This window comes from Acanthopagrus latus, chromosome 4 (assembly GCF_904848185.1).
Source record: "Acanthopagrus latus isolate v.2019 chromosome 4, fAcaLat1.1, whole genome shotgun sequence".
Lineage (NCBI taxonomy): Eukaryota > Metazoa > Chordata > Actinopteri > Spariformes > Sparidae > Acanthopagrus > Acanthopagrus latus.
In genome coordinates this window covers 16,771,571-16,843,659 of record NC_051042.1, presented here as the reverse complement: position 1 = coordinate 16,843,659, position 72,089 = coordinate 16,771,571, and the positions used below count along the sequence as shown (strand labels likewise).

Sequence of the window (72,089 nt, the reverse complement as noted above, 5' to 3'; positions counted from 1 at the left end):
GCCTCAGCACGCAGGAAGCAAGGGGAGGGCAACAGTTAAAGCAAATGATTAGACATGGTACGTTATTAGCTGAGACTTCCCACCGGCAGCAACCCTCCCCCTGGTGTGGGAGGGGGAGAGAGAGTGGTGAGGGTAGCCCCCTCGCTGTGCTCAGCTGCAAGCACCATGGAGTTCAACAAAGTCATTCCATGATGTCACTGCAAACCGACCGTTAAACCGTAAACCAAACAGAGACAACGGCGTTATTATCAAATCAAAGTAGATATAAAAAAAAAAAAAATAAAGTGAGCGAGGCATAAAATTTGCTTTATGAAAGGTAGGTTATTCCGAGCCAGTGTTCAGTATGAAGTCGTGTATTTCCTCGAGTCAGGTGAATCCCCCTTATCCACCAAGCCTCCTCTGATTCATTGTTTAAATATACAGACCATGAATTGGATTTACCTCAGCACGTTCTGCGCAAGTGGTGGTTTTTTTTTATTTATTTAATTTTTTTATTGCGCTTGGAGCTACTTCAAAGCCGATGGTTTTTCCCTTTTCTGTCACATTTTTGATGCAGCTGAGGAAGTGTATTTGAAGGTTGTTTTTTTTTTACGGCTTCATTTTTGTCTCTAATCCAGCAGAACATGTGATTTATTCCGTCTGCTTCATGTTGCAGGCTGTACGGGCTGAACCAAACAACAACAACAACAACAACAAAAACGTAATAAAGGTAAAGCCACAGTATGATTGATTTTCAGCCGTTAAGACCACACACATCCGGAGAATAATGACTTTAAATTAACTATGATGGTTGAATCACAACCTATGCTCTCACTAATGTCACTTAGGTGATTTAGATTTAAAAAAAACAACAAAAAAAAAACAAAAAAAAACAAACAAACAGTGAACATGCACTGGAAAAAAGGTGTTTGATAAATATTCATTGTTAGCGTGACAAGCTCAATGTTTTTAAAGGCAACATGTTCTTTCTCTCTCTTTCTCTTTCTTTTTTTTCCCCTCTTACTCACTCATGTGTCCTTAATAAGAACTCAAAAATTATCATGCTGTAATTTCATGCCTCCTCTTTCCTCGTGTCTTAGAAAAAAGACCACAATTACACAGAGAGACTGAAACGACTATGTTTACTCATGCTTCAAGCCTGGTGTTCACCACAGGAATTAGAGCGCTGGGGATGTGGGGGAAAAAAGGTAGAATGGGAGAGATGGAACAAAGGAAAAAAACATTATTTACTCAAATGTTCATCCGGCTACAGTATCAAGTGTATCAAAGAAACGCCAATTCAATAACAGTAATCCCGACCCAATTACACATGAATCGCATATTGATTCATAATCAACCATCTTGTGCTTTTGATAACATCTTTGGAGGGGATTTTGATCCTGAATTATTCTATATGTTGAATGAAATTTGCAAATGGTGATTACATTCGCTGACAATTTCAGTGCGAGTGAATTCAATTGCCAATCTTTTTTTTTAATTCAGGAAGAAGCATGGCCATTGAGTTAGCCGTTGTTTTGCCTTTTATGAGGTACGAGGGCAGTGTTTGTAATGAAAACATGCTGTTTGGCACAGATTATCTGGTAATGTGAGGGGTTAACAGATCCTTTCTCAAGCCACCTGAACTGCTCACAGACTGGACTGACCGGGGCAGCCCCGTTAATATCAACCATGTTTGACATTTACGATTTAAAATCAGCATAATCATATCGCGCTTTCTGAGCTGGTCTATAACAATAAATGAGAGAGACGTCCCAGAGCAGCTGACAGTGCCGCCTATTGAAAACCTGTGTCAGCCGCTCACCCAGTCATCCAGACTTGTTTAACTTTCTGCTTTCGAGGGAGCTGCACCTCCCTAATCTCCATTTTGTTTACGTCTGCTTCCCTACAAGGTCACGTGACAGGGATCACACAAGGTGGCGCATTGCTCCCTCTGGTACGCTCACCTCATCTTTAGTGTGTGATGTACCATTATATTTAAAATCATGCTGTGTGCCCATGTTTAAGATTGGAGAGAGGACAATCTGTGGAGTTTCTCCTGATGATTGTGGCATAACCCGATTTTCAGAACCAGGTTAGGAAGTCCTGTAGTGCGAGCCCAGCTTTAGTCCGCGAAGATGTGAGGCCAGAACTCTGCTGGAACACAGTGTTCAGCTTTGAAATCAAAACATACCGATCAAACGTGATGTGTGTCCACATTGCACCAAATTTGACATGTTTTTTAGACAAATATGGCAAGTGTAAAGAGATATGTGAAAGGACATATAGAAAGAAAGACAGATGGACAAAGATTACTTGAACTAGTGTTTTTTTTCTCCCACAGTCCAGTTATATTTATACAAAATCATTATAGCTGTAAGTTGAGTTTTGGCATTGTTCCACTTCTCCCATGTTTCATATAACACAGTCAAGAAATTGGCATCAGTCATGCAGACAGAAAGGCTAAAGAAAGACTTTCTATGCAGACAGCAGCAGAGATAGAGAGATAGAGCGATCATCAGCCGGTTCCATGAACACAGTCAGTCGGAGTCAGTTCACAGGTCTACTAAAGCAGCCCTCTACTTTTCCCTCACCCCAAAATGCACTTGGTGTAGTGAATTAACTGTTACAGAGCAGATTTTTTAATTTTTTTAATCTTATCCTTAAAACAAAAAACAATTCCTTATTCAACCTTTACAAAAATGTCTGTCTGCTGCTGTAACACCACGCAAATGCCAACACAGGTGATTAGCGAAGGAGCCACAGAGGTGTTAAGGATAATCTCAGTAAATTTCCCCATAACACATTAGTGTGACTGCTAAAAATAGATTTCTTTAGCAATAACTTTACAGTTTAACGGCTGCTGTTATGAAACAAGCTCTTACTAGAATAAGACCAGGGATCGCTGGACTCAAATTTGTGTCACACTGTATCTCCTGGTATCTCCTGCAGTCAGAATGCACCTGGACACAGGAGCCAAGCGGGGAACTGAAGTACAAACTTGGATCTATGGAGATGTTCTCTTTACATTGATCAGTTTCCCCCATGTCTAGATAAGAATATTACAGTGAAGAGTGACCTGTATTTCATTCAGATTCATCTGTTTACAATCTCTGAATCTCTCGTTAAAATCTTGTGACAGAAGACACCAGTAACATTCCTGCTTCCACAAATACATTCAATTCATTTGGTGGCTTGATCCACAACTTAAAACTAATGTGGGCTACTCTCTACCCCCCTTGCTCGTACCACGCCCATCTTTGAAATCAGCCTTAATTTCTTTTTTCCCTAACTACACACCTGTGAGGTTTCGTGACTGTATCATGCACTATTTTGAAGCTGTCACACTGACTAAAAATCTGTCCACAGACAGACAAATGAACACCAGGCAAAAATACCCAAAATCGCTTCTGTGCTCTACTACAAAAGGTGTCTCCAGGACCGTATACTGCCATGACACACAGACTCACAAAGTGAAATCATGACCAGCCATTGCAGTCGTGACTGGTAAACATTAAAGCCTGGCAAAGTGCTCATTCTGTGGACCACATTTCACCATGATCAAACACACCCACACACACAGACTGACAAGGTGAAAACAATACCAGCCATGACAGCGAGTGGCTGGTAATAATGTAGTAATGACTACTGAGTAGTCATGGGCCAGAACATCTACACGTAGACAGCTGAGATCCCTTCGCAAGATGATCTCTAATTGAGATCTATAATAATATGATGAAAAAAAATTCAACAATCTTCAGTATGTTTCAAAACCAGCATTGTATCTGATTAGATTTATTCTTACAACCTCGAAAAATACATTAAAATAGAATGATGACTGTGAAAATGAAACTGTAAAGATTTTAACAATTACATGTTTAAATGTGATATGACTTTTATACATTTAATCAGCTGAATCTGGTGTTCCATATGTATTCATCAATTACCTTGAATAAGATCAAGAACAATGGTGTCTCCTTGTACATACACATGTGGCGAAATTTGACCCTGAAAGCTAACAGGCTAAAGGAAAATGCTGCATTCTACATGACATTATACATTCATAAATACTGCGCCACAATTACAATTCTATCAGTGTTCTCACCGCATTGATTAACTCACCTCACCTAATATAAGAATAACATTTTTCTTGCAACATGGACTTCAATGCATGTAATTCGCTATATCCATGAATAGGTGCATGTTTGGCTGGGGTTAATTCTTTGAACAAAACACATCCCAGACAGTGGATTAACACTGGCCCAGACTGATTCTTGAAGATCCGCAATTGCAGCCAAAGTCAAATGAAAGGAAAGAACAAAAGAAATTGGACATCTAAAACAGAATTAGCCTTCCCCCTCGGCATGGTAACAAACATCCATGCCATTAAGAGTGACACAAATCCGCAAAATACCTACAAATCACATGGGGAGAGTGCCATGGCATGTGTACAGACAAGCTGGTTATGTGCATTGACGTCTTTGAGGTTTGGAGATGGATCCATGACTTTCATGAGCACGGCTTATTAGCAGTCTGTAAATGCCCCTGCAAATGGGCTGATCTATTATATACAACGTGGAGCCCTGGCACTTTCAAACAAGTAAAGGGAGATTTTAAAAAGGATGCATTTGGAGATAATTACATGAACACGGTGGAAGGGAATTCATAATTTACTTGACATTCAGAATTCTTTATTATCTGGTTAATTTACTCTAGTCTGAGATTTCTCTTAATCAGGGAGCTTGATCTGCAAGGCACAGCTTCTGTGGGTGTAGTATATCCATTTTACTGCATTGATTGCATTTTCCTCAATGATGGATGGATGGATGGATGTCTAGATAGATAGATAGATAGATAGATAGATAGATAGATAGATAGATAGATAGATAGATAGATAGATAGATAGAGCAAGTCCACACATGACAAGTAAAGCCTGAGGAATCATGTAATAGGACAGAAAGGCTCTTTGAAACTGACCACCAGATGGTGCTAATGTGTTTCCCTCCCTGTTCCTAACAGCAGATGGGTGTTCCTTTTTGTAATGGTCGAACCTTTTAAGGTTATACATTTACATTAAACACATATAATTAAAACAGCCTTAGATACATTTCCCACTGTGGCAAAAAAAAAAAGAAAAAAGAAAAGAAAAAACACATTTCAAAAGGCTCAGCCTTGTATGAGCTGTGTGCATCTTCTGCAACCCCAGATGGAGGGAGAGAAGCAGTATGTGGTTGCCATGGATAAGCAGAAATTCAAGTACGGTGAAAAGTATAGAGTGTTTTTTTTTTTTTTTTTTTAACAACGGATGAGGGCTGTGGGGAATGCAGTAACCCAGGGAATGATAATAGAAACAGTGTAAATTGAATGCAACGTATCACTGTAAATAAGCTCGCACTGCTCAGTCCATTCATCTTATCGGAGCGCAAAGCAGCTCCGCCTGCAACAAACAACGCACCGTAAATAACACTTGATGCTTGTCGGAAATGTACCTAATCCGAGCGCCATTTTGCATGGGAAGCATCACTGTGAGTCATGGAGTCAGAAGGTTGTCTCTGCCGCTTGTGTCATCTACTGATCATGAACACAACCCATATGCATACTTCAAGGCCTCGAGAGTCTACAAAGAATTGCAGCAGCTCTGAGGGAAACAGGTGCTGCACTGTCACTTCAGCATGATACACATCTAAGCGCAGGCGCTGCACCGATCTGTGGGGATGGGTTGGAGTCTTTGTCTTTACCGCAAACCTCTTTGATATCGCCTGAGGTGTGTGTGTGCGTGTGTGTGTGTGTGTGTGTGTGCGCGTGTGAGTTTGCATGTTAAAGACAAGAGAAAAAAAATGCAGCAGGGAGAGAGGAAGGGAAAAAGCGCAGGAGACAAGGTGGGCGGAGGTTGGCGGGTGGGACAATTCCTCTTTGATGGGAAGCAAAATATTGCCTCCTGTTTCACCTGTGCCGCTGTTCATTTTTGTTTGAAAAAAAAAAAAGTTACGTTACGTTTTGAACTCCAGTTTAACACATTGCAGCTTTAACTCCTCCAGTGAAATGACATTATGGATGTAGACCTTGTGACAGCATCCTGTGACATGTGATCCTGATCCCTGTATCACAGTAGTGGCTCCTGTTCCGTAATATTAACTGTCTATATGTATATGTTTTCGCTTCAAGACCTAGTTTTCCATTGATTATATTGTCCCAGTGGAATATATTATGGCTTTAACGCTGCTATGGTTAATATTTTGGTATCAACAAGTTATCAAATAATTGAACACAATGTGAAAGAGGTTGCTTCAATTGACATATCCGCTGCAGTTGCCCACAACTCCATTAAGCATTTTAGCGTCTTTCAGCTCATTGTTAAACAAGGATGATATATCAGTGTTGGGCTTATTATTTTCTTCTTCCACTGCTCCAAGCAGCCAAAAAAACAATTAATGCAAATGCCTGAACTCATCTGTTATGCAGAAGAAAAATAATCTGCTTTTATAAATCATTACTTCTTACCCTAATACCATGCTTTATTGTTCGGATTTCTGAAAACACATTTGCAGCTTCAAGTTGATAGGTGGGCTATTAAAGCTTTACCCATTCAAACCTGGGATATAATAGTTAATACTTGATGAGAATTAACGGGGAATTCAGTCATTCAGCTGCTGTATACATAATGGACTTCTACCTGATTCCTCTGGAGAGCACAGCAGCATTGAAGTGTTAAAGGAAGCAAGCTGAGTCACTCTGCATTCATCTCCATACCTGTTCACTGAGTGATAGAAAGAGAAAAAGAAAAAAAAAATGCCTGGAAATACTTCCCCAAGTCTGAAAACCTGGGTAGCGTGGCACCGCAGTGCAGTGTCACTCCAATCACCTTTAATGGGTGGGGGAAGGTTACCCAGTGTGGGTGGCTGTCTGTGTGTCCACTCCCTGACATGCAAGCTGACCGAAGTGACGGTGGACCAGATGGACCCTGATGCGGATGGCTTGATCAAGTGGAGCGTTATCAGACCACCCACTCTGGCTGACATAAGCTGTGAGGGCTAAGCGTATTAGGAGGCAGGGGGTCCGCGGGGAGTACGGAGACACTTCAGAGTAATAAACTCATCAGGAGAGAGACAGATACACCTGTTCGCTACAGGGTGACTGAGACAGAGGGCACCGAGTGGGAAGGAGACAAGGAACACTGAAAAGGAGGAGCCGTCGGTAGAGTGCACGGACAGAAACGGAGGAGATGGCAACGGCGGAGGGTGGAGGGTGGGGGGATAAAGAGGGTGAGACTGTGACCATCCCTGGAGTCCCAATCGCCTTAGACAAGACAAACTAAGCTGGCCTAGTTGAGCACAAGTAAGGCCAAACATCAAAGAGGGGATCTAAATCCAATTTTCAAATCACAGATCTCTCGAAATCAAAATGACAATGCCTCACACCGCGGCTGAAAAGCAAAATAGAGCAATTAAGCATTATTTTGAGATGATTTTAGGATTAGTCGTTTGATATCTGCTTCAATTGAGAGTCATTATATTGTCCAAAACAAGTCCTTGAGATGTTACGTCGGAATATGAGACAACTGGATGGCTTCCAAATTGCAAATTTACAGTGGTTTTACAGTAGTCCAGCCTTGACAGACATGGGGAACTAACGCAGGCAGGCAGCCATGTAGGGAAAGGGAAGGCAATAAAGTCCATATTAAGTGAGATGGGATGTGAAATCGAGGCAGAGAGAGACAAATCCACTCCCTTCACATACAGTAAGCCCACAGAAACCCAAATATAGACACTCTATGAGGTCACCTATATAAAAATTGGTTGGTAATTTTCAACAATCCTACAACACTTGTTCTTTTTTGAATTTCCAGAAATAATGCAGTGACCCATATGATTCTATCTCCTCTGTAGAAAATCACTCTGACCTATTTAGATGTAAAGTAGTCCAAGGCCTTGTTAAATCTGCCTTTTACCATTAGATGAACCAGAGGAACAAGTTCAGACGTGGGCACACGTATAGACATTGTTCAGACAGAAATATTATTTTCATCTCCCTGGCAAGAGACTGGTGAAGCGACAGACTGAAGCAGCATTATTCTGTTCTATATTAGATTTGTTAGATTCTGTTAGATTTTGTGGTGAAATGGTGCTTGGAAAACAAATATGCCTTTTCATAATCAATATGAAAAGGCAACTTCCCTCTGTTTTCCCAAGGCCCTGCTCTTCAACATTAGCAGGTTTATTAAAGTTTTAAATCACAAATTTCAGTCTATTGCCTTAGTATGACTTATCAAGCAACACCATGAGCTTGTTTCAGTGTTTGTGCTTTTGTTGTAGATGAACATCTGTTTATGCAATGATATTGAGAACAGGTGTGCATTGTTGTATCCTAACCGGCGCCCGGTTCGGATACAGCCAGGGAGATGAAAATGTAATAATGTTGTTCACGTGGGCAGGCGTGTATGGAGATAGCTGAATTTAGATCTCAACAATATCTGTCGTAAGGCATCAATAACCTTGAATTACTGTATTTTTTTATCTGTATAATTAGAGAGCTTGCACTTGTTGAGCACACCCCTGTGTTTACCTGAGCAGATGGTACATTCCAGATTGAGACGGCAATACGCCTCATTGTCTGTAGCAGCCGATGAGGAGGCATTTTTTCTGTGGGGTAGTAGTACATTTCATTTCAGCTTGTTATTTTCTTCTATTGAACTTGAAACTAGTTGAAACTCATTTTTCTTAATAAAAATTGGTGTTGAACTCCTGCCTACACATGTTGCATTGCTCATCATCCCATACAAAGGTTCTCAGGGCCATTCAGCATTTCTCACAAGTCATCGTGGGCTGCAGTTGATTTATAAAAAAAATAAACTTATACGAATGTATATTTTATTATTATACGATTTATTTTCAGGGGAACAAAGTGGAGGAACAAAAGTGAAAGTTAAGAAGTGAAACGGGAGTCAAGAGTTTTGGTATAGTTTGAATCAGATGTTTCAGGTAAACTCACAACTGATTCCAACTAGTAATACTTTGGTGTGAATTACTCAAATGGCTAAACAAATTTTCACTGAGCAGTTTAACATTGTCAGGCCAGTGGAAAAAAGAAAAAAAAAATCCTGCTAAGTGCTGATGAAAAGCTACTGTCAGCTTGCTGTCTGTGAGGGGGGCTCCTCTGTCAGCTTGTGCAGTCTAATAAACACCTCTGTGTTTCTTGCTTTCATGAATTTCTCTCTAATATTAATAAGCAAAGCAAAAGTATTGAAGGGAGCAGCGCAAGTGGCTGCTAATACCAATGACCGCCCAGAGTTTTGGAACTTTCTACATCACCTGATCAAGTGGGAAAAAAAAAAGGTAATGAAAGGGACGTGACGCACCACTTCTTCTTCTGATGTTTCTGGCTGAGGCGAGCATATAGAGAGCAGATGGTTGATGGACAGCTTTTAATGCAGTGGGTGATCATGATCAAAAATGATGCCATGTGTGTTGATGTATCATTTGATGTTAGGCTAAGATTCAAAAGCCTCCATATGCCCAGAGGTGCTGTTGGTCTCATCTCCTTGCCGCAGCACGATACCTGGCTCTGCAGGTGAGAGGAGAGGTAATTATTTGCACATCAGGGTGAATAAAAGACATACTGCCGACATCACCATGAGCCTGCCTGTCATTACTGCGCCAGTTTCATATGTCCAGTCTCAGCTGGACAAACACGATTCGGATCTTTAGGAGGACTGGGTGATATGTAAAGCGATAGGAGTTCATCATAATTCATCCTTTACTCATGCTTCGTCCAACGAGAGGAGTGTCACACTGCCACGAGCATGCTAAGAACATTAACGTATGCAACAGCAGTGACGTTTTCATTTAGGGGCATCAGCGCAGAAACACAAGCCGTCCAGCAATGAAAAATGAATCACGACTGTACAAAGCGGAGCACTTTTTTTTTTTGGTCAAATCTCACTGAAGATGACACAAAAAATGACTGGAATCCTTTTCACAGCGAGAAATCCATGATCCTGCCGTCCAGCTGCCGAAGCCTATTATGGCCCGCATTCCAACAGTGAGGACCGCGATGAGACAGAATCAGTTACATAGTGCGCATTGATCAGGAAATACTGCTTGGAACATGCAAACGCTCGACATTTGGTTGACACAAACACACACACGCAGGCAAATGAACACTAACGAGCCAGGCGAACAGATGCAGGTTTTACTTGATTGACAAACTCACCCATGTCCAGTAAACTCTGTGCATGAAACATTTGTGAAATACACATTGGAAACCGACATATGAAAAGACAAAGTTTACAGACACACAGACAATGCACAAGGTAACACTTTGTCATTATCCATTGTTTTTTTTGCCTTGAGGCTTAATGACATTGCTAAGCTAGGTCAGGGATTTAAACCGCTCCGTTACGAAGACAGAAAGGATGCTGGGGGAAAAAGATTCAAAGCAAGGCTGCATGGTAAACATATAGGCAGACGCCTCACGTGGCTCACACTGCGAAACCCTCACTGAGCTCATCTGTTCATTGTCATACATCTTTCAGACAGTACACGGTGACTCAGTAAACTCACCTTGGCTTTCTGTTTGAATGGGCAAATGCACTGACGTCTCACTTTGCTTTCCAGCCATCCCCCTAACTCAGCTGTTGTGATGCCCATTGGACACATTAAATGAAATAAACTTGAAACTTGGAACTGTTCAGCAAACAGGTTTTGGCTAAAGCACTTTACAAAAACAGACATATATGTCCACGCGCAAGGCATGAAGACACGGCAAGGCACGATTAAAATAGAAGCAGGCAAGCGTAAAAAAAACATGTAGGTGTTTAGCAGATGTTAATGCCACATTATGTAACTTTTCTTTACCTTAAATAAGCTTCAAAATCATTTTATTGCTACAGCATCTTTTAATAGAGTGAATGGTGTCTCTGTCGCAGTCACTCCATCCCCCTTTGTTTCTGCACCTTGTTATCTTAATGAAAGGGCAGGATCAGAGCCTTACATACATGTTTACTTCAACATGCAAGTGGGATCTGTACTTATATCAGCAGTGTTGCAAGCTGTGAAAATGCCAATTTCTACCTAATGTTGCTTTAAAGGGACTCAGCCTTTTTGCCCTGCTCACATCTATTTTTGTGTGGCACTGGAGCTGGTTTAAACAGGTTTGTCCTCAAATTTCTGTTTACACAAAACTCCATGCAAAGTCCTTGTTTTTAAGTATGCTGAAACCTTCACTTACCACCAGCCATGCAAAATTAAGGCCATTTAGAGAGAAAGACAACAAGAGAGGACATTCCAAATATGAAAGTGTGTGAAAAAGGAACTGAAAGTTCACTCTCGTGTGGGTCTTATTCCAGTTAATGCCATTACTTTCAATTCAGTTTCATTCTATGGCATTAAACTGTAGGGAGCTACCGCTTCAGCAGTCCGTGAGATGCTCAGGGATTAGCCTGTGAAATGCACTGAGTTAAATGCAGATTGAACTAACTTTCAGTAAAGCATGTCGTGGGCAGGTCACCTGTAGGGAAGAAATTAATATTGATAGCTCAGTGCCTATGCATTATACATAGGTGCTGTAACTTCTATACAGCACAGAAATCGTATGTCTTTGAAGGATGAAAGAGGCAAACGTCATATCTGGCTTGGTACGATCATAGACAAAGACAAAGACTTCCTCCAACTGTGATGGAAACCAGCATTTTTCTGCTGCTGAACCACAGCAAAGTGAAGTAAACAATACGGTGAAACCTCCCCTCTCTTTTTAACACAGCCAACAGCTGAATGGTGCAAAACAGAAGAGAGGCTCACATTCAGACAGCAACATGGAAAAATTTAGGTGGGAGACAAACAACAGCCAAGTAAAAAGTAGCGGTGAAAGAGGTGACAGTTTGCTGCTGGAAAACTCTCAGTGTGTAGAAGTCAGCTCTGATTTTTTTTTTCCTCCCTTTTTTTTTTTTTCTTCCTGACAGAGGTAGCGGAGAAAAAGCTTGCACTCAGACTCCACACGGTCCATTGTCATGGTTTGAATTTCTTTATGGTGGAAGAGTGTAACACATTCTTTTATCGCTCGAGGGAGGAAGGAAAAGTGGAATCCGAGAGAGCAAGAAAGGGCGGAAAAGAGGAATCAGAAATTGGTTAAATAGTGTTGGCAGGAAGAGGCCCTCGCTCGCTTATTACCACCTGAAGAAAGGCCATTGCCATTAGATTGAAATTTAATTTACGAAACAGTGTTTTAATGCAGCTGTTCACCAGCAGCCCATTCCGAATACGCTTTTTGTCAGTGCATTTCCTGAGGGCTGTTTAATTGGGCTAATGAAGAAAGCTGCTAATGGCTGGGTTTATCTCTGGCAGAGCTGGTGACATTTCTCAAGGCAGGTGATTTTCCAGGCATTATTTAGGCTCAGTGTGTAGCATTTCGTGGTTGGGGTGAGAAAAATGTCAACACGTTATTTGGGCAAATTCAAAAAACAACAATGTGGTGCTTAGAAAATGGACAATGCGGCTTCATTCAAGAACAGTTTGAATTTTTTTCCTAACCAATTTCCACACATGCTGCTTATCATTTTGTTTTAAAACAGCTGGCATACTGCTACGTTTTCTCACTTCCGATTCATCAAAGATGCCAAGCTTCAAAATATGACGCTCCTCTAACCCCCTCGACCGTCAGTTTTGGATGCAAAGGGGTTTTAAATTAGGAATTATAAATGTTGGTAAGACTTTCAAAATAAAGCTGCCTTACAAACAGTTCACCTACTATGACATGTTGTGAATTTTGGACTGGTATCAATGTCGTGAAATGTTCGGGGTTTGGCTGGGTTTAGGCTCCAAAACTACTTGGTGAGGTTTAGGAAATTATCATATCATGGGTTAAAATAACTACTTTCAGTATCATAATACTTGACAACAAATCACCTTGTACTCTTGGTCACAAAAGTCTTGTTAACCCTGGTGATAAAGTCCCGTGAATGACCCGTTCAGCAACCCGAGATGCCGCCTGACAAGTGATGCTAGAGGCGTGACAACAGTGTCAAACTTGCGGCCACTGACCAGGCTGCCCTCTCTGACACAATGAGAGTAGAACAGGCTGTACTCAGCATTTCAGCTTGTGGTCCTTTAATTCTTGGAAGGCCCACAGGATCCGGAGAATCCAGAGGAAGGTGCGCTTAATGAACAAAATATGCATCACATTTTAATAGACACACACAAGGGCTCCAGACACACACACTCCAGACAGTTGCCCACAAACTCTCTCTCACACACACACACACACACCCGACGCAGACAGAGACAGTGATGTGACATTTACCTTCATCAGTTATCAACATCTTGACATTAGTACATCAAACCTGCTGTTTAATAATAAGCTCTGGGTGCCATCTGACTAACGAACGGTTCTGACACTCTTGTCATTCCCTCCAGTTGGAGAGAAAGGTCAGTGAGAAAGTCAAAGAGGTTGAGACCCGTGTTTATACATGGATCGACTACAAGATTATACTGAACAAAGCTGACATGTTGAAATAGCAATACCGAATGAAGGGCATGGTTAAACTCTGACAAAACTGCAGCACTGTGACAACTGGCAAGTCAAAAGTGGACTTGAACATCCTCAGGGCCATGATGTGACATTTCTGTGGGTGTGCAAAGATGAGATCTCTTTTAAAATGCTTGATGCTTGAAGTGACATGGTAGCTCAGCGAATAGCAATATTGTTACAAATGAAATTGATTACCGTTGTGTTCACTCGGATGCGTGATCGTCCTGTCCAGTGGTGCTGCAATTAAAGTTAATTTTCATTATCGAATAATCTATCAAACATTTCCTCAGCTGATTTGTGGTCTATGAAACATCCATCGCAATTTTCTAAAGTCCAAAGACGACATCTTCAAATTCCTTGTTTTGTCTAACAAATAGCAATCTTGTTCAAAAAACACTGATGGTTCATTTTTTTAATCCCACGAGACTAAGAAAAGCAGCAAATCCTCACCACTGAGAAACAAAAAATAACATTAAATAGAGAGTGTTTGGCTTTTTTGCTTGAAAAAGGGACTTAAACAATTAAGTGATTACCAAAAAATGGTTGCCAATTAATTTTCCATCTATCGAAAAGTCATTTCAGCTCTGCCTCCAGTGCTGGGACAAAACTTTTTTAATCGACAGTTTTGGTTGTTATTTCTCTTTATAACGGGGACTATAATAGTCGGAGACGAGATGAAATTAAGTTCTCAGTCTATAATTGTGAAAGTACAATAGCCCCGCTGAAAGTCAGAATCAACGCAGCATTTCAGTATCACTTCAGATACCTGCTACAGTCACCTACTCTTAACAGCTCGCATCATTTCCCATCATATTATTTCCCAGGTTTTTAACACTTTTTAATTACCTAGAAAAATGTTTAATGCAATTACTGCCGAGCCTCAGGTGGCATCACAAACTCGCATAATGATGCAGAATGGTTTCATCCAGACTTTGTAGTCGAGGGTAGAGGGGACGGTTTTAAACTATTGAAACCTTAAATTTGTGTTCAAACACCAATGTCTGGGGTGGTAGACTGCAATGCAAAGCAATATGATACATGAACACAAGTAATCTATGTAAACAAACAAACAAACAAACAAACAGAAAAACAAATATAAACTGAATGTGTTACACAGTTTAATGTGTTCTTTGACATTAGGCTCTTCTCTCTCAGTGCAACAGAGCGAATTTCAGAATAAGAGCTCAGATGCCACACGTTACATTCAGATGATTAAGGGAACTTCAAACCCTTTGTCCGTTCCCCCCCCCCTTCTGATAGATGGCTTAACTGAAATTTCAAACCACTTCAGCCCTGCTCCCCCACGCCACCACCACGCGTCTCCTGGCAAGCCCGTCCAAAGCACGGTCTCCTTTTATTGTAAACAACAATGAAGTGTGATATTTGAAAAAAACAGATGCGCCACCGGTGAACTGCGAGCCACCAATCATTTGTAGTCTGCACCCAACGCGGCTTTTGAATCCCTCCTTCTCTTCCCACCTCTTCAAATTCATTGGCTGCCGGGAGGAGCAGCGACAATGTTTAATGCACCATGCGGTGTCCGGAGTTCAGTCAGTGAGAGGAAGCGTTCAATGTGCTCAGGACTGTTTTACGTGCAGAAAATACCAAACAACGACCGCTGCGCGTCTATTCGAGAGAACGAAAAATATATATACAAAGCAAAAAATCACCCTGTTTTCTGTCGGCTGCAACAAGAGACTTGTGCCAGGATGCGGGGTTGTTGCTGACCACCTCCTCAGCAGCTGTCTCTCCCTCCCGGCTCTCTCTCTCCGGCTGTGGTGTGTGTGTGTGGACTTTGACGAGGGGACGAGCGGACAAGGACAAAAATGCCACACCGGGAATCAGTCACTGAACGCCGCTCTGGACGCGAGGAGAAAAAGACACTACTGACCGCTTTCTAAAAAGAAAAATAAAAACAGCACAGACTTTTGGATCTAACCTTACAGCCCACATCTGGATTTTTTCCTCTTCATCTTCTTTTTTTCCCCCCTGCTCTTTCAGAGTATTTTTTTTTTCTCCGAACAGTTTTTCCTTCCTGAAGAACGGTGACTCACTGCAGGCAGAAGGCGAGCCGCTGCATCCTAATCAGACAGCGGAGAGAGGACTTCAGCTCATTGACATTACAGTCATACTTTTCTGGAGCACTTTTTATTATTCTTATTCTTATTCTTATTTCCACTGCGCTGCACTGTAGCCTGCGTGTGCATCGGGAGGCTTGTGGCTTTTTTTCCCCTTCTCTACACACACAGAAGGGGGGGAAAGAGGATACGGGGTGGCAGCCTGGTGAAGAGCTTTTGGGGATGAAACTCTCCCTGAACCCTGCTGGAACTGCCCGTTTTGATTTTACTGCTACATGTTTTGGGGACCACTATGACAGCAGTTTCCTCACGGTAAGTTTGGTTTTTTTGGTGCTCTTTTCACGATTTTTTTGTTGTTGTTGTTGTTGGTCATCTCGAAAATCAAGCGATTGTTATTTCACTGCCATCATCATTCCCCCCCACCCCCCCCTTTATGCATGCGGATGCAACAGCTTCTTCTTCCAAGAGAGACGGGGAGACACACACACACACACGCACACACACACACACACACACACACACATAGAGCATCAGTGGGGAGAATTACACGGCTGTGCTGAGATGTTGGCAGCTCATTTCCGAATTTTTATAAGGCTCATTGTGAATATCCGGATTATGCGGATTTGTTAATGCGTGTAAGAGGCTCATTTTATACACACTTATTCAAATAGCCGCCACAATAGGCCATCTTCAGTTGTACGCCCGCAGTGTTACCATATTATTAAAGTTGCCCTATTACAGTTTCCGTCAGCGTTCTCATAATGTGTGAACGGGCCATTATTGCGCCAGGGTCAGGTCGTGCATTGCACATTAGAGGCAGATTAAAACTGCATCCTGAAACCCTGTGTTGGTAATAACACATGTAGTAAATAAGCTTCAGGGGGAATCATTATATTCCTGTGTATCAGGGGCTGCACTGAGTGTCTTCCCAAGGTTAACTAATTGACAAGCCCCCCCCCATAATTGTGGAGATGAATTACACATGAGCCCTGTTTCATTTTTGGCTCACTGGTAGATCTGATGTCTTACTGGCAGGATGGCTATAAGGTAGCTTAGTCTATTTTTTCTAGGGTGACTAATTGCCACGCATTCATTATAACAAATCTATCTTTTTTTTTTTTCCCTTTCTGTTTTCCTTCCTAGGTGGTATGAGTGAACGCTTACAATGACTATTCTGTTCGGAGACTGGATCGCGATTATTGCTCAGATGAGTCTGGGCGCTCAGCTGAATATAAATTAGGTGTTCGGCACCACAGATTGCTGGAAGAGGCAGAGGAAGAGAGAGACAGAGCAAAGACAATCCGCAAAGACAAATGCCAAGGCCTCACATGATGAACAGAACTCTGTATTTGATCCTGAATTATAGAAATACCAAATTTGAACAAAATATCAACAGGTCAAAGGAAGTGTAAACACAACACAGATTATTGCAGCTTTTACAGAGTGGGGATGTATCTTTCTATTTTCTTTTTCCTCCTCTTATGGGCTCACGCCCTGACATTGAAAAACTTGAATTACTCTGTCCCGGAGGAACAAGGTCCGGGGACCGTGATTGGGAACATTGCCAAAGATGCCAGACTCGGACTCGAACAGGTTGGACAGGCAGGACAGGGTAAGAAAGCCAACTTCAGGGTGCTGGAAAACTCAGCTCCGCATCTCATCGATGTGGACCCCCAAAGCGGACTCTTGTATACAAAGCAGCGCATTGACAGGGAAACGCTGTGTAAGAGAAACCCCAAGTGCCAGCTCTCCATGGAGGTGTTTGCCAATGACAAGGAGATCTGCATGATCAAAATAGATATTCAGGATATTAACGACAACTCACCCACTTTCCCCTCGGATCAGATTGATATTGACATTTCTGAAAATGCAGTGCCAGGGACACGCTTTCCCCTGACCAGCGCACATGACCCAGATGCAGGGGAAAATGGCCTGAAAACCTATCAAATAACACGCGACGACTACAATCTCTTTTCCTTGGAGGTAAAATCCCGTGGGGACGGGACTAAATTCCCAGAATTAGTTATTCAACGACCGTTGGATCGAGAAGAACGAAGCCATCACACCCTTATTCTGTCTGCCACTGATGGGGGGGAATATCCTAGGTCGGGCACCATGCAGATAAATGTTAAAGTTATCGATTCCAATGACAATAGCCCCGTGTTTGATCAGCCCTCATATGTTGTGGAAATTCCTGAAAATTCCCCTCCCGGCAAAGTCCTAATCGATTTAAATGCTACTGATCCAGATGAGGGCAACAATGGACAAGTAGTCTATTCTTTTAGTGGGTATGCCCCAGAGAGAATCAGGGAGCTCTTCTCCATAGATTCAAGAACAGGGGTCATAAAGATTCAGGGCGAAATTGACTACGAGGAGAGCCCTGTTATTGAGATTGACATCCAGGCAAAGGATCTAGGTCCCAATCCAATCCCAGGCCATTGTAAAGTCACTGTTAAAGTGCTTGACCGGAATGATAACTGGCCATCGATAGGCTTTGTGTCTGTGAGACAGGGAGCCATCAGTGAGGCAGCACCTCCAGGCACTGTCATTGCTCTGGTCCGTGTCACAGACAAGGACTCAGGCAGGAATGGGCAGCTTCAGTGCAGAGTGCTGGGTAATGTCCCGTTTAAGCTTGAGGAAAACTATGATAACTTCTATACAGTAGTGACGGACAGGCCCTTGGACAGAGAGGTACAGGATGAGTACAATGTCACCATTGTGGCCAAAGACAATGGCATTCCTCCTCTTAACTCGACAAAATCCTTCACAGTAAAGATTCTGGATGAGAATGACAATGTTCCTCGCTTTACCAAGTCAGTTTATCTTCTTCAGATACCTGAGAACAACATCCCGGGGGAGTACCTTGGTTCAGTTCTGGCACATGACCCAGACCTTGGCCAGAATGGCACAGTGTACTACAGCATACTCAACTCAAATGTGAGTGGTGGTGATGTTAACACCTATGTTAATGTAAACGCTGCTAATGGAGCCATCTATGCTGTGCGCTCTTTTAACTATGAGCAAATTAAGTATTTCGACTTTAAGGTCCTCGCTAAAGATGCCGGGTCGCCTCACCTGGAGAGCAATGCCACCGTGCGCATCAGTGTTCTGGATGTCAATGATAACATTCCTGTCATAGTTCTGCCCCTACTCCTAAATGATACGGCTGAAATCCATGTGCCGCGTAATGTTGGTGTTGGCTACATTGTCACCACAGTGAGAGCGGTCGATAATGACTATGGTGAGAGTGGGAGACTCACCTATGAGATCTCAGATGGAAATGAGGAGCACCTCTTCGAGATTGATCCAGTGACAGGGGAGGTGCGAACAGCACATCCCTTTTGGGACGATGTGAGCCCAATTGTGGAGCTGATCATCCGAGTGTCAGACCACGGCAAGCCAACCCTCACCGCTGCCGCCAGGCTCATAGTCAAGGCCTCAGATGGACGTCCTCCTGACGGACTGCCACGCACAAAGGACAATCAGAACTGGGACATGTCCCTTCCTCTCATTGTAACTCTAAGCATCATATCTATCATGCTTCTGGCTGCCATGGTGACTATAGCAATCAAGTGCAAGCGGGAAAACAAGGAAATCCGTACCTATAATTGTCGCATTGCAGAGTACTCGCACCCTCAGCTGGGGAAAGGCAAGAAGAAGAAGATTAACAAGAACGACATCATGCTGGTGCAGAGCGAGGTGGAGGAGCGGGATGCCATGAATGTGATGAATGTGGTAAGCAGCCCTTCGTTGGCCACCTCTCCCATGTACTTTGACTACCAGACACGCCTGCCACTCAGCTCACCAAGGTCAGAGGTCATGTACCTCAAGCCCACTGCCAATAACCTCAGCGTGCCCCAAGGCCACGTGGGATGCCACACCAGCTTCACAGGCCCAGTCACCAGCACTACAGACACACCTACTAACCGCATGTCCATCATACAGGTAAGGGAAATTGCACTCTCCTCTTTCACTGTTATGCCACCATTGTCACATCACAACCCTGAGAAAGCTCCCATTTCCGATATCAACGTTTGCCCTTTGTTTTTGAAAATGAAAGAAAAAAAATATAAGGACAGGCAGAGGCAGAGAGGCCCAGGAGAACAGAGAGAAAAGGAGGGGAGGGAGGGGTGAGTATTAGAAGGATTAAACAGTCATTCTGGTGCTCTCATAGAACAGAGCCTGTGACATCAACACAAATCAGTTGTGCTTGAAATATGTCATGGCAGGCTTTTGAAATCAGTTTTCATGTAGAAATTTTTCATTAATCACTCAATCATTGTCATTCTCTTTCTGTGGAGTAAAGAGTTTTGCCTGTGGCTGAGCTATAATCAGGTATGTAGTTTTCTCAGGATCAATTCCATTTGAGATTACCCAATTATCCCACAGACATTTGCATGTCCTAATCAAATGACTGGATTTTTTTGATACAACATTTAGTTACACCAAACATTGACAGATGCTATTTGCTTTACAAACAACTGTTTATATCATCAAAACTGTCGCAAAGTTCTGTAGCGCTTTGTGGTTAATTCTTGCGATTTTAATTCCTAGAGATTAACAGATTATAGTTATTTTCGCAGCTACTTTATAGGTCTTTGTGTGGAGTACTTGGGTGTATAAGCCTCTAACGTGATAACTTCTCTGTGTCTTTGGTCTTAAGCCCATTAAAAGTCTGTCGTGTCAGACAAGGATTAAGGCCTGCTTAAAACAGTGGTATATAACTTTGGATAATGGGCAGCTGTGGCACAATGAACCCTTTTAGTGATGTTTACCTGTTGTTTATATATATATATATATATATATATATATATATATATATATATATATATGTGTTACTAATATTATTTAATAGAAATAATGAAGAGTCCTCAGTTAGTTATCAACCTATGCCTGTAACGTTGTACTATTTGGCAAATTAGGAGGATGACATTTTTCTTTCCGGTTATATCTACACGGACTATAACCATTAGTCTCCTGATTAGGCTCTCCGCTCTCCTTTCTATCCGACCATTTGTGTTGGACGTGGATGTGAATATGACTGCAATCAGATGTGACGTGTTCCCACCAGGGAGGACGGCCACTGTCTGTTGTTCCCACTCTCGGTCTCAGCCCTGCTTCTATTATGAGCCAGCTGCATAGGGCAAGGGTCAGCACAAAGACCGTTAAGGCTTCCTAATCAGAGGGACAGAATAATTGCCGGTCCATTCTGCAGGCTGTTTCTCTGCTAATGTAGTGATGATGAATTAGACTATGGGGGCTGTTGCACACCCGCTCTGTGCACTTTTCTTTCCCCCTTTGAGATTGTCAAAGGGGGAACGAGCAGGAGCAGCAGCAGCACATTCCTTCGCGCCTTGTTTACAGAGGGTCCCCTCGACGCATCAGGCGTGCAGGGTGCTCTATTGTATTATTCAACAGAAACCTGTGTAGAGGGAGATGGCCTGAGGCATTAAGTTTCCTCAGAAGCTGTACAGAAGCATATCACTTTCCTCCCTCCTCTCTGCCTCTGCCTTCTCTGTCCGTCCGTGTGGACAGTAAGTAACCTGAGTCAGAGCAGAGTGGCTATGGGAAAAATGTCAGGAAACAAAGACAGAATTCCCCTTCCATCGATCCCGAGGCCTCTCAGCCCATCTGTCATTACAGTTGCCATGGGAGGAGAGGCTAAATAGGAAAAATAAATAAAGAGACCGATAAAGCGGGGGAGCACATCGCCTGCCCAGTCAGTTTCACAAGGGCACCTTAGTGTGGCTGTCTTCATCTACACCTCGTAGGGCCACTGTAACTGTCTGCAACTTCCAGTCTCTCTCCACATGGCTGCTGGTCTCTAATGATGTTTTATAGTGGTGCACTGGCAGACAGGCTGGGCTTGGTCTCTAGCTGGGAGAGGGGAATAATATGAACATATCAGCAGAGCTCTGCTGGCCTTATCATTGTCACCACCGTGCCAGCACCCGGCCCAGTGGAGAGCTTCATTTCATTTCTAAAGAGAATTCCTGGGATAAAGAGATGGATGATACGTAATGATGCCTAATTCCGCTTAAGGCGTTGAAGGGAATTACTTAGTGTGGAATCAAGGTTAAAACCAATCTGCTGCAAAATTCCTCAATGCCCAGGAAGAAGGGATTTCAGTAATTCGCTCCAAAGAGTGAGCCTGCGCCCACTCCGTCTTGAATATGTTTTAGGATTTGGTCCCACATTATGTTTAACTTCAGTGGCTGTGCCAGGCGGTGGCCCGCTGACTGGTTCTTAACTTCCTCTGCTGCTACCTTTTTCCAGAGGCTGCCCTCCTTGTTACCAAACATTCGAAGACTCCTGTGTCATTACTTTTAATTGGCCCATAATTTATCATTGATTTGTTTTGATAAGTTTTGAATGTTGTAATTTGATTCACCGTGAAACTCTAATTAAACTGAATCCTGTCTCGGTGGGAGACCATCCATGTTAATAAGGTGCAGGTGGTACAGAGGCGGAGGGGTCTGAAAGGCTATTAAAGCTGCCTATAGGTGGCGGCATTCTGCCTTCTGTGAGGTGGCATTGAGACGAGGGTGTCAAGGAGAAAAGGGGCTCTAGCCGCTGCTGACTTGACATTGTCACTTGTCCGTGGGTAAGGGGAGCCTAATGCTCGAACGGAAAATGTCAGACGTGAATTCATAACAAACACATGGACTATGAAATACTTCTCTGCATGACAGCGTTTTATTTCAAAGGAAAAAATCACTAAATTCAATATGAGACACTGAATGCATACATGCATTACTGCAAATAAATTGGATAGCGAGGTAGATTGTTTTTTTTTTATTGTAATCATAATCCAAGGTCTTTGAATGGATCCTCAAAATGACAGCCATTAAACTATCAAATGGTTTTTAAAGAAAGATGAAAAATCATTTAGGAGGTGTGACTGTGATCATTCAAGTACAATATTTCAGATGAAAAGTTCCCCCCTCTGATTTGTTGAGGTTGAGCATGTGCATGCCAACAATGTAGCTGGAGCAGATGTTGAAAGTGAATGCTTCCAGGAATGGTCTTACTCTGCATAATTTAAGGGGAGATGGTGTGTGTGTGTGTGTGTGTTTGGGTGTGTGTGGGTGAAGCGTCATTGTGTATTCCAGGCATGTGATTTAAGCCTTTAGCTGGCAGGCTCCGTGACAGAGCCCCTCTCTTTTATGAGCGGGACAATCTTGCATTTGTCCGAACCTTGAAACACCCTTCCTCCAAGAAACACACTCACGCACACGCACACACACACAAACACGCGCATGCTCGTGCACACCAACACGCAGATGCACATGTAACCGGGCTTGGGCTGTTTTTAAGGATTCTAGTGAAAAGTCTTATCAAAGCCTCCGCTGTATATTGTATTGAAATTGCTCCCACACTTCAGTGGCCACTGAGGCAATGAATAGAAAAGCGCTCTTTATTTCATTTCTCTCCCTCTCCCTTCATCTTAGATAACTGCTCTCCTCCGGAGCTTTCCATGGAATGAGTTTGGTGAACCTGTATGTACTGAAGCCTGCTTGTAGACAGGATTGAGCAGCTCAGCTACCAGATTCACAAACAGTCATTTACAGGAATCAGAGACAGTTCAAGAAGCCATTTGTAATTTGTGTACTCTTGCTCCTCTCTCGAGCTCTTTTGGGCCAGTAAGGACAGATTTGTGTTGTTTGAGCTTGCCAGTACATAAAAAAAAAAAGAAAAAAAAAAGAAAATGATCAGCTCGCCTCAGGGTGTATCTTCTTATTTTCTCAAATAAACATGCTGCTGCTGTTGTACATAACTGTACACTACACACTGAAATTCTGAATTATTAATAGGCAGTCTTATTTTTATTTTTTTACCTCCCCGAAGCTCACATGGTAGATTCAACTGAGAGGAAGTGCCTGGAGACCACAGAGTTTGGCTCGGGAGAATAACAGAAAAATGATTGTTATCTCAATATAACAAATATATAGACTTTTTTTTTTTTTTTTGTCATTGAACGTTTGGTTTATCAGCCACACTTCCTTGTATTTCAATTTGCGGAAGTGCTTGTTCCAGTACAAGCGCTTTTCGTATGTCTGGAAGCTGTGGCAGAAGTGTAACACACAGCACAACGCAGCAGCTATATTTGCAGCCTCTTTCATTAATAAATCATAACGTTTAACAAATCAGAGGGAAAGCGGAAGATGTCACGATAAACATCAGCAGTCTCTGGCTACATATTTGTGAACATGGGGGGGGGTAACACAGGGGGTAAGGAACACTTAGCTACTTATTTTCTGATACAAGCAGAATTCGAGCTGTATTTACTTGTCTGGTGACTGTAACATGAGAACGCGGGAGGGAAAGAGGAGATGGCCATAGTGATCTCTCAAGACGCCCAGCAGTAACAGAATTTTCAAGTTTTTAGACAAGAAAACACATTTAAAATCTGCTCTGGTCGTATGGAACAACACCAGTGTCTTTCTTTCACCGGCGCTTTTGATGTTTTGATGCCTCGATTTCCAACATTGAACACGCTCAGGATGAAAATTCTTCAGATATTCACACAATTAGTAGCTTTGCAGATACATTTTACGAGTAGCCCGGAAATTTGTTTGAGGTTGGAGGGAGCCGTGGAAGCGGATGTTTTATTTATTGCGAGTTCTCAAAAATCCAAGTAACCCTGCTGAATAATTGAGTATAAATGGAGGCCCCAGACGATGCCCACCACTAGACACAACTTTATCCTGTAACTTAGACCAAACTCGAGTCCAACTGTTGACAGAAGAAGATAGATATAGATAGGCTGAAGACAATTAGGTGTACTGTCTCGGGCAGCCACTAGAAAACCTTTCAGCCAGCTGTCGTGCATTCATGTGGACACAGCACTTATCTGTGCTGCTTAATTTCATTACTTTAACAGACCTCCCTGACCCGGCAACGCAGGGCAACAAAGGAATTTTGTTTTTTTTTTCCAAGTGCAGTGAAAGAGACAGGATATGAGAACACAAGCTGACCTCCGTGATAGCCAGACTGGCCGGACACATTAAACCAATTTGCTTGGTTCAATAGGAAGTAGCCTATTGGAGATGACATGGGCATGATAATGCGACTGTGGATTGTCAGTGGACATTCATCGCTCGAGTTATTGTGTGTTTGTGATTGAGGGGAAGTGGATGATTAGGACTCCTCTGCCTATTTCAGCGACACCGGAGCTTCAAAATATCATGTCATACTGTCATGTCCTTTTGTTAAGTAGCACTTAGTGACACTGTTTCGTATGAGCTACCTTCCAGGCAGACTGGCATTTTAAGTGGTATCAGATCAAGTCCTAAAGTAATTACTTTTATATAATTTTACGGGGCTGCAGCGAGCGTGACTTTATCTTGCCAGTCATGTTGTGTTTGTCTGGCTGTGTGACAGTGTGTCTTGTTTTCCTGACCCTGTCAGTACTGCCCGTTGCCCTTATTTCTGTTGCATTGCAAGTGGACGCCCACACCAGATTGATCTGCGAGTTGTACACCTGACAGTCCTTTCCCTTTAATGTGTTTTTCTTTTCTAATATAAATGCCTTCAATCCATTCCATTTGACAGAAGGAAAAAGAAGAGATCTGTGCATGCCCCCAGTAGATTTTGAAGCATTTACTTTGGCGCTGCTGGTATTGTGCTCAAAAAACTCAGGAACAAGGAGCCAACCTAGCATCAACCGAGGTCACAAAAACAAGAGAACAAAACATAACCTTCACAGTGGAGGAATCCAAGATTCATATGCCATGTGTCTGTCTGTGTGTGTGTGTGTGTGTGTGTGTGTGTGTGTGTGTGTGTGTGTGTGTGTGTGTGTGTGTGTGTGTGTGCGCACATACACATGCTCACCTCCGTTACCACCAGCTGTGCTCTGAAGCAGCGGTCTTGCTGGTTCCTTCAGATTGGAGGGGCTTCCCTGTAGGGGCCGCCTGCCCCCTGAGGGCTCTTAGATCCCCCCTGGGATCTTCAGACTTAACGCTTTGAGCAGCGGGGTGCCCCGGCTGCGGCGCTAGAGATGGGCATATATAAGAGTGACCTCACAATAATGTTCACTGAGATGCGCAGCGCACAGAGGGCTTCATAGGCGTACGTGGTGTGGCGATGTATTCTTTGAACTGCCAGCAGCTGTGTCTCCTTGCTGTAAATCAAACACTTTCAAAGTCAAACAAAGTGGAACTCGCTCTGCCGCGTGTTGGCACGGGTCCAACCTGAGAGAGCTTTTATTTCTGCCACATCTTCCTTCACTGTGCCCCCTAGGCATGTGCTGTAGAAACAACACGCAGCTCAAAGAATGAGTTATGTGGATCTGTTCTCACCTTCTATCTCATTAGTATAAGAGGAATGATTTATCCCTTTCTCCCGGACTATCTCTCTCCTTGTCCTTGCCTTCCACAGTTCAGCACTTCCTCAGCTTCATCAGTAATGTGATTAATTGATTGGAGCGACATACCATGAATACCATCTCATTTGCTCTAATTTCACCTAAGTATGTGTCAAAACACACCGCTGTATGACGGGGCCTCTCCTCCCCTCGTACAACCGCGGGAGTACATTACAAGCGCTCCGTTCAGGGCGACGCTTTGCTTTGCAATTCGAGGCTTATTTTTCTAAACAGTGTAATCCTGCCAGTGTATGTTTGTGTGTGCCTGAGAAAGGTCCGACACACTAATAGGAAGGATCCCAATGACTCCTCCATTCCTGCTCGTATCTGTAGCACAGTTTGAAATCTGACTCCCATGTCTAAAGCCCTGTGTGTGTCTGAAGGGAATTGACAGCCACTGTGTTTTGCATTGGCTGTTGCGTGTTTGTGGCAACACAGGCGAGTGAGTCGGCACTCTCAGATGTTATTGCCTAAACAAAAGACCCACTAAGTGGTGGGCACACAAGATTTGTCATCAAACGTTTGACTGTGTCTGCTCTTCAGGGTAGCAGTGGCGATGCTGAGTGCTAATGGCGTATTGAAAATGGGACATTTGGCCGGTTTCATCTTTTTCTATTGTGCTACACAGATGTACTCAATTGGCCCCTCACTGGGTTTATGTCTTCGAGAGAAATCTTCTTGGGGCCTGTAGCATTCAGATCAATTGCTGGTTTGCTCTGTTTCTTATTGATTTTTTGCTCTGTTTGGGACTGAAATACTGTATTTCATTATCCATCACTCTGAGCAGTGCTTAGTTTTAGATAGAAAAAAAAAAAAAAAAAAAAATGAAGCGTTAATGCTCGCGCTCGTTCCCGCCCGCTCCCCCTCCTCGCCTTCGCTCTGACTCGCTTCCTTTTTCGGATTCCCTTTCTTTCTCCCCTGCTCATGTCATCACAGATAAGTGTTGCAATTGCTCATGTTACTGACGACCCAAGCCAAATTCATAATGATGAGATTATCTTGTCAACAGTACAGAGTGTATATGTCTGCCGTATTGATCCGCGCGCAGTCTTAATAAATGAAGTACCGCGATGGAAGCGTTGGCTCAATGATAACTCCGAACAGATCTTGCTATTTATACACTCTCAACACTGCAGAGATGATGAATGGAACTTGTGTATTCTGCCCTTCTCCTCTCTCCTCTCTTTTCCCCCCCCCTTTCCTCCTCCTGCGTCTCCTCCTCTCTCCTCCCTCTCCTCTCATATTCTCTCTCCTCCTCTCCCGTTTCAAGATTGATAGGGTAAAGCAGCCCCCGTTACCCACACACATTGTCTGGAAACGCGTCCCCTTCGAGGTCACGTTGACATGCTGAGTCGATGTACTCCCAGGTGGAGAGACATGGGTGCTGCTGTGGGAGGAACCAATCAGATAGACCACAGGGGAGGCAGAGAGGGGAGGGGGGGGGAAAAAATAAAAAATTACCAGCCCCGGAGCTCGGGCCTGTGTGCGTCTTTTTAAATGACTGAGGTTTTCAAGGGGAGTTTATCTGTGCATTTGAAGAGAAGGTCAGCGGGGTTTAAAGCCCGAGATTATGTGTGATTGTTTCTTCCGCGGGCTAGCTGATTAATGCTAAAGCTGGTCTGACAGACTCTTAATGCGCCATAGACGCACTTAAAAGAGACGGAGAGGAGCTGGCGTCTGATACTCCTGACAACGGAGACTTATCGCAAAGCCTTTTCTGTCCGTTTTTTTTTCTCTCCGAGGTGCACGGACAGTATCCTCCCTGTCATCCATTCCTCTGTTTTTCCCACCCACCTCCTTTTTCTTGGATACCTCTGACCCGACGCATATACAGTAGATAGGTCACCTTGAAATGAAAGCAGGCATAGGCCATCTGCTGCATGTGTGTGCATGTGTGCATAGAGAGCGAACGCAGGTGTGTGAATGCGCACTTGTGCATTTATTGATATTAGACACGTGTGCTTGCATCCGGCCCGTCTGTGTCGGCGTGTTTATTTATCTGTGTCTGGCCTTGGTTCTAGGCTTTGGAGAGATATGTGGAATCCTTTCATCCACAGAACAGCTCCGCTTCCATCAATTCAAATGGAATAAATATGTTCTTTAATGTTTTTTTTTTTTTGTTTGCGAGCTCTCAGCTTCTCTCTTGTTAACCTGCAAACTAGACCACGTTTTGCGGATGGTTTATTTCAAAGCTCAAATCATAAAAATGCTTGTTTCTTTAGTCGTATCTGATGCTACTGCCGGATAAGAGGGTTTTAATGATATCAGTTTGAAAGTGTAGTAAACGTGAGCTTTCAGCAGGCTGAAAACCGGTCGACGGTGTTTTTTTTATTATTCGATTGCAAGGCCGCAAACAGCGTGCTTTTCTAAAGAATTTAAAGTGCCACGCTGCCTTTATTTAGAAATCACTCTAGACACTGAAGAAATCAGATACATTTGTTCAGTTTCTATTTGAATGCGCTTCTCTATTGCAGTTTGTTTGATCACGATTTTCCTTTCATTTCTCATCCCCTACGTGTACGTATGAATCCCGTCTTCCGAAGAGGTCATGGATTTTATCCTTTTAAACTTAAATTGGGTGGTACGCCTATTCCCTCTCTTGCTGAGAGTTGAGAGATGAGCAGATTGAGCTGATACAGATGTAGCTTAGCATACAAACATTAACAGGGGGGTGCTAGCCCGGTCTGTCTGAAGATAACAGAAATCCCCCTACAAGCACCTCTAAAGCTCCCTAATTAATTCATTTGTTATATCTTGTTCATTTAACCACAACATGTTCAATCAACACAGTGTGGTGTTATTGGAGGTTATGTGTCAGGCTAGTTTCCTGGCTGGAAGCAGTGAGGTTCACACTTAGTTTATAGACATGAGGAAAAAAAGACAGTGAACAAGTGTATTCGCCGAACTGTCGAAAGTATTGATTAAAAGCTTTGTTTGTCGGCTTATTGCTCAAGAAGTCTTCATCTGTGCTTGCACTTATGTATGCTCAGAGTGGGCACAAACACACACATTCTATTCTCGAGCAGACGTGCGGATACTTTGCGACCAGGCATTTCTCTGCAAAGCTGAAGCTCACGTCAAATTTCTGTGATTCAAAGACTATTACATCTGGAGTTTGAATCGGTAGGATTCGTCCAGGCTGTTCGGCAACGCACCGGAAAGGTAGTTGATTGTTGAGTATCTTTCTTGGGATGTCAAATGTTGACATTTTGGGAAGGTAAAGCGTCCCTGAGCACAGCAAAGAATTAAGAAAATAAGAGAATCCAAACAGAGGGCTGCAGGGTCTCTGCGGATACGAGACACTGACACCCCTTGTCTCCCCGTTTGAGTCTCCCTCTCTGTCTGTTTCCATCTCGTTATGTCTGTTGTGCATCAAATGTGCTGAAAGGTTGAAATCCATCCTGTGACGCTGGGAAGGCATTGTGCAGTGACACACAAAAAAAAAAAGATAATTCCCCTCAAATGCATTAAAACTAAAAGCAATCATGTTTTTGAAGATGCAAGGAGTAGAAAGTACAGATGTTTGTGTTGAAATGTAGTGAGTTGAAGTTAAAAGTAAATACTCAGTACTGATACCTGACAACATCCACTTTTGGTACATTAGCAAAGTTTTTGTCCTCTGTTTTTTGTTCGCACTCCTTAACAGCTTCGTATTTTTGGGCTGAGTTGGCTTTGGATTAATGAGGGCAAAGCAAGGTCGGTGCTGACTCAAAGCTGTTGTAACTATCGATGAGCAAGTAGTGAATGATTAGTAGCTCACACATCATGATCACATTCTGCGCCCTGTCTTTTCTATTTACCAGTCTCCTCACACTTTCAGTTGCTTCGTATAAATAATTCAGCATCAAGCGAAGTCATCTGACTACAAGATTTTGACTCGGGAGTTTACATGTTTTCCTTTATCAATAATCACAAGACTGATCCCAGCTGTAAAAGTTGCCCAGACCAGCTGGTTAAATGTGTCTACACAAAGAAAGTTGGAGTTGTGGGGGAAAACAACACTGCTATTTAAGGAGAGCTGACAAACTGCTGTGTTAGGGGTTTCCGTGTGTTGGAATAAATATCCATGCCAAAAGCTACATTTGTCATTTGCTCCTGGGGCTAAACTGCCACAGATGTGGATTGTGTTGATAGGAGTACAAACGCGCCGCCGCGTGCCCGCCCCTCCTCTACAGAACACACAAGTTTCCTCTGAGCTGGATTCAGGGATGGCAGCTGAGCGGAATTGGCTGCCGAATTGTTGTCAGTGCTGTTGTATTTGTAAAAAGAAATCATGGCAGCAAGTGCAGACACACAGAAGTAATACTGCAGAAGGTAATTGCAAATATGACAGTGCCTGTGATTCTTAAGTAAGATTAGAATGAAGTTACTCTTGGCCTTTTCAACCGGACAAACATTTTTATATTTCGGGGAAAATAGAGATGGGGTCACAACCTGTTCCAGTCAGACTCTTTTTGTCTTGTAGACTGTGATTTAGTTGTTGTTGTTGTTGTTTTTTTTTTTTTTCCATTTCACGTCCAGGTCTTATTTAATGATTTCCTTTGTCTGGTTTACTGCCCACACCTGAACAGACTGCCTCATTATATTCCACTGCACATAGGTGCGACTGCATCCCATAATAACAGCTCGGGAACAACACACACACACACACACACACACACACACACACACACACACACACGACCAATTCATCCAGGTATGTTCATGTCATTAAATATACATGTGTGCTCTGTTCACTGGTGAAATCATGTATTCTCAGGTCTTGGTGTTTCTGTTATTTTAAAATAGACTTTTATATTTTTAAGATATGATATATTATTAATTATATTAAATATTGATTAATCTGTTGATTGTTGTCCCGATTGGTGGAACTTTATTTAAAATCAAATCAAAGAATCAAAGAAAAGCAGCAAATACTCATATGTAAGAAGATGGAACCAGCAAATGTTTGACATTTTTGCTTGAAAAAAATGACTCGTCGATCAATCGATTATCAAAATAGTTGTCACTAACTTTCATTCGATTCAACAGCAGTGGTTAACAGACAACTCATTGCGGCCACACTGCAAAAATAGAACCACTGTGTAACTGTTGTCTGCGTTCCCCTGACTGAAACAGTCATCTCGGATTCAATTTATTTGATTTCAAACCAGAGGTGGATTGTTAAATGGGTCACAGTCAAATTGGCTTTATTTACTTCCATTTAGCCAAAAAAGATGTTGACAGTTTGACTCAGTGTAGAGCCTCACTTGTGCGCTTCCAACGTGGCAGCTTATTGTAATCTTTACCCGAGGGGATGTTGGTCAACATCACACTATATGGGTAATGTCCTTTTTTTTTTTCCGCTAGATAAGGATGAATCATTCAATAACAGCTTAATCAGCCCATAAATAAATCAATTACATGCACAGGAGTGAAGAAACAGATTATTATATATTTTTTTGTCATATGTGTTAAATAGATTATTCTGTATTACCGTATGCCCATTAAGACGAGCCTTCCGAGCCATTTTGTTTATGCGGGATTTAGTTTAGCCCATCATTTGATTTTTCATGCATCATAAAATAGGCTAGACTGTCAGATCCCTAACACCTGTAATGGCGTGTGTGTGTGTGTGTGTGTGTGTTTGTGTGTGATAAAGATAGAGAAAAACAAGTTCAAGGATACGCACTCTCTCATGAGGTTTGCATTTTATTATTTTCTACGTGAGCTGATTCTCAAGATGATAATGACAGGCTTAAGTGTAAGAGTTTAACAACGCTTTGTTGACCATCTCTCAGACTCAGGGGGTCTGTTTATCTCGTAGAGTCTTCCTTTCATGCTCTTTAAGAGTTATTTAGTTGGCAAAATTTAACTGACAAACATTATTACGGGGGATGAGTGGACTCTACAGAATCTGCTCTCAGAGAGCTCGGGGTGGGGGGTGATGCGCAGTGACTCTTTTATACCTCCTTAAGGCAAATGCACCTATCTCACTTGTACATAAGGAAACTACCTTAGAAATCAGACCAAAGTAGTAATTTGTAGACAGAAGAGAAAATGATACCCGCTCTTGCCTGGGTTCTTCCTCAAATGGAATAATAAAGTAGCAGTAACCGTGCAGGTTAAAGGAAATCAGCTTTGAAGCAGAAGTGTTTTTTTTTTTTTTTTTTTTTTTTTGTCTCGTCTGTCTTGATGAAGAGACGCAAGCGTGACCACCCCGGCCATCCCTCTACCCCGCACAGCCCCTTCTTTTCCATCTTCCCTTCCCTTGTTTTGCATCCCCCCCCTGCGCTCCGTATGTGGATAGCGAGTCAACACTTTCATTTGCACACCGTCCTTCTCTCCACATGAAGTGACTTTCCTGAGACTGAGGATGATGAAACCAAAAGAAAAAGAAGTTGTGCCTGTAAAATGACGTGATACTTCCACCAAGCTCCTAATGGGCACCTCTAATGACACCGTATGGTCAACCAAAATAATTGGCAATCAGTGTGAGTGGTTGCATATTAATTATGAATATTGTTTCTTTTCTGGAGAGCGGTGAATGTGTGAGAGAGGTCATGCTGGTTTTTTTTGCAACTGTATACAAAAGCTCTAAAGTGCTACTTAGCTATGTTTAATGAAGGAAGAGGCCAGCTCTCCACCAAATCAACACACAAACACACACAGACAAAAAACAAAAAGGAATGTTCCGAATTATGGCAGCCCGTGATTAACAAGATGAGACTACTGAGTTGGAGTGGAGCTGCCTCAGTCAGAGGCTTCATAGGAAAACTAGCAATTTTATAAAAAAAAGCCCCATAGTAAGTCTGTAAAGAACGCAGTCACAATATTTCAAGGCAGTGTCAAATCTGGCGCATGTAGATGTGGTCGACTTTATTCAGCTCGTATTGGATTTGTGGCGCAAAGTCGAGCTTGGTGCAATTAAATTTAGGGAAGAGAGGAGAGACTGTCAGTAGGGGAGATACTTTAAATGACTGATCGCAAGGAGCAGGACAAATAATCAATATATTCCGATACACACTCTAGTGATATGTTACGGTCACACTGGCATTGATTTCATGGCAAGTTCTCTTGCTTTACTGTATTTCCTTCCATCCCTGCCGGCATGTCTGAAATATTTCTTCATGTATATATATTTCATTTTCTGCTGTCCATTATAAGAAGCAAATAAATAAATAAAAATCTGAGGCAATTTTGTTATGCTATCAAAAGATTCATCATTATACATGCATCAATAACATTTAGGGTTATGACCGCCTTACATCAAACAAACCCAGAGCTTCAGGTGTAAGTCACATGGAGTGCCAGCTCTGACACAGAGCAACCTGCCATCTTCTGACAAACACTGTAGCACACGGGGAAATCAGTTTATAAGCTCTCCAGCTGAAACGAGGAGTACAGTAGAAGCTGTGTGGTATAAATTAATAACCCAAAGGTTGGTGCCGAAGCTCCCGAATGGTGATTTATCTGGAAAAAAAAAAAAGAAGCAAAAACCTGTTTAGTCTCATTCTGAAAGTTAACCAGAGGTTTGCTGAGCATGCATGCTCGATTTCAGCAGAGCCTCAAGTCATTCACACAACTGCACTCATTCGAACGCAGAAGATTCCAGTTCAACTACCAATTTATACCCTTCTCCACAACACAGCTCACCGGGGCACGTTGGAATTATACAAGAGGTTATGTTTGAGTGTTGGAGACATGTGGGAGAATATTTTACCTTTTTAGTTGGTGCTCTGAGGCAGAGGTACTCCACAGGCATCAAGTGGTGCACAAGTTGCGCTCTTTTTTTTTTTCTTCCCATTTTGCATTTGTCTTTTGAGTGTAGAAAGTATGTGCCACAAATACATCTGATCTCAAATGAGCCACTTATGTTTACCCTCCAGGTAAATCACAGACTCATGGAGACCTTTGGCATTTTTAAAATGATTTAATTCAAGAGGAGTTTAATGCTGTATGCTGAGTTTAATGTGTGTCTATATGACCAACATTAGCGAATCAGTGGGAACATTTGCATATTTCTTGTGCAGTTGTTCTTGATGCCAGCCACCAGGTCAAATTCCCCACAAGATTATAACATCATTAAAACGGTAAAACCAAATACAGCACTCTGAAGGCACCATCAAATCAAATCAGACACCCACATTCGTAAGGCTCACCGTCTATTAAAACAAATATTTAAAGTGATTAGAATGGTGGTGATGAAACATTTACATTCACACTGCTTAATATCTATTAAAACGAGATTTAAATTACTCATACACAGCAACAAATACATCAGGAAAGTAAGGTTGGAAAGTAGTGTTAAACATATGTTCTGATTACTTTCCAGACCTGTGCATGCACTAGCCAGATCAAGATTTATTACAACAGCAGGCTGTGGTGCTCATCCAGCTTTTGTCCACAGGGACCACCAGAATCAAAAGGTAAATAAGTTCCTTGTAGCAGCTTTAAGTCCCTGTGTGCCACACCATCAAAATGACCAATGGGACACACAGAAATCACTTCCTCTTAAGATGAATACAGAGAAGGCTAAAACACTATGACTGCATACTGACAGCCTCCATATCTTGCCGACACTACATGTCCAAACAGTCCTTGAAATCCGAACTTGTCTCGGAGGACGTCATCTTTCTTTCAAAGTACCTTCCTGAATCATTAGCCATGTGCCCATCTTGCCTGATAAGACCTTGGTTTGGTTGAAATCTGTCTAGTCTCCATTTACCGTCATCGGTAGCACTTATTTTGTCTGAAAGTCATTTGAAGCGGACCTCTTGTAAGTTATTTAGAAGATAGTGGGAGATATTTAGCAGGCAGTCGACTGTGATGGCTTGAAGTTCACTTAAGCCCGCTGATTGATTGGTGTGTTATCTCCAGGAAGATGTATAGGACCGACTAATTAGATTTGATCACTTACAATTGCTCCTCAGCCACTAGGTAATCAATGCAGTGTAATTATTGTCTCGTTTCTCCGCCCCCTTTTTTATTCGTACTTCCTTTATCATCCACTCACTCTGCTGTTTTCGCTTTCCCTTTTCTGTTTTCAGTCTTATATTTCCTGCTCCTGCTGCACTCCCCCCTCCAGCGATGGGTTGTCTCTCCTCTAAGCTCATTTCCTCTCCGTTTTATCCTTCACCTGCTCTTCCCATTTGGCTGTTGCTGAGCCACTCTGACAGTTCTCCAAGAGGAATCAAATGGAGCTCCCTTGGTGGTAGCGTCCCACAACAAAGACACAGTTTATCAAATTAAAAACTGCGGTCCAGATCCTTTTGGCTCGCCGACAAGGTTACGGTGGATCTGGAGGCGCTCACACCTCCTGACACCGAGCAAACACATGCACTTGCATCGGAGTGAGTATGTGTGGTTTTTTTGGGGAGACAGTAAAGGACAAATGCATGTATCATGCCCAGAAGGGTAGGTAGAGGAAGGGGGTGCACTCTCGTTCCTGTAAATAAAAGAGAGCTGTCCAATGATGTGTGAAAGAGAAGCTGCAATTTGTCCTCTTTCACCACCGCTACCTAAGATATCAAACACGCACACACACACACACACACACACACACACACACACACACACACACACACACACACACACACACACACACACACACACACAGGTAGATACACACAAACATAGCCCCAAAATGCACCAACAAGGCTTGAGAGTAGAATAGCACTCCAATATGCTTGTCCCATTTGTCTCAATCGGCCTGCTGTCTGCTCGGTCAGTCTTAGGGTCTCAATGGGAATACAGAATAGACTGCAGCTTTTTACACTTACTCAGCCTCACTGTACTCAGTATCTCTCTGACCTTTGTGGCCGTGCCGCATGGAGTGGATACAACACATCGTTCGGCGCGAACCGCCAACATGCCTTTGCAATTCTCATCCACGCTACCACAAGAAAATGTTCTCCGTCGATATCTACACAGAGTGCACCAACCCCGCGGCTGCTGGGATCCATTGAGCGTTGAATGGGTTCAGTGCTTCTCTGGACTTTGAAGGTCAAAGACTCATATTTTAGGTCAATAAGCAAGTCAGATTTCGAGACCTTTAAGGCCAAATACACAAATGCCGCAGTTCGGGTCAGTTCAATTTGCAGTCGGTCAGTTTAGTTCAGCTCAGTTCAGTTCACCTCAGTTCAATTCAAGGAATCCCACAAGACGAAATTAGAAGGCAAGAAGTGCAGGGCATGCAACATAAAACACTCAATGACTCTTGCAATGCCAAATTAATTTATGTACTGTATGATCCAGTGTCTGATAATGATAATAAAACTACTGGACATCTAGCCAGAATGTATCATAACCCCCCCTCCCTCAAATTATCCTGTATTCATTGTGGGCTCTGACTGGCTAAGTACAAAGCAGCCCATACTGGCTGTTATCGATCCATTAATTGGAAAGTGGCCCATTGTAGTGAAAGGGCTGGGCAATATGGACAGACAGGAAGAGATGGAGGCTTAAGATCAGCCCGGACTCTAATTGGCAGGAAAGAGGTTACTATGAAGTGCCGTAATGTGCTTTTTATTGGCTTGCAGAGGGGTTATTTGGTGGAGGGATGCAGAGCATATGCTACTTTAAGTGCGACGAGAAAAAAAAGAAAAAAGAAAAAAGAATAGACCTTTGCTATTTCGAGTTTATTTCATCAATGGTAAACACTCCAGAGGGTGAACAAAAAATGGGATCCATCTGAGTCCTGTGAGTCAGTACACACAAAGTAAATTCATCCACACAGCAATCAAGGAAAACCTGCTAACGTCTTTTCATCCTGATCAGATTAAGTGCCAACAGAGCCGACTTGATTGAAAAGTATGTCCAAGGACGAGTCCCTGGTCATAAAAATACAGAATGGCCACATCAATATAAAGACTTCCATCTCCCCTTTTTGAAAAACTCCGGCTGTTATCATTTCAATGCCAAACTATTTCAAATATTCATTCTTCTAGTCCGTTGTTAGATTCCAGCCTTTGATACATTTTGTGGGTGTTTTTTTTTAATCTTTGGCGAAGGTTGAGGTGGAACGGAGTGTTAAGGTAGAGATAAAGGTGTTGGCAAAAGCATGGAAGGTCAAAGTACTGAGGTGGCCTGTCTGACCTTCACACACCCCTTTTTTCATACCGAGCCACCGCAGAGCACGGATGACATTGAAATACTCTATCGACCATGAGTCAAGCTGTGCATGTGAAAAAGCCTGGCACAAGGAGACATTACTCACTAAACATGACATTTTACCGCTATCAATTCAAGACAGAGTTGTGCACTACATAGCGTAATTATTTGTGTTGGTGATGAATACAGCCACAGCGGTGTGAAAGCTATTTCTCTTAAAGGCATTTGTTTCCTCACCTACCTCTACCCAACAGGGACTCTGAGATATTCCTGTAATAATTTAACAAAATATAAACACATTAGTTTCCGCCCCGCATCCTTCCATACATCCGACTGCTTTAGTTGTTTTTTCGATATTATTAATGTCTTTAAATGCCAGGAAGAAACTGGGAACCTGCATGACCTTTTATCTCAATTGACGTGATTAAAAACCCTCGCGCGCCATACGTTGATAAAATTAACAAGAGGGAAAAGAGAGAGAGAGAGAGAGAGAGAGCCAGGCCGTCGGAGAGACAGAGTAGTTTCCACTGTCGGCGTGATTGATCCGGTCCGTAATGCACTGCTGCATCCAGTGCTGAGTGTTTGTAGGGTTTGTACCAGTATTCCATTATGCTGCTGTATTTTGTCATACGTGCCATTGCTGTTTCTTTGTGTGGCTGTTTACCTCAGAGTTTTTTTTTTCGTGTTAACACGTGGGTTTTTTTTTTTATGTTTACTTTCCCAATTGATCCACATAACACCAAGCTCCCCCCCCCCCCCTTTTTTGTGTACGATTGGTATATAGCCCCTGTATCCAATAACCACCAGATGGTTCAACACAGATCCTCGCGAACAGTTTCTCAATTTCTGGAAAGAAAAAAAAAGAAAGAAAAGAAGTGAACAGTTTGTCACAGAAACGTTGTTAAAGGAAATAGCAAATCGCATTTTAATTTCTGCACAAATAGTGCCGTAATTTGGTTACGAGATGTTTAGCTGACACTTCAACGCGGATACTGCAAAGTTTTCCGTGCTCATCAAGGCTATTGTCCCCCCTGTTATTGATTATACTACGTCTGCCAGATTTGATGCTCAGCTCTGTGGTTTGCTCCCAAATGGCTAATTAGCCCGCTTTATGTGGTTAATGAAATGCTCCAACATAAACGATATAGAGCTCATAGCCACAGTGTTTTACTTGCCCCTACTCTGTCCTCTGCCTCATCTTTTTCTGCATAATTAATCACATGTCACTGGGAGATCTTGTTTCACAGCAGGACTCTGTAGAGCCCACTACATACTTTTCTCTCTCTTTCTCTCTTCTCCGCAGACGGACAATTTCCCCACTGAGCCTAATTATATGGGTAGCAGACAACAGTTTGTTCAAAGGTAAGAGCTGGAATCCATAACGGTCACCACATCTCAGACCTTTCTTTTCTTTTCTCCAATAGTCCCAACACAGTAGTTTTTTTTCCATCACTTACTCATCTGACAATGAATCGGACTGAGTCACAGCAGGGGTTAAGAAGGGCATGTACATTTAATTAGGCTGAAAAGTGGTCACTAACAGTCTTTTATCTATAATACATTAAATATGATCACACAAAGGAGTTTCCCTTTAGCAGACAGTAGTGGTGGTGCGGTATTATTCCAAGCATTTTATTGCACCTTAAATCCTGTTATACTCTTCTGCTTTTGTTAATCGTTCAAGGGTGCTCGTCATTGTTACTTCCTGTATTCAAACTGTATAAAAAAAAAAAAATAATCATCAAAAGTCTGAGAAATTCTCTGCCGCAGAATGTGCACCAATACTCTTCCACTTTTTTTCTCTGTTTTTCTTTAGTAGTTCAACATTCAAAGACCCCGAGCGAGCGAGCCTGAGAGACAGCGGTCATGGCGACAGCGACCAGGCCGACAGCGACCAGGACACCAACAAAGGCTCCTGCTGCGACATGTCTGCGAAAGAAGCCCTCAAGTTAAAGGCCACGGGCGTGAAACCGCCGCCTCTGGAGCAAGGTGAGCGCCTCATTGGCAAGTTTGACTGCATGAGGAGTGAGAGCTGCTGCGCCAAGCCAAACGCGCTTGAACCGAGCGACTATCAATCCTTTCTCTGCACCGCAGTTATTTGTATTAACGATTGAGCCCCTGACTTGCCTGAACGCTCACAATCTGAACTTCTACTTGGCTACTTTATTCTCCCCTACTTTGTTCTCTGCACTTTTCTCATTTAATGTGTGTGTGCCGCATGTGTGTGTGTGTGTGTGTGTGTGTGAGCCCCAATGTGTGTGTTTGAGGGTGTGAGTGAGTGTGCATTCTATACACGTCCTCAGTTTATCAAAGCAGACAAGCCCATTATGTTTTTATAAGCCCAACTACTTCAGCCTCTCCATTTAGTCCCCCTTCCCTGAGCACCCGTCTCTGAAACTTTGATAATGGAACATGGAAAATGACTTAGTGAGCGGCGTGCGATGTAGCTTCGTCGCGTGGTGATTAAATATGAATAATTATTCTGAGCACAGTGGGTCGGGCAGATTACACATGACATGTGTAGAACAATAACTCCCCATATGTGAGTTGTTGCAGTCCTCCTCACCCCAGCCACCTCACTTGATTAGTGCGGGGTCAAGAGAGGCAAGAAAACCCAAGATTATGCACTGGCCTGTACAGAAGTAATGGGACAGGAAGTATGGTACATTTCCCACCGCAGCTTCAACTAGTCATGTACCTCAGGCGTGGGCCATTACCTGCTTGGAAAAACAGATATTCCCACAGAAATACAAAATTCAAGCCTCTATGTATCTCACCGACTGGATCTCTAGAAGTACAGAGCCGTATACTGAACATGGATCCTCTGTAATGGTGCTATTAATCCTGGGAACAGAAGGGCTGTTCTACTCCTTGCGGAAGGACAATGACAATTTGTGCAACACTCTGTGCTGCAATATGCATGTCTTACTAGATAGAGTTTTTTTTTTTTTTTTTTTTATCCCTTTCATTGGTTTTTTGAATGGAAAAAAGCCGCACACAGTGGCAAGAGAAATTGGCCAATTAAAAGGCTCCATATGTTTCTCATTTTGAAAATGTTCCCATTTAATTGTCCGTGAGGGACTGAAAGAATCACATTTGTACACACACGCATACACATGACATGAGCAGAGCGGAGTGTGCTGGGCGGTAGTCAGTCTGTTGAAAAAAAAAAAAAAAAACAACGTTGGCGGATGTTTGCTTGCCGCTGCCTGATAGTTCCAACCTCAGCCTGTCCTACCATCTTTTTTCTGTGTGTCGCCTGCGATCAGTATCCTTTTGACGAGCTCGAACAAGAGCTCGTCGGACGGTACATGTGCACACACACACACACACACACACACACACACACACGGACAGAAGCTTGGGTGGTGCTGGAAAAACTCGGCAAAAGGCTGTAACCTCCCTCTGCCTGTTCCTCGCTCATCGCTGCCCTCCCGTTTGCTCTCACCCCGCCGCTGTGTTCGCACCCTCCGCCGCTGGCTCCACTTCTCCACCTCAACTTGTTTGGGGAAATCGATTGATGTGAGATTAGACAGTTAACTGGCTGCAGCTGGCTGTGTTTAGCCAATAACATGTGGGCTTAGCCGAGCCGTGGGGGAGGGCAGGGGCAGGAGGCCAATGCATTGTGAAAGAACAGTGATGATGAGTGAGGGATGGGGAACGCCGCTCTGGCAGGGTTCCAGCGCGTCTTTATTAAGCGAGAAAAAAGCGTTAAATCACATCTCATTTTGAGTTTAGAAAACAATATGATCCTCTGCCTTCCCAAACTGCCATTCGCCTTCCTGCTCCGGCCCTTTGAGATGTCTCACGAGATGGTCGCCTTGTGCCTGGTGAGCATAAGAGAGCATGTGCTTCTACCCACTCGCGCGCATGTAATTTATTGCGGTGATTTTCTGGCTAATTGATGGGGCTTAGTAAAGAGAGAACCGAAACGTGAGCTTTGAAAAGGAAGCGCGGTGTGATGTGGCGCTCTGCGTTCAGGTATCGCTTTCTGCAGCTTAAACGAAGCTCCCTGTGCGCGGACACATGAACTGCACACACGGAAGCACACAGGTACTGTATGTCTATTATCAGATGGGGGGGGGCGGGCAGTGGCTTGTCACTGGTCACCCTCCCCGGGGTCGCTTTCCTGCAGGCTTATTTTCTTCGCATCTCAGCACTTAGCATCTACTTCATAGGTCTCTCTCCACCCCCCTCGCCTTTCCCTCCTTCTTCCCATCTCAAGTCCTCTGCTTCTCTCTCCAAGCATAGCCCTCCCAATTACTCTCTGTAGCTCTCTCTGCTCGCCTGCCAGGACACTGTGGCCTCATTCACTGGCTCAGTATAAACAAAACTACAAGTGCACAAAGCATGTAGTTCAAGTCCCAATCAGTCCCCAACCCTGTTTCAGTTCTTAGCCTTTATAGTCACGAGGTTGTAGCCTGGAGTGTGCACACATTTGTGTCTCCCTCTCGTTTTTTTTGTTTCTTATTTCCTCATTCCTTTTAAGCCTTTTATACTTCTCTCTTCCTTTCCTCTTATTATTATTCATTCCCCCTCAATTTTCACTATTTACGCGCTCCTCTGGCAGTAGCCATTGGTAGAGCAAATACACAACTCCCCATTTCCATGCTTGTAATTCATCGCCTTCTCTGATGTTCCGCGCGCCTCTCCTTCCAGACAACATAATCTGGACATCTTCGCACCAGGGACGGATCTCAAATTGATTAATTAGCCCTGCAAAATTGGTAGCAATGTATTAATTAAGCGTAAGTATATCAAATGCAATTTTTTTGCCAGTTTTAAACGGTGATTAATAAATGCTCCGGCGCGTCTGCAGCAGACGTTGATATGAGCTCGCCTGGCTCCGGCGGAGTGGCTGGCAGCACATCGCTCGCCTCTGTGGAGATGACTGCCATAGTCGCTATCACGAACAGACAGGCGGCAGTGGTGTAGGGAGATGTTACCCACTGATAGGGCTGTCCGAGGAAATGGAGAGAGAGATGGATGATGGAGGGGGAGGAGGAGGAGGAGGACGAGCGTGGAGGGACACTGTTTGACAGGGATACTGTGTGACTGTACCAGCTGACCTATCCTAATTAGCTGCGATCTGAGTGTGATAATCAAGCCGCCTCCTGCCTTGTTTTAAAAGGGAGGCACAAGTGGCACAGAGGAGGAGGGAGGAGGATGTGATACTACAAGGACAGCAGGGGGTACGGTGTAGAGAGACTGCATGAGATGTGTTCCTATGACAGTGCGGTAAAAGGGCGATGAAATTGACTTTTCCCAGTTATTTGTGGCCCCGTTGATAGAAATCCCAATCCCCACATCATCCCTCAGCATGTGAAAAGCGTAAGTATGGGAAATGACATGCTTTGCCAATTGCTCTCACATGTGCAAACCCCTGGGCACATGCATGCACAGACATACATACTGTACACAAATAAAAGATGATGTTGCCGGTACAATATGTTTAATTATTACTCACAGAACCCCGTGTTTATATGATGCTTATCGTCTCTGTTAAGTAATTTATGGCGCCGACTTTGGCAGCGAGTCCTCCGAACTCGGATGCATGTACAGTTTATATAAGTGGATTTCATCTTGCCTCCTGGTAGCTGGAGATCTTAGAAACAGAGCTGAGTTCCCAGTATATTCATATTCTGCACTTTCTCCAACACTTTAAAGAAAAAGAAAAAAAAAAAACATACTGAAAAGTGGCTGTTCATAAATCTCTCGTAAAGCGTCTCAAATTGAGAGATATTTTATATTCAAATAGGCAGTTTCACAGAATGGAACACTTGAGTTTTTCGAGTTAATCCCTCATTTATTTCTGCTGCCTATATTGCAGTTTTAGCCAACAGGTGCGGGACAATATTGTCATCCTCCATCCCACAGGAGCCTGTCAGGGCAAATATGGAAGTCATGTTGACATAACATCACAGAATGTCTGCGTAATGCCTCTGGAAACAATGATGAGAGACTATTTGTTCCTTTAGACACAGGGCTGATTATTATTATAATTATTATTATTACTATTGTTATAAATTAGCATTTTCAATTAAATACAGGAAATGAAACAAAAAGAATGTATTTTTTTTTTAATGCCATTTTATGATATGGTTTCTAGAGTCCTGTTCGTGGCACTGCAACGTGACAATTATTCATCTGTAAAAAAAAAAAAAAAACATGAGAAAATGAGCTCGTTATGTGTTGTTTTGTTGAATAATAGGTTTTCTCTCCCACTTCACACTGAGACCAAACAAACTAAATATTCAGACTTTAATCCATCTTAAATATTCACCCGTCTTCCCTCGTGGCAGTCCTAATCTTAAGACTCAAGCATTACTGTACTTTTCCAAAGGGGTTTCAAGTCCCCGCAATCTCAGTTCTTCCTCTTTTTTTTTATTTTATTTTTAATTTTTTTATTTCCAGCAATTAACTGTGAATCGCGAGTGAACTTTTGATCAGAAAAAAAAAAAAAAATAAGGGAAAGAATTTGCAATTCCAAGATTAATTGACTGGTCAGGAGTCAGATCAGATGCCCTTTTCACACTTGTAGCCATGGCAACTTCTCCTGCTCACACTGGCCTTCAATAAACCTTTATCTGACGGTTAGAAAAGGGCATTCCATTCAACATCATTCATATTTCATGGACAGATAAATGCAGACACGTTTTTCATTGGGTGGCTCGATGCATATTACATCTGTAATTTGAATTCCTCTGAATTTGTATTCAGAATACAGCACCATCATGCCCGTCACGAGGTTGTGTTTGGCATGTATCCCTTCTTTTTTTTTTTTTTCACAAATAGTCAAGCCAAGTCAAGTCAAAGTTTATTTATAAACACATTTAAAACAACCACAGCAGACTAAAGTGGGAAACAGGTTTGATAACATAGTACCAGTACAGTTAATTATACAGTATATTACAGTCACTGTTGCAAGTAGTAATGCATGTTTGCTTAACATACTATTCTCCTAAACGTGTATGAAATAAAGAAATTTTCTCATGGCTGACAAATTTTACCTATAGAAGGCAAAACGATACATCCATATTATATATTTAGTTTATATTTTAGTTTATTATTAGCAAATGAAAAATACTGAGATAGTTTAAAGCTGTTGTCACTTTTTTATGGAATTCTCCATCTTGATTGAATTAAGTGAGCAGGGATACCAGAAATGTTCTTTTTTCTCTTTAACTGCATGAGCAGGGAGAGGAGAGATGTGTGTTACTGAGCAAAAGCCGATAACAGTGATTACTGTTGGATTACAGAGCTATTTTACACTTATTTCAAATACATCTCTCACTTACTGCAGCTTTAAATTGTTCAAACATTTTCGAAAAGGATCCGGAAGAACAGCTATAGTTGTCGAAAATTAAGTGTAAACTACATTTTCTCCAAGTCTGATGGATGGAGTTTGTATCTTTCTTTGAAACGGTAACACACAAAAAAAAAAACTAATTTTTTTGTGGTCTCTTTTGAGCAAATTGTTGTGCACAACGTGAAACTCTTCTGTCGAAGCAAGAGAAAACGGCAGAGGAAGAGAGGGACTCACAGTCGAGTTCACACGCAGCACAATTGAATCCCAGAAACAAATGAACAAAGCGACACAAAATCTGGCTGCTGGAGGAAGATAGGCTGGTCGAAGAAGCACTCCTTCTGAAACACTTCCAGTGGGCATCGGATCCAAAGTGTGGATGGAGCCGTGGCAGCGCCACCGGAACGTGACACATTCGCATCTTGTAAACAGGAAGACTGACTTTTAGACACTTGTCCATTTGTCACGACGCTTATGAGAACGAGACATGCTTCAAAGTTCTGATTTCTCATCAACGTTAATACACCCATCTTACTAGTGGTACTTGTATAACCACTTGTGATGTTTTTACATATATATGTGAACAAGACGCTATCATGAGGGTGCATAAACAATGGCCTGTTGTTATTAAGTGTACGTATCATCACTGGCAAGAATAAAAATAGCGCAATCCTCATTGGTTAGACCTTAGAAACTTGAGTGGAAAATGTACCTTTATCCACAATCGGTATAGCGGAACCATAACTGTTCTCGAAACGTTTTCCATTCAGCCCGTTATTTATCCGAACACCCCTCTGAGCAGACTGGCACACTAAATGTTTTTGAAGTCTTTGTCAGGGTGTGCTCTCCGGTGCGGAGAGGGCACCGCTAATGTGCGCATCTTCATACCATGTTAGAGCGATTGTTCCACAGGTTAATGGACAAGCATCTGCTGAGAGGAGAGGAGCTCCATTCGAGAGCGTAGCAATTAGTTAGTTTACAGACATTGCTCTAAACAGGTAGCATATGGGGGAGTCATGGTTTCATGTGACGCTATCACATCTGTCTGTTTAGACGTGATTAATTGACCGTCAGAGTGTGTTTACAACCCTGTGTGCGTCATTCCGGTTAAGTCCTCATAGCAACGCGAGCTGAACTTGTGTTCTCCTACTGACTGACACTCTTCATTGTTAGTTTAAAAATAAATAAATAAATATCAGGGTCATTTTTAGCACTTCTTTGTAGACTATGTGTCATGTCTTACTATCGAACCTTAAAGAATCCATCTAAAAGTCCGGCCTTGGGGAGTAGAAAAAACAAAACAAAACAAGAAACATCTGAAAACAGCAGCCAGATGCTCATGTTTCTTCGTTGTGTTTGTTCGAGCCGTTGGACAGAGAGGATTTGTCTCTGAGCCTTTCATCTTCCCCTGCTCCTCATCTTCTCGGCTCTCCATGGTCCGTCCCTGGCTGGGCTGATAGCCTGATTCATGGCAACATCACCAGCTACTCTTCCTGGTGTGGAAAATGAGAACCATCAGCAATCTGGGCATCACTCAAAGTCAAATAAGACTTGCTCGCGTGTGTGTGTGTGCGCGCGTGCCCATACACATGCGTGCCAGTTCGTGTGTTCCCTCCATTCTTAGAGGATGTGGCAGTATCGCACAGCAGTGAGGCGATTTTGCGGCTAAGCTAGTGGAATCCCGTGGAAAGCCTAAAATCTTGCGGGGTGAAGGGAGGGGAAATATCACAGTCTTAGGATTTCTTCTCTCATTATGGAAGCTTTAAAGGGATTAGTCTATTTTCTTTAATACATGAAGTTTTTATTAAATTCCATTGTTACGATTGTGGTTCATGAAGGGTAAGGTCCATTCTCACGTCCTTCCCTCTTGCGCTGAGCGTGTGTGATATTGCGCTGGGCCGGCTGTTGGGGTGTGATTTCCAGCTCCAGACCTCAGCCCGCCTGCGTGGCGGCTCACCCCCCCCCGATCCTCATTCAGCCAGTGAAGGCTATCTGAAGCACTGTGGCACCACTGCGTTGGAGAGGATTGATGAACATCTCAGACTCTTACCACTTGGGCCATAAATCTCTGACATTACCCCTTCACCCTGGCAGGCGCTGTGAATAATTATGGCATGTTTATGGAAGCAATGAGTAAAAATATGTCTTATTTCACTTTAAGTACCATTAAAACCTCTCATGATTGGACTCCTCATCTTCAAAAAAAAAAAAAAAAAAGAAAGAAAAGAAGAAAAGAAAAACACGCTAGATCCCCACAGAGTCCTTGTTTTTTTTTTTTTTTTTCTCCCACACCTTCCAATGCGAGCCGCTGCCCCTAAAAGCTTACGGTTGCCCGGCTCCCTCTCTCTCTCCTCGCGCCCGCTTTGTAATGAGAACATTACAGGGTATTAATCCAAGTGTGTGCTCACTCATATTAGACATTGGAAAAAAAAAAACACACACACACAAAGCCATTAAATGCTGTGGAAATTATTATTCAAGGCCCATTAAAAAATGTAGGCGCACTGAGTGTGAGGATTAGTGCAGAGTCATGGAGATTTAAAGTTAATCACTCTCTCTAACCATATTGTCAAAGTTTCATCCACTGTGAGGTCCAGTGAAACCTCAGTGATATTACTGTTATCTTTTTTTTTTTTTTTTTACGCGAGGTATTTCCGCTTGGTTTCCGCGGAACCTCATGTCAAGCTGGAGACGTTTCTGTCATCGAGGCCTCAGCTGCAGATGAATTTGAGTATTACTGTATTAATGCCTCATTTGTGTGTAGAAGAACTCAGAAAGTGAGGCCAGACGGTTTGATTACTTTGCATATTCCCGTGTTGACAGCACACAGACTTGCTTGCTGTAAACACCCGAGTAACCTACATTATCATCTGGAGTGTGTGTTTTTTTTTTTTTTTACACCCTGAGTGAGAGTGAACAAAACCCTCCTCGCTGAACTTGTTCTGCCACGCGAACGCAGCGAGAGAGAGAGAGAGAGAGAAAATCCAGGGTGTTTATCTCCTCCATCATCATGACAGACATGATTCTGCTCCCAGTTGTTCTCTTTGTAATCACATGAACAACAACCTTGTAGATGTGGTGTCTGTGCTATAAATGAAATTAATTAACATTGTGTGGCTGAGCCCCATGGCAGTGCAGCCTACGTTTTTGTTTTTTCTCTTTCAGTCTTTTCTTTCTTTCCGTCTTTCTTTCTTTCTTTTTTTCAGGCATTAACCTCTAATTGAAAAGCCTAGTTAAATGTGTGATAACACCACAGACAATTAGGATGTTATCATAACTTTTGATGCGGAGATATTTAAACATAGAGCTGGATTCAGAGAGCGGGGATGTTTTTTTCTTCCCAGCTGATGGGTGGTAACAAGTGAGCTTCTGCTGGAAATGGCAAACGGGCAGAGTGGTAATTCAGAATGCTCTGCAGCCCTCGTGTTTGTGTCTGTTTGTCTCTGAGACACACACACACACGGACTGACGGACAGAAATAACTCCTGTGAGCAATCAAAGACTGACTCGCTGAGTGGATGTGTTTTTAGAACATGCTGTTGTTGTGCATTTGTGCCCCCCTTGTGTACGTTTTCCCTGCTGCATCAAGTCACTGAGTGAGTTTTTGGCCTTTAAAAATGACCACAACGGCCTTCTAGCAGTTAAACAAAGGAGCGCTCACCATAAAAACTTAGTTTGTTGTCATAGCACCTCTTGAAGAGTATGTGTGCGGCAGAGCAGGAGAGGAGCTGTTCCAGTATCTGCTCTCAGTGGGCGAAACATGTTGTCCAGCGCAGCAGCAGGCAGGAGACGACGGAGCAGATTATAATGATACAGATCATCGTCACTTCCTGGACCAGAGCCACTCCGCGGCCATCTGTCCCCTCTCCATGCTCAGCTGGGGCGTATGTGTGTTTAAGTGTATGTTTGGTTGTGTGTGTCAGATTCTAGACATTAACCACATTTTTTTTTCTTTTTTCCATATGCCTTGCTAACCTCTTCTACTTCCCACCTATCATTTTCCAGTCTTTACCATTACCCCTCTCATCTCTCTGAGCACACGCATGCCTTGAAATCTCCATCTTTGTTTCAAATGTAAAGATTGTTCAAGCAGTTTGTCAAGTCAAATCATCCAGCGGGTGCAAAACAAAATGCAAAAAAAGAGCCGCTTGGTGTGCTCTCTTTCAAATGATCATACATTGAACAGAATGAGTTGGTTTTGTGTGCCACCTGCACAGCCTGAATCCGGCTGTGCACCACAGGTGCGTCATTTGTGCTTACTTGTATATTTATGTCAGTTAAGTAGCACTCAGAGCAGTGAGTGCTGCCATCAGTAGTTTGTGTCTGTTGAGTTGGATTTCAGTCAAATCACAAGAAACTAATCCACCAAGATATCCATGAAATATTCCGAAGTCTTGAAATACTGACATGTAACAGTTTACTGTTTAGTGAAGGCTGTAATATTACACATTCTTGTGTGAAGGAATATGCCATGAATTGGAACTTTACATGCAGTGCCACAAGTGCCCTCCATGCCTTTAAAAGGCAGGGCACACTGTACTTTTGAGGGCTGATCGTTATTGCATGCCTTATCTGTGTATCTGAGAATACAATAGCCAATAAAACGCCTACAACGTGATACGCTATCATACGGAGACAGATTGAGAGACATTGCACTCGTTCATAAAAAAACACTTGCGCTTTTCAACTTGGATGTGTTGCATATGAGGAATCCACACCGGTAGCCTGTTCTCGCAATTAGAGGAGTTAATTCTCTAGTCAGCTGGTAACAATACTGTGGGAGGTGAAGTCACGGGCAGCACAGATCTCTTTTTCAAACAGCTTTGTCTCTGATCACAGTGGAAGCGTCTCACTTGCAATCCCGCTGCTCGCTTAATGAATTCGTGTCTCGTGTTTGCGAGCTATCTGTGCCGCTTACAGCCATTTTCAATATCGAGAGTTCCTTTGAATTAGCAAACTGATCGGCACCTGCACGGCAATGCAGAAAGTGGCGTCTGTGAAAGCGTGCAGTTACATTGATATGTCTCTGTATGGATTGGGTGGTGCGGACACAATCGGCCGAGATTTGAATCACACAATGCAATGGTTTGACTTGTATTGGGCCCAGTAATGCTCTATTGGATGCAGTAACGTTATTAATTACGGAAACACCCGAGTGACAGATTGTTTGATCAGTTCCATGCAGGCAGCTACAAACTGGGAAATTGCCCTGCTTTGATTATGTGAAAACGAAATGCCTTGAAAAAAATGTACTTCGACAGAGATTTCAGCACAACTTCCGCTGAATCAGAGAGATGCGAGCGTAGACCCGCTTTTGTCCAGGCTGTTTCCTAGGCTGATGTGAATGAATATTTGTGGTGCCCTGGGGCATTGTTTCCCCATGTTACACGGCATCAGGAACCAGAGAGATAAATGGGCCCCGGCCTGTCCAAGGCATCAGGACTTCTTCTCTGTTCAGCCATAACTAGTAATGTCCTTTCATCCACTGCCTGCAGTGCTATAGATAATGGAGTAGTTGAAGAAGAGGAAATGCTAAAACAAAGAGAGGATGCGATCTGTGCAATGACGAAGGCTGGGATGATCAGAGATGTCAGGAAGAAGTAGAATCGTATATATGTAAGGAGCTATAGTGGCAGGGCCTAAATGGATTAAAATCAAAGGACGCTCACATAGATGCATTGAATAATCAGACGGACATCCAAGATAAAAGAAGTGGTGCTGCAGTGAAGGAGGGAGGAAACATGGCAACCGGTTCATAAGAATGATGAGAAGCGGGAGCTCATGGATGGATGGATGGATGGATGGATGAATGGATGGATGGATGGGCGAAGAGGGGTGGGACCGGCAGGCAGGCTCCATGGGAGATTGGCTTATATAGCACGGTGCCGGGGCCTCCTGTGGCGACTGAGCCACCAGTTCGAAAGAAAAAAGAAAGAAAAAAACCTGTCACATAAATGCATACCCTCTCTTAAGACAAGCCTGAACCCGGTCAAGTGCACACACATCCACCAGGGGCATAATTGCAAACATTGCTGCGGCATAAAAAGACTCATTAGTCTAACCGCTACAGCTGCGATAAATGTGCTTTAAAGCATTTGCAGCATTACTGAAACTTTATCTGGGAAATACAAGCTCGCTATGTGAATGTCATATCTCCTTCACACGTGCCGTACTGCACTACAGCGCTCTCAGACTGACGGAGATCGAGAGAGAGGGAAGGGCCGCACGTGAGTGTGTGCGTCTCGGGGTATGCGAGGGACGGCGGCTGGGAGTGTTTTTCTCCGATAACCTCAGTTTGTTACTTTTTGATCCTGCTAAATTAAGATAAGGGGCTTGGTTAATTAAACTGTCACATGGCAATACCTTGAGGAATTGCGAGGCCAAAACAGCTTTAATTGGGTGGCTGCTATTGTCCCCTGCGCTGCCTCACTTCCCCGGGAATCAGCCCCACAGAGGGGAGGGGAAAAAAAAAAAAAAAAAAAAAACACCCCTCATGGCTACCGGCAGAGGATGGAAGGAAAACGACGAGTTGGGAGCGATCGTGGGTGATTTGATTTGGAGTGCATAATAAAACGACGTCCCCTGCTCGACTTAGTATCATTTAAAGCCACTAAATCCAAACGCGCAAACTCCTGCGGTGTCTCCATGAAAGGGTGAGAACCGGGTTCAGGTGAAGGATTTTAATTGCTGCCTCAGCATGCGTGAATGAGAGCTGAGTAATTTCCTATACATCGCTGTAATCTCTACGGCGTATTGGTCGCGGGTCTCCAAAGCCCCCACGGACAGTGTCGGCAAGCTTGAGATGCATCTGTAATTACCAGCAGCCAATTAACAGCTGACCTCGCACTCCCACCTCAAACCACAACAAAGATCTATTATGGAGATTTTCGAAGGCTTGCAGTGTAAACAACGGAGTGTGATGGATCTCTGCGCGGCGCTTATGGGTGTTTGCACCTCCTCGTCTGGTGTACGCATACTTCATTGATATTCAGACCACGGCGGGTTAGACAGTCGCATGTGTTGCAGGTGTGTAGGGTTTTTTTTTTTTTTTTTATCCTCGGCTCCTGATTATCCTATACGTGTGACTCCCACCACGCCGCGCCAGATTCACTTGTTCTCAACAGTTTTGTTTGGGCGAAATTAATTGTAACAAGTTAGCTAGTTAGTCTTTTAGGTGACATTTTTCTGCGGTGCTGCACGATGCATCATATTCACTGAAATGTCAGCGGCAGTGCGTGATATAGTTTAAGAAAACAAACATCGCTTAGTTTATTGGGAGATCACAAACGGTGCAACACTGCTGCTGCCGCTGCTGCTGCTGCTGCTGAAAGTATAGAAGTAGGGGTTAAGAAGTATCCTGGACAGCATAATGCCCGTTGTGCGGCGGTGTTTTGAAAACAGTCGTCCATCTGTCCCCGAAGGTGATCGAATTGCGCCGTGATTAACGAGCGGGAAATCTGGGTGGTGGTCCCCTGTGCTCGCTCTCATCCCCTCCCAAGTGGGGATCAGAGAGGATGAAGTTTTTGAGCCCAGGGATAATCTAGTTCCCTCGATTGTGATAATGCTGCTCAGGATGATCATGCGGATGAGAGCCGGGTCTGGCGTGGCGTGCGCACGGCCGTGGGATCGCGCTCGCATGCACTTGTGTGGCTGCGTGGTGGTGGTGCTCGAAAGAGAGAGAGGAGAGGCAGACAATGGCAGGGTGAGCTGGTGAATTAGCACACACAGGCCAATGGAAGATACACACTCTTGCTGTTGCTGTGTCCAGGCAACCGCATCAGAATTCAAGATGTATCGAACAACAGGTGATCGCGACCACTTCCTCCTCCGTGGGCACTACATTACGACCACTTCTCCTCAGAAGTGAATAAATGCACAGCAAATGTAATCAAGTGATGCAGAAGTTAATTTCACACAGAACTGCAGCATGAAATAAAATCAAACGTTTTACATGTCGAGAATTTCTTGGAGACTCGAGTTGACCCGGGTTTGTTTGTGGTCTTTGAGGATTTTGATTTTCTTCGCGACTCACAATCGGTTTGTGAAATGACAGTGAGCTTAAGCTCCACTGAATCTCATTTTAGTTTTAAGTTCCCTGTTGTTCCGCATGGTCTCTTCCCACCCTGATCCGTGTCTGGTGTTGGTGTCCAGCTGTTCCATCAGCACGACAAGTGGTTCAGGGAAACTCCCTCATTGTTCACTGACCAATCGCAAACACACCAGAATGCTGTCAACGAGCATTTTCCACCCAGTGGTTTGCATTTGCCTGCACCTGTGGTTTTAGCCCTGAGGGCAGGGGATGCAGGAGGGGGGTGGCAGAATGGGGAGATGCTGGGCATTGGGGTGGAAAGGCAGCCAGGGTTGGGATTAGGCTGTCTTTCTGTCTGCGGAGATTAAACGAAATAGATTTTATTGTTGAGTTTCCTCCCGTTTTGTCGTGTTTTCCTCAAAATGCATCACAGGACGGCTGAGCCTAAGCACCCAAATTTGCATTTTTGGTAATTTGCATGAACTCATTGGAGCTCGGAGGCAACTTACGGTTGTGTGTGCACGTATGCATGCAAGCGTGTGTGTGTCTGGGCATGTGCTTGGTAATTTGACAAGCAAAATAAAGAACTCGTCCAAACAATCCAGTAGACATGGCTGGAAAAGAGCCTGCGCTGCACTCGTGGAAATCTTGCACTCGAACCTCCTGGACTGTCGAAGCATTTGCTGCTCAAAATTTACTAGAATGTTAGAAAATCACTCTTAACTGCCTCCACTGACTTACAACATGTTGTAACACAGTATCATGCTGCAGTGGAAAGTCTACTGTGGAGAGCTACTAGAGTAGATAGACTCTGCACTGCAGTGCTTTGCTAGCCGGGGTTGTGAATCTTATCAGGCGGAGTTGTGGTGGTGGATTCTGTGTGTGTCTGTGTGCCTGTTTGCGAGTGTGTGTGTGTGTGTGTGTGTGTGTGTGTTTGTGTGCTTGCGTGCATGTGTGTGTGTGTGTGCCCAGGCCCCTCTGGAGTCCATTAATCCCAAATCTAACAGACTTACTGCAGAGGCAGCCTTTGATGTGTGTTGAATCCCTCTCTGGAATATTGGATGCTGCTTCCATAATATTCACTTCCTATTCTATCATCAGGAGTACATTGTTTTGTTTCCTCCCCCCCTCCCATGATGCCAGGATTTGTCCAGAAGGACAGGTGGCTGCCGTGTTATGAGTTTGTTTACATTTCAGGTGTGTTTTCAGCAGTTCTCTGATCTGTAATTTTACATCTCTGAGCTCTTTTAATCCCATTCTTATCTTGTGTAAGCCTTCTAATCTTTGACCCTAATCTTAAACCACCACATAGAATGGCGCAGCGTGGACCGAGGAGAGTTGTTTTTCTCACCTTCAGATTCAATGCATATATTTGTCAGAGAGGGCTGGGGTCCTCTTAGCCCGTGGGTTTTCTTTTTTTTCGCACGAGCTGAGACCGAGAGGTACTTATTGCTATATATTTCTATTTATTTGTGTTTTATTGCAGCAGCCCGGACTTGAACCCAGCCTACTTTACAGCCTCGCACTCACAACCCACCAGTCTCAGGAGTGAAACATATGGAGAGGCAAAGAAAGTATAAATTAGATAGTGAGATGGAAAACACATTTCTATTTGAAATGATTATCCCCCCTGACGAGTAGACTAATAGACCGTTATTGCATTTCCGTCAGTTTCTTTTAATCTAATCATACTTATAAACAGAGGAGCGGAGAGTGTTAGTGTGCGCGCCGTGTTTATCCACACCGAGACGCGAGCAACCAGTGTCTAGACTGGCAAACACCAATTTGGCTGGGGCACGGAGGAACATCAATGCTAAAGCAATGTTGCTGAAACACTAGGCATGTACCTCGGCCCGGCATGGAGAGGAGAGCGCAGTGACAGACAGACGGCGATAGGATGAGGAGGAGGAGGTGCAGCAGAAATAGAGGAGAGGTTGGCAGAGCTCACTGTGGCTAATACATCCAAAGTGTGTCAGTTAGCTCTCTAAATGTGTTAGGCCCCGGGGCTGAGAAAGCCAACACCATCGACTCAACCTACCTCTCTCCACCTTTCCACTTAGCCTCTGTTCAACACCCGCCAATATCCTTAGGGGAGTTACACTGCTGTTCATTGGCACAATTGATCAAATGCCTGCATGCTAAAGTGTACAGTTTTCTTATTGCACATATTAGTCTCATGAGTCTCACCAATCTGGAGCGATGTGTTGCTATGGGGCCTATGTCTTCACACCTTCTCCCGTCTTTTGGCAAATGTATCACATTGTCTAGCAGGCAGTCAGACCGAAGTCGATCCTGTTTCATTACTGTCAGTAGTGATACTATTACTTTACAGTTTGATTCTTCCCACAGTGTCGGTGTCATGTGCAAGCGAAGGTTGTGATTTGTACAATACACTATATACATTCTCTAACCTCTGAATAGGTTGTCTGCGAGCAGCTTTGTACGACCGATATTTGCATTCATTGTAAGGCGACAACTCTCGTGGCCTGAGGCGCCAAAGCAAAGGGAGCAAGTCAGTAGATGTTTAATGAGCGAACGAGTCCACACAGGGAGGAGAAATGGGTTGAGAACAGGACTTTCACCGAGGAGAACATGGTTAAATTGATAAATTCTGACTCTGAATCAAAAATCTTTCGCAATAAGCCTTCAATTTTGATCACCACATTCAAAGGGAGTATCGGTGCATGAGAATTCACAGTGGAAAAAAATAAATACATTGAAAACCATTGACTGATCCCTCAAAGATGATCAGCTGACAAGTAATTCTGGTGCCTAAACTCAACCAACCTGCGATCTGCAAACTCTGACATAAAATATTAATGACTTTAAGATTTTATTGCACCTTTCAAAAATAGAGCAACAAAGTGCCGTACACATAAACGGAGCAAAGCATGTAAAGATGCGTGGAAACGAGTGCCAGCTAGCAAAGTATTACTGAGGCAATTAAACATGAATAAAAAATGAATGATAAAACAGACAGAAAGAAACAATAGTAGGTACAAAACCTACAAAAAAAGTCTTCTACAACAGTCGTAGTCATTTTGTTTAGGGAGTCAGCGGCAACTGACCAACTCTGTTGTTTCTGTTGTTATTTTGAAACGTGATAACTGCGTTCATTAAATTATCTGTAGTGTGGTTTAGTGCACTCTGGATTGTTATAACTTCCAAATAACACACACACACAGCAAGGAATGACTATGTGCTCGAGTGACTCAAAGTCGGAGATAAATGAAAATATTTGCACACGCGTCGACCGGCTTGGTCTGTCAGATTAGGCTGTTTGAAAACATCCGACTGGTGTCATATCAGGTATGTGCTTAAAAGTTTTTTTTTTTTTTGCACGGCTGCAGATGCTGTTAGTTTAGCTGAATTAATGTAACCAAAGTACGCGACAGATCTTCACAAGTGTCACAGCTGCTCTCCACAGAAATCCTGGAGTATTTTTCCTGGCGGTGTTATCACAATCTGCAGAATAGAATCTGAAAGATGACAGTGCAAATCATTGGCACATCTGGCGCTTCATCCGGCCACATGCGGGATACATTTTCTACCACGGCAAACTTGGGGAGAATGGATTTGTTTGTGGTTGTGCTGGAAGACATGATGGCAGCTATTTTCTGTGACTACTTTCATGTCTGAATCATTCATCAGCACCGGCGAAGACATATTTACCTTCTGTGTCATGGTGCCCTCTCAGCTTGCATCGGGCTCTGATTATCAAGCCACTAAAGATGTTACCCACCGACCCGGTCTGTGTCGAGTTTGACCCTGTTCAGCAAGAGAAGGGTATTGCTCGTGGCAACTGCTGTGAGAGAGGCGTAAAGATTACAGAGTGTTCCTTTTCCTCCTCTGTTGCCTGAATTTCATTCATGTGTGTTGCCATCACAACTTTTCTCTCAGAATTCAGCTTCATTCGTATCACAAAAAAACTCACCGCTACAAATGATCAAGGTCATTTCATACCACGGGACCAAAACTCGGCAGCGAGGGAACGACTGTATGCGAACGTGTCGTTGTATTACAGTGATGGATCTGTCGAGCAAAAGAGAGAGAGAGAGAGAGAGAGAGAGAGAGAGAGAGAGAGAGAGAAGGAATCAGAAGCACTCTCCCTAATCCCGCTAAAGCAGTCCACATGGGAATGATTACTTGCACAAAGCCATGACACCCTGAGTTGTTCAAATCCCTTTGTTCAAAAGAGAGTGACAAACAGAGAGAGAGAGAGAGAGAGAGAGAGAGAGAGAGAGAGAGAGAGAGAGGGGCCGACAATAAAAGAAAGCGATTTAATTCAGCAAATGTGACGGGATTGTATGATGTCTGGTCGATCTCGTTATTGTATGGATTGTCTGAGTGAAGCCTCCGCAATGCTTAATGGGTTTAATCCTCGTTGTTTCAGGACGGTTATCGGAACAGGGCCACCGCGCCCCGTCTTAGGCGCCAAATCCCATCGGTTCGACAGGAGATCCCCTCAAAAATGTGGAATGTTTGTGCGAGCAGCATCATTAAAGGAGCACGGTTAAAAAAACGTAGAAATGTGTTGGATTGAAGCGCTTCAAAAGGCGACCCTCCGTGAATTAGCAACAAAAGGTTACCCTCCATTCTTTCTTTAATAGGGTACTTTAAACCTGTTTTCTCCTTGGATAGAAACAGGATTTCTGTAATGAGCTGGTGAGTCATAGATTCACTCGGCTTAATTTTTTTTAATTCGCTGCACCCCTCCCCCCCTCTCGTTTCTCTCTCTATGTCTTTCCTTTCCTCACTCGCTTTCTCACTTTATTTCTCGCGCTCGGTATCTTTCTAAATGGGCCAAGGCAACTTTCCTTACCGTCTACTGGGGGAAGAAAGTAGATTAAGGCTATTAACAGGCAGAAGGATGCTGATCAGCCTTTCTGGTCTCTGGTCTCGTGTCTGGTCCACACTGTGCTCTGTCTCCTCAGGCTTTTCAGTTACAGGCACCCCTCGAACGCGGTGTATTGTTGTGTGCGCGTGGGGTTTGGAGGGAGTCTGATAGCAAACAGCCCATTTGGTTCCCATAAAATGTGACAAAATTCAATTTAAAGGTGTCACGCAGCGTCCAGAGCAGCAAAAAAGAGAGTGCTCTCACGTTTCACCAAGAAAAAAAAAAAAAAAACAGTACGTGGAGGTGGGGGGAAATGTAATATGGCACGGGCACGCTGCGTCTGTTTACGTTGCCGATGAGTGAACACGCCGCAATGCACACACAATAAAGTCAAGTCACACACGAGCGCGCTATATTTAGATGACAAACCACCATAAACCCAGGCAAAAGAGGGAAGAAATAAACAAAAGAGAGGAGAAAAAGCAAGGCGGTCCAGAAGCATCCCCTGTCACGGTGCAATCCCCCATGTCCTAATTACACAGGCTTAGAGGAAACGGAGGATTAGCCACTGATTCACCACGCTTCTCGCCTCATCTTCTAATAAGTCCCCTTCTTGTCTCCTTGCCACCCTTTGTGCCACCCTCCATGTCTCTCTCCAGGTAAAGGTAGCAAGATACCATTGACCTGTGGCTTTCTGTCTCTCTTTGTTCCTTCCTTGCTAACGTGTCGGCCTCAGACAACCCCTAACAGGGGAGAAAAAAACCTAATCCCATTTCTGAAAGTAGGCTGCACAGCAGGCTGTTTTTTTTGGGGTTTTTTTGTCTGCTGTTCTCCTCAAGTTATGTGCAATATTTGAGTAGAAGGCCAGTTCTTACAACATTCAATGTTCTTCTAACATTCATATGTGTACAGGTTTTGGGTTGTATATCTGGTTTTGTATGCAATGGTGCATGTGATTGCAGTGTGCACCCTTTTTAATTTATTTCATAGTAAGGGACACCATAGTCTGTCTGTTCACTGATGAGGACACTGACAAATGTTTTATTTACAGCAAAGTAACTTTGTTTGTATTGAGGATCTTTAGTGTTAAAACTGCCATACAGTATCTCGATCAGCATTGACCTGCACACCTTCAGCACAAAAGGCACACAAACCACCATAAAAATGGCTTACTGACAAAACACTCTGTAACAGGGATTACTGTTGGGGTTTAGAGGTATTCAGTGCTTATTTTAGTAAATGTATATCACTAACAGCAGCCTTTATGCAAAAACAGTATTTGGTATATAGATATGGTACGGTTGTATTGTTGGCATCTATACTTTCAGACTGATATGAATAGATTACAGTATACTGTGTAATTGTAATGTTATTGATATGTATTTTCCTCCAGCTTCGAGCCGTTTCATGTTAATTGTTTGATGTATAGGTATAAATAGCTTGATGACAGCGGGAGCTGCTCCACTCAGACATCCACTGTATATGTAATGGCTTGCCTGTGGCTGCTCTGCTGAATTGCTCCACCATTAGAACACTTAAGGAGTTAGAGAAAGAGGAGTTGAGGAGTGAGCTTTAGCCGGCGGAAATGTGAATTATACAACATCTTAAGTCACAGGTCGGAACGGAGGCTCAGGTCTTTTGATTGGCTCAAGCAAAGATCTTCCACGGCTGCCCCTGCAATATTTATGGGCTACCTCTGACCGCCGTGAGCTTGAGAATGCTCCGAGCCGCTGCATGCCCAGCCAAAGAAATATCACAAAAAAATAGCCTTTCCTCCGATGGTAGTTTTTCTTCCTCTCTTCTTTGTCCCTCGCAGTGAAAACACCTCAATGAAGAACACTTGCGACCTGATTGAACAGGCTGGTCAGACACCACAGTGGGAATCTTCCCAAGAGTGTTGTCACACATGACGGGTGCGGTTACAGATAAACATCAGTTTGCCCGACCTCAGCGCGTTTTTAGCCTCTGATAGGTTCCCATGGTAGGTTCCTCATTTCTGTTGGAAACCCGTTTGTTGAGGTCCTTCTTTCTCACTGGATTGTCAACAGATAACAAGACTGGTGTCTCGAGTTTCACACTCAACTCACGGCTGGCCTTTGTTCACAATTAAAGTTCACGGAGACCTTTGATGATTGAGATTATGGCAGGCAGCGCAAGGCCCAGCTGCGAATGAGAAGTCTAGAACCTGTCGTAAAAAAAACAATCGATGCCCGCTCACGCTGCAGACAGGCAGAGAGTAGCAAGGCACGGTCCATTCTGCTCTGTTCAGACAAACACACACACTTATGCAGACACACACACATACACACACACACACACCCTTTTACATAACCAGGTAGGTCACTTGTAGACAAATTTGTATTTATAAGGACCACATTGTGCATTTTATGGCCCTCATCGCTGCTTTGTGTTAAAGGGAGAGCACTATTTGAGAACATCAATCTGGCTGTCCAGGAGCCCCTCATCTCTTCAACCCACTGGCCGTTCTCGCCACCCACAGCACACAGCCCTGCTTGCTCATCATTGATTAGGCTCTCTGTGTTTGTTTTTGTTTGAATATGAGCTTATGCTCCTCTTCCTCCTCCTCCTCCTCCTCCTCCTCCTCAGGTTTTTTTTCCCTCTCTCTCTTGTGCATAAATACTCTCTCCTCGGGGTGTTCTTTGAACAACTTAGCCAGGCATTAGCTGACGGAGGGTCCTGCCGCTTGTGAGGGAATGCCTGAAGAGAGGACGTGTTTGATCCTGAGATATATGTCCTTGATTCAGTCTCGGCATCGCCAGCCACCAGGCACCCCCACCGCGGCTGCCAAGCATTTCCTGCCATGCATCAGTATTTCCGTGCCTCCCACTGTGATAAAAGCTATTACACTGGAGAGAAGTATCCTTCTCATTGTGCCTGGCTACCCGCTGCACAGGACAATCCAGACCTATTCCCTCAACACACGACCACACTCCCGGTAGATCTTTAAATTAAAATAAAACGTGAGCTTAACAACAGTTTACCAAATCATATCATGAAACCATTTTAATGTGGATACAGCAGCACCACCGAAATAGATGATATGTGGGCTGCAGTGGATGAAGAGCCTTACCAGGAGGCATAAAAAAACATTTTATTAACATTTTAAATCACACTATGGGCACCTTTTGCTGCTGTTGATAGATTTTCGCGCAGGGCTGCTGGCCAGTGTGAAACGCAGGTCCCACAGCAAAACTATATTGAACACACCTAGACAGCAACCTGATGGAAATACGACTTAATCGCCACCTCTCGGAATGATGTTGACAAAACAGACAAGGCCGGCCAACTGCAGGGAACAGCCTGTTTTCCCAGCGCAGCTCTGTTTTAGAATCATAACAATATCAGATGCAGTAATACACTCGAGTGATGCTCTCATTTCACCACAACAACATGGTGTGAGGATAAAGGGAAATAAACTAGCGTGCTCCACATCTGAAGTGATGAGAAAGTATAATGTTTTGATTTGTTGGGGTCTGTTTTATGATAAAAAACAAACAAAAAAAACAAAACAAAAAGAAGACGACTTCAAAGCAGTGTCAATATGTTTTGTAAGAGAACAGCAGCTCTTTCATGAAAAAAAAAGAAGAAAAAAGAAAATCCACATATTGAAAAAGTAGTAAGCTTTGGATCTACCACAACAGGGAACGCTGCATCCACTGATAGTTATTTTGTGTATAGCCCCAGGAAAAACTGGCCTTCCAGTCTACCAAGTAATGTCTAAACCCTTAGAAAATTGACCAAATCTTAAATGTCCAAAGCACAATCTGTTCACCCAGACCCAAAGTTTGAAATTCTCTCTCCTCTGACTGCTGCTGTTTGGTCGACTGGCAACCTGAGAAGTCACGAGATATTTACTAAACATTCGGCTCAGTCGGAGTGGAGACTCTCTCATCTGTGCAGTTCAAATATTTAGTCGCCCTGATTGGCTGGGAGTGTGCGGAGGGGAGGGGAGAGGAGGGGAGGAGGGGAGGGGGAGGGGGGGTCAGCTGGGCCAGATAGCAGTAGGCGAGGAGATCAAAAAACACAATAACACACACACACATGCACCTCATAAACACACACTGCGAGCTCCCTCAGGTGAACAGGTGCAGTCATGGTCTGTCACAGATGCTCTGCGCAATTTGTCAGCTGCCATTCCTCCTGTCCACCTCGGGTGGGTTGGGGGGAATGTTTGCCGCAACACAACCTCGACTCACAAACACACACCTAGACACATTATCCCGGATCATTCTCCAACCTCAGAGGCTCTATCGGTAGCTCGTAAAGCCGTCTTAATGACTGCCCAGGTGTGTATAACGGGAAGATGATCCACCGCCGCCACGACGGATGCTAAATTGTTATGTGTGTGTGTGTGTGTGTAGCTTCTTTACTTTCCCGCACCTTTGTTTTTTTCTGACTTCAGGAACACTCTGTCGCGCTACGGGTTTGGTCCTGTATTCAGCCTGCTTTGCAAGCAGTGGCCTGCATGTACCTCTCTCTCTCTCTCTCTCTCTCTCTCCTTGCTTCGCTCCCTCCCTCTCTCCCCGGGAACCACAGACTATGACAGAGGGACATTAATCACAGGGCTGGGTAATAAAGCGAGGAGGGATGGGCATGTAGGGCCAGGGGGGCAGGCGTCTGGAGGGAGAAAGGGGGTGTTTAGGGAAATCACACCATGCTTTATGACACACACTGATAAACAAGCCACACTTTTACACTCACAGGTTTAGGTGCACATTCTTCACGCGCCATATGGGGAAGCTTCCAACCCAAAAGTTTGAAAAATTAAATCCAGGAGAGGAGGGTGGAGAGGGGGAAAAAAAACAAAAAAACAACAACACTGTGGGGTTGGAGGCCGATTCCTTTCTCTTACAGTGTGTGTTGAGGGAGAGTGCCCCCCCCCCCACCCCCCCGCGCGTTCCGGCCCACCTGTGTGTTACTTAAAGTGGCCCCTTGTCCTCATTAATTAAGTGTTAATTTAGTAAAGGACTTTTTCTGGAAGGAAAACAGAGGGGAGTTTTTTTTTTTTTTAGCATTTGGAAAGGGATGAGAGGTGTTTTACGGTTCAGTGGAAGAAGCACCTTCACCGTTGCTGCTATGCTGAAACGGCTGCGGGAGGTTTTCATGCAGCTGATAACTCTCATGATATGAGACGGTGATAAAATGTGGCTGTTTATATATGATTACAACCTAAATGACAGAAGAACACAGCAATTTAGTAGTCCGCGTGGTGTAGCACTGTATTAAGGATTCCTTTTTTTTTTTTTTCCTCCAGTGCTTATTTCTGACCCCTTTGGGTTATTGAAGTTTTTTAATATCAACGTCGTTCCGTCTTGACATTTTACAGCGAACGCTGTGTTGTGAATCATCTCGAGTGGAGTAGTGATAGTGGATATTGTGTGTGTGTATAGGTGGGCGTGTGTGTCTGTATGGGTTTGCCCCGCCAACCTTGATTCTTTGTTGTGTGTTTTTCCCATTGCATTTGCTTCAGCGTGGTGCTCAAGAGGTATTAGAGAAATGCAAGGTTGAAAAATGAGATAGCGATAATAGCTCCCTGTTCTTGTGAATCTGTAGTAACCGCACAGCGTGCATACTACGCACATAAAAAAAAAAAAATCTTTATCGTGTCTTTCTGTTGCACATGAATTACAAGCCTTTTTTGGTTTGGGCACTATGTAGAGTGGCTGTGGATCAGGGGTAGAGCCAGCGTCTTGTATTCGGAAGGTCACTGGTTCGATTCCCCTGGTCTGCATGTCGAAGTGTCCTTGGTCAATTCCTGAACCCCACACTGCTCTTGATGTGCTGGCCGGCACCTTGCATGGCAGCCATTGCCATGAATGTATGTATGAATTTCTGTAACCGCCTTGGACAAAAGTGTCTGGTAAATGTAGATTTGGAGAAAAAAACTCAAATTTGGTATTTCGATATTTAACATATCTCATACCTCCCCAGAAACATTGTTTTGAGCTACAAAGGGGGCGGGGTCCACCAAATATAAATGGCAAGTAAGGCAAGTATGAAAATCGTGTATATTTGTTTGTTTATTCAGTTTTTTCAGGCATAAAATATTCAAAAGCCCAAAAGGTCTTTCTCTTCAGATTAAAATCTCTTCACCGGAACTACAGTGCACCTTTAAGTTACAGGTATAAATTCATCCAATGCACAATACATGTAGTCCACTTTTGTCCCCACCCCCCCTCGCCTCCTTCTGAATAGCTCGTGAGGTCATCTTGCGCTGTTTCAACTGCTCCACTCTTGCTTTTTTTTTTTTTTTTTTTTTTTAAATGGAATTCATTATTGAGATTATTCATTCAAATTATTCATAATTTATTCAGCGAGAATCGGCCTCTAAAAATGTTCCAGTCACTTTAAAGAGATACATGTAGCCACTGATTTTTACATTTTAGATAAGGCACCTCGCCGGTTCAGAAAGTAATTAACAAATCCTTCATTCATCTCTCCTTCACTTCCAGCAGCCTATCTCGCCCCGGCCGCTGTAACGAGGCACTGCGATATCTGATGTTGACAAATAAAGCAGTGAACCAGGATCATTTGCTTCATTTAAAAAAAAAAAAAAAAAATGATGTTTCTTATTTAAGGTTTTTTTTTCTGAATTGCTAACAATTTCCATGACACTGTGTGTCCTTGTTTTGTTACTGCTCAAGAGACTTTCCTGGGGCAGCTTTTGCTACTTTTTATATCTGTTTCATGTGCTCTTAGCAGTAAAGATAACTGGCAGCTACATAGCTGTCCTATCTAACTCATTGTTACCCAGTCTGGCTATTCTGCCCTAAAGCAAGGCAATTAACCCTGCCAAAGGTAGTAAGATAGCACCGGCTGCTCGATGTTAAGAAAGCATCCACAAGTACAAAAGAGTGCGTGAAGTTAATTAAACTTTTTTTTTGTCGGCAACAGAGGTGTAATAAATATCTGATTTCAATCAGCGATTCAGGTCAAGTGTCTACAAAGGGGCTGCAAAGATACAAACATCAACGGCGCCTGCCTCCTGACGATTCCATCAGAGTTTCGGTGACACTTCACTTGCAAACGGAGCTCAATTTTTAATCTCCTTCTTGATGTCCAAGATGTTTTTTTTTTTTTCCTCTTATGCTTCATACTGAATAATATAAAATTCATGCCGCATATCATCTCAGCGTCTTTTTCATTTGTTTCCATTTGGCTCAGGGCCAGCGTGATTCTAGGATGCAGCATTATGTAAGATGAGATTTAAGGGCTCGTTTTTCTTGGGCTGTACAATATCAGTGTCCGAGATTGGAAACACGATAAGAAAGTGGACACCAAAAGATAAATAACACAGCGTTACCTACTGTAAACACAGATTGGCATCTTGAGGTTGTAGCTATCTTGATGTTTGTCATTTTGCAGCAAGTGCTTGGAATTTCAGGCAGTGATCTTGCACTAAAGTGACCAGTTGGACTCTCTGCGTGATGGTTTACTGTATGCGGATTTGCTCTGGTTCACCGTTGTGCAACTTCAAATTGCCGACCGAGAGCTGGATCAAATCGTGACACATAATTGCACGACTCGCTCTCAGTGTAATTCAGCTCGGAGAGAGAAACTGGAGATGCGGTGGACGAGCACGCACCTGGTAGCCAAATCATCGCAGGCAAATGTGTCCTTGGTGGAGGCTTCTGTTGCCCATCCCACAGAGCTGGTGGAGGGAGAGGCACAGAGAGAGAGAGAGAGAGAGAAAGGGAGAGGTAGAGGCAGTGAGACAGAGGGGGAGGGAGGGAGGAAGGGAGGGAGATGAATGTCACCCTTGCTCTCATATGTCATATTGTTAGCCATAGATATGAGGAGAACGCCTCAAGGTTGAACGTGCGACTGAGACATGAATAATCTATCAGAGGTTTTCCTCCAACTAAATAGAGGGAAATATGTCTGCATGGATTATTTATGCTTTAATATGCACACGGCGAATGGACAATCACCTCTGAGAGCATGAAGACATCGCAGGGGCCGAGTTAATTGTGTGTGTCTGGAGTGCGTGCGAGCCCGGTGTGTGCGACTGGCAGTGGTCGTCCAGCTGTTAAGCCCAGTTCCACGTACAGTTCTATATTCCGCTGCCCGGTGATGGATTGCAGTAATAGGGTGTTCTGGTCAGAAAAGCGCATTCGGGTTTGTATTATGTATGTACAAGCTTTCGACCGTATCATCGCTCTTTTGCGCTTTGACATGTTGTTTGTATTTTCTTACTCAAATCTGGAATCACTCTCGCATAAACACGCGCGCGTGAATGCTTCTCGGTGAGTGTGCATGCATTCGCTTAAATGGAGTCCATCTCAAACTGGTGCAGCCTCCGCTCTTCCAGCTCACCTTATTTCCTCTTCAGCTGGCTGCCTTGACATGGGAAATGTCAGGGTCTCTCTGCCAGCGCTGTTTGGCTTCTTCAAACATTTGTCAAGTATTAAGCTCATCTCTACAGCTTAGGAGGGCAGTCTCTTAGGAATCAAGGCTGCTGACCCGCAACACAGAGAAGACGGCCTCGCCAAGTGCACTCAAGCACGTCCACTCTGTCTGCTCATTTGCGTCGACGAAAAAGATTGTGTTAGTCCCAAGTTTGTGGTCTTTACAGCTGCACTTTCACTGCGCCGTAAAGGTCCACGCATGCCGTAATGGAATCGATGGGGCGGCTCTACGGCTCCTACCAGTAATGTTGTCTTCTCACATTTAGCTGAGAATAATAGCAGAAAAGCTGTAGAGCCTTTGAAGTCTTTTAAAGTTGCACTATGTACGATTTGGGGACATTTTAGAAGAGAAGAAGAAGGCAGAAGCAAAAGATCAGAAGACTGATTTTTATTTTTTTCAAATGCAGATACATTCCACTAAAAAAGCTATCACTCTCGATATGCAAGGACAGCAACTCATCACGAGGAATCAAGGTTTGAACCATTACCATTCAGCAGGGGTGGTGAAAAATGGCAAGAAGCTCTATTATGTTTTAAGAGAATTAAATTGTTCAATCTGTGACTGATTTAAGTTCAGATATTGCTTTATGCCTCTTGGGCTTTTGCCACTTTGACTGGCCAATACAAACATCAGCAATGTCCGAAATCAAGCCACCATTAATGGACCCAACAGATTCTTGGTAACAAAGAGAGCATCTTGACTTCTGCCGCATTTGTTTCTTTCAAAATAGCGTATTTTGGCGAACAACTGCATCGCTGCAAGAAAATTAAGAGTGTGTTGTTTTTCTGCAGCGTTTGTCTCCACAAACATTGTTTTTAAGATGCATTGCATATCTTGAAAATGATATGTTCATTGGCCTGAGCTGCATTCATTTGGAAGCCTGTAAGTGAAAGTAAGCTTTTTACGTTTTACTGGAGTGCAGCGAATGCTGTTGCATTCTGTGGTTTTTCTAACATGTAGCTTGTCAAGTTTACACTCCCCTAAACTAATGGAATGATTGATGGAGGCCTGTCGAGGCAGCATAATGAAATGTGTCGACTTATTGTATATTACTCTGTCAGATGTGTGGATGAAAAACAAGGAACTACATGTACCAATTTCATTTGTATAGTCCTGTCTGTGGCTCCCCTTGGTTTCATCCCACCCAGCCAATGGAAAAATTCCATTTACGGGACAACAGATGCCCTTTTTTTTTACCCTCTCTATTTCCCCCCCCTCCACACGCAGGGGAAGAGAAATGTGCTCCTCTCTTTATTTTATTAATAATATTTTTATTTTTTTAACCAAGTTCTGGATCTGTTTGACACAGGCATGAACACCCCCATAATCAGCCAGAGTGTGCATCCCTCTGAATAGAGATGAAAGAGGGGAACACACACACACACACACACACACACAGACACACACTTGCAGTTGTACACACATGCATGCACACACAACAACAACAAGGAGCACACAAATAAACAGGCGCAAACACACGGGGAAGAAGCACAAGCCATTTGGCACAGTCTCTCTGTCTAGGGAGGGCTTCAAAGCCCACTGACATGAATTTATGATAACGCCACTATGCCTTTGCCAAACCTCAACTGTTGTTGTTTTTCTCTTGCTCCCTCCCCGTCCCTTCTGTATGCTCTGCCATCCCCTTCATCAGAGCTTTGGAAAATGTTAGCAGGTGTCCCCCCAGTCCTTGGAAAGGTGTGTGTGTGTGTGTGTGTGTGTGTGTGTGTGTGCATTTACAGTTCTTGGAATGAGACATGTTTAGCTGCCTCTTCCTGTTATTCATAATTTCATCAGGCTTGGCTCTACTTCCTTTACTTTGGGCTCTTTGTACAGTTTCAGACTAGTGCTCTGATTCTGTTACCCTCACCTTGTGTGGTTTCACTCTCTCTGCCCACTACTGACACAAATGTGACTTTTTCTTCCCCTGCCATCCCCTCCCTTTGTTTGTCTCTGCAGATGAGGACTGCGTGAATTGTACAGAGGAGTGCCGAGTACTGGGTCATTCTGACCGCTGCTGGATGCCCCAGTTTCCCGCTGGAGGAAACCAGGCAGAGGGTGTCGACTACCGCAACAATATGTTTGTGCCAGCGGGGATGGAGACGGTGCCCGAGGCAGAGACCTACGAGACCGTCAACCCCAATGGGAAGAAGACGTTCTGTACTTTTGGGAAAGAGAGGCGTGACCACACCATCCTGGTCGCCAACGTCAAGCCCTACTTGAAGGCGAAACGTGCCCTCAGTCCACTGCTCCAAGAGGTACCCTCAGCCTCTAGCAGTCCTACCAAAGTGTGCTCCACCATGTCCCCCTGCTCCTCAGTCAAAAGCCCAGCCGATGGGGCTGAAGGTAAACCTCCTCCTGCTACCTGCTCTGGCCACTACGGGCCTCCTGATGGTCAGTACCTGTCACCGACCAAACAAACCAGAGACCAGGGGGTCTACCCACCCCTGCCTCCCTCAGACCCAGTGGCCAAGGTGCTCGCAGAGGCCCGCTCCAGGATCAGCCAAGAGGCAGCAGGTGAAATGGAGTGTGTCCTGGAGCAGGTGGAGCCCGATGGAAGCCGCGACAGAATGGACGCTGACCAGGTGGTGAGAGACATCGACAAATTATTGCAGGACTGCAGAGGAAGTGAGGCCACCGGCACACTCAGGAAGTGACACAGAGGACTGTAACAAAAAGAAGAGGGGAGGCAGAGAGAGGAATATGATGCTATTCCAAAAACTCTCATGCCAAAACTGTCACTGTCACCAAAACAAATCAAAAAGGTTAAATGGCTCTTATGATAGGAGCTCTTTTCACTGCATTTGTTGTTGAAGTACCAACTGTGGATGGACAATGGGAACACTTATTACTTGGCACCAGTTTTGGGGCTAAGATCCCGACCAACATGAAAGAACTGGCTAACAAACATCTGAATTCTGCTGAATTTATAAACGCATTTTGTTTTGGATTCTTAAGCAAATCGCAGAGGCTTATGCCTCTGGCACCTCGCAAGCTATTATCTAAGTGCCCACCAGCTCATAAGTGTGTCGTTCATGGTCTCTCATGAAATCCTACATATCTAAGTGTGTGTAGGTGGATTTCTGTTTTGTGTGATGGCCATAGAAACTGAACAAAAAAGGACTAGTCATGGTCAGACACGACAATCGACGTGGAAGCAGAGAAACAAATTCTAATCTACCCGGGATGGTGAAAGATGGAAGTACACAAAACAACCTTATCATTTCTGACTTTAATAAATGTGTTTATTGTGTGATGGATCCTGTAACTGAACATGAACAGACTGGTTAATCAGGGGTGTGTTCGCAAGGGGTTGGTTAAGGAATCGCAGTTAGGTGTGTGTGTGGGGGGGGTGGGGGGGGGGGCTTAAATGCTACGCTGAAGGAGAATTATTAACAGTGTAACCATGTTCCACCTGTCATTTGTAGCCACATGTGTAAGTTGTGTCTGTCTCACGCCTCCTATTTAAGCATTCATGTTGCTGGTCGGTGTAGCCGCGCGCACCAATTTTACACATGTGCACTACACTCTGCGCATACACGTGCTGACACACGCACTGACACACACACACACACAAAAACTGACACACATACACACTGATGCTTTCACACCACTGGCCATCTGTGTAATTGTCTTATACATGAAACATCATCAGCTTTCAGTCCCTTGTGTACAGTGAATTATCATGTGTGTGACTATGCCTTACCAAGGCAATCACGAGTTGTATAAAAAGGGACATTTTTCCTCAACTGTGAAAAGATGATATCTATATGATTATATAGATGACTATATGTATGAATTCCATGTATAGTGTCCAAATATTAACAAAATATTTATACATTTTTTAAGGAAAAAAAGAAATGAGGAATCTCAGCAAAAATGTGTCCTCGAGTTAAGGTCCAGAGCGGCGGGGGTGTTAACTCAAAGAACTGCAAAGGACACTGCCATTGTTTCGAAAGACAAGTATCCGAAAATATAAACAAACAAGAAAATGTCCCTTCACATTATCACTATACATAATATCATTATATGTGTAAATGTATCCAATTTAGATGTGTTTACATCAAAAAACTGACATATTTTTATTGATTTCACTGCAATTTCTGTGCATTTGAGCCAAATTGTTATGTGTACAAAAGCTATATTGTGTATTTTATTAAATTAATATATAGTTGTGTTGCAATATACATGGGCTTATATTGTATTTGGCAAAAGTTGCCTTAGTAGCTGTCGAACTCTGTGAGTTTGCTTTAGTTTGGGTTTTCTGTTGGTGTTTTTTTTTCCTCTCTATTCTGCATCTTTGCAGGCTGGCTTCAGTGCTTTTGAGATGTCGCCTCTTTTTACCCTGAGATCCAGCTGGATCAAATACAATAACTGTTGAAAGCTTAATGAGCCAGCTGATCTAGAAAAAACAAAAAAACAAAACAAAACAAAAAAAAACAAGTCAAACCAACAACAAAAAGCAACAACCACAAGATAACAGTTTGAATATTTTTACTGAGCAGATTTTTACAGGGCAGCTATTTTCTTTAACAATAACTAGTATGCGTATCTTGTGTTTCATTATGTTTTTACTTTCTTTCCAAAAAAGAAACCTGCCATATGGAAAGTGGAGTGGTTTCCTTGGTGATCATAAAACTGCCTTACTGTCTCTGCGGAGAGCTTGTTGTATCTGTGGAGCTTGTGACTGCTTATGAAGCCCTGGTCCACCAGAATGTGCATTTTCTATAAAGGACCAAAAGAGGTTCTTTCTCAGCAGTCTGTGTTGTTTATGTATGTACTCCTTCTCTATACATGTTAGAAATTCTCATACTTTGCAGAGAAACTTGACATCTGAAATTATATCTGAAGTTCCTTTTGGATTTGATGTCTCTAGCTGTTTAGGTACACGGTTTATACAACCAAGTGTCTTCACATTCAGGCTTTCTTAAAGAAAAAAAAAATAATAATACTACAGACATTTATTTTTGAAAATTTTGGCACATTTCGGCCACTCTCTGAAATAAGAATGGGAGGTGCTTTTTCTAATATTATCTGACAGTAAAAAATAAAGCAGAACAGTAGGCTATTAGACTAGATGTGTTCTGGGAAATGTGTCCACAATCACCAAATCTATGTAAGACGCAGCCATGAGAGGGAACAGTGACTTATACTCGTAGAAATGGCTCCCGGTGTGTTCAGTGTGAAGTGAAAGCTGAGCTGAGTTGGAATCTTGACAGCAGATTTAACACATTCAGACATGTCACATCTGAGTATTTTTTCGGTGTTCCTGTTTCTCCCTCCTTTTTTTCTTAATCGAGGTACGTGTTTGGACATTCTCCTGTCATTCCGCCATTCAGCTGTATCTTTAGCCCGCTTTCCATCTTATTTTTTTTTCTACCACTATTCCTTTTGCTTACTTTCCTCTTCCTCAGCTGTTTGCTTTTGCGCCTCTGAGGAGCAAAGCAACTGTTAGCTTTCCTCCTCTCTTTCGTCTGTAAAGTGTTTGGTTTTCAGTTTACCCTTGCTCCTTTCCCTGGGAGATGGCAGCGGCTGTTTTTAGAGAGAGGGCTTGGAAGATTTGACAGAGGAAGAATAATATTTATGGATATTTTTAAATGACGTCTTTTTTTTCTTTTTTGGATTGTTGTTATCCCTCTCAAATATCTGGATAAATCAAGCGAGCCTGATATTTTGCATCATACAGACAGCACAAACGGTTAAAATGTGCTGTTCAAAAGTGCATTCTGCTACTGTGATCCTCGCAACACACAAAAAAAAACAAAGAAATGCAAAAAAAAAAAAAAAAAAAGAAAGAAAGAAATGCTGTTTTTGCACTCACCCAGACACACGAACACCCGGGCACTTCAGCAACACACTGCCTTTCATTTAAATGCATCGCCCCTTAAAGGTAAAGCAAAGGCTGAACGAGGGGGCAAAACACTACCCAGACAAATGTGACACTTCCACACTTGTCTTCATGGTTTATTTTCTCTCTTTTTATCTCATTTTGCTCGGTCTTCATGCTGGATCAAGCATTCTCTGCTCTGCGTGTGTCTGTGTGTGTGTGTGCTTGATTCGCTTTCATGCCCTCATTGTTTGACAAAACAATTCCCCCCCTTCTCATTTCATTTGTGTTACCTGTGTGCTATAGATTTACCTCCAGCTCACGTTAAAACCCATTGCCGTGGTCTCCCTTTAATTTGGGCATTAATTAAAACCGAGTCCAGAGGTCATCCCGGGATTTACTCAGTTTGGCTGCCACGAAGAGTCACTGTCACAGTTCAAGCACATTTTAAAGTGCTGTCCCCTCTAATGGTGTTCCCCATTGGCCCAGCCACTGTCTGTACACTCACAAACCGTGGGCAGGAAATGAGCTGGGTCCGGTGGATTGAAGGAACTCTTTAAAGCCATGCCCCCACCCCCCCTTTCTCTCTCAGGCTATTTGCTGTCTAATAGAGCAGAGGCTGCTTCTGAGG

The 72,089-nt window shown here is 43.4% G+C and overlaps 1 protein-coding gene across 3 annotated transcripts; it reads left to right on the top strand.

The window, feature by feature from the left end:
• Window positions 1–15,052: 15,052 nt before the first annotated feature.
• On the top strand, window positions 15,053–68,899 carry pcdh17 (protocadherin 17). Of its 3 annotated transcripts, none has more exons than XM_037095953.1 (5): window positions 15,053–15,887; window positions 16,719–19,310; window positions 38,336–38,394; window positions 38,849–39,021; window positions 67,591–68,899. In XM_037095953.1, the coding sequence occupies exons 2-5, from the start codon at window positions 17,025–17,027 to the stop codon at window positions 68,286–68,288; spliced, it is 3,216 nt and encodes a 1,071-aa protein (XP_036951848.1). In that variant the 5' UTR covers window positions 15,053–15,887; window positions 16,719–17,024; the 3' UTR covers window positions 68,289–68,899. The 3 variants fall into 3 exon arrangements, with proteins under 3 accessions (XP_036951848.1, XP_036951847.1, XP_036951846.1); XM_037095952.1 differs by having other exon boundaries at window positions 16,719–19,520; window positions 38,852–39,021; XM_037095951.1 differs by having other exon boundaries at window positions 16,719–19,520.
• The last annotated feature ends 3,190 nt before the right edge of the window (window positions 68,900–72,089 follow it).

What these genes read in the sequence shown, in the direction of transcription:
- pcdh17 (XM_037095951.1), top strand. Translation starts at nt 17,025, where the DNA reads ATGTATCTTTCTATTTTCTTTTTCCTCCTCTTATGGGCTCACGCCCTG. An exon ending in ACCGCATGTCCATCATACAG is followed by an intron (nt 19,521 to 38,335) that starts GTAAGGGAAATT and finishes TCTTCTCCGCAG; the next exon opens with ACGGACAATTTCCCCACTGA. An exon ending in ACCGCCGCCTCTGGAGCAAG is followed by an intron (nt 39,022 to 67,590) that starts GTGAGCGCCTCA and finishes TTGTCTCTGCAG; the next exon opens with ATGAGGACTGCGTGAATTGT.